General features: G+C 40.4%; 2 long non-coding RNA genes across 2 annotated transcripts; one reads left to right on the forward strand and one right to left on the reverse strand.

Moving 5' to 3' along the window:
- Nucleotides 1-4,227: 4,227 nt before the first annotated feature.
- LOC116273856 lies at nt 4,228-29,883 on the forward strand. The gene is made up of 3 exons (XR_004182354.1): nt 4,228-5,346; nt 9,550-9,726; nt 29,738-29,883. It is a non-coding gene; the product is annotated as an uncharacterized LOC116273856 (long non-coding RNA).
- Nucleotides 18,044-55,615, reverse strand: LOC116273857. The gene is made up of 2 exons (XR_004182355.1): nt 54,839-55,615; nt 18,044-19,956 (listed from the first exon to the last, which is right to left on the reverse strand). It is a non-coding gene; the product is annotated as an uncharacterized LOC116273857 (long non-coding RNA).
- Between the last annotated feature and the right edge of the window lie 16,474 nt (nt 55,616-72,089).

Below are 72,089 nucleotides of genomic sequence, written 5' to 3' on the forward strand. Positions count from 1 at the left end.
ATTCATGACCAGACTTGGACTGGATCTCTGAATTTATCAAGTTCAAGCTTTCATTTCAAGATGAGAAAACTGAGGGCCTGTGAAGATAAATCCTCCAATTCAGACTGATACTAGCAGACTAGAGAGCAGGCCCAGAAGAAAGGTTTGCTATCCAGGAAGCAGCAGGATCAGGCTGAGGAATTTCTCTGTATCTTATCGAGACATGGGAAGTGTTAGTGAGGAGAAGATACGTTTGGCAGGTGGAGTCAAAAGGATTTGGATATGGGGGATGAAATTTCTGTCTTTAACTTAACAAAAAAAATAGTCTACCTCAGAACTTTTGGCTGCTACCCATTTTGAATGCTCATTAACTGAAAAACAGTATATATTTATTATAGAAAATTTGGAAATTAAATAAAAAGAATTAAATTACTCATAATTCTGCCACCTAGAAAAAACCTTTGCCAATATTTTGATTTTCACTTTTTTAAAAAGTGTAATTACATGGCATGTTCTATTTGGTAATCTAATGTTGATTGTTTTTGTCGTTGTTGTTTGTTTGTTTTGAGACGAAGTCTCATTCTGTCACCCAGGCTAGAGTGCAATGGGGCTATCTCAGGTCACTGCAACCTCTGCCTTGCAGGTTCAAGCGATTCTCCTGCCTCAGCCTCCCGAGTAGCTGGGGATTACAGGCACCCGCCACCATGCCCAGCTAATTTTTTTTGTATTTTAGTAGAGACAGGGTTTCACTGTGTTGGCCAGGCTGGTCTTGAACTCCTGACCTCAAGTGATCCACCTGCCTCAGCCTCCCAAAGTGCTGGAATTACAGGCGTGAACCACAGCGCCTGGCAGTTTGTATGTTTTAATGAAACTCTTTTTCATAATGTTAAATACTCTTCCACTGTGAAATGTCCTTAGTGGCTGCCTAGTTATTTCACCCTATGACTAGAGTGATTCAATGTGTTTCTTACTATTGGACACTTCGGTAACTTCTCTTATTTCCCATCACAAATAATAATGAGATAAATGTCTTTGGGTCTCTGGTTATTCCTGAGTGAATTTTTAAAAATATAATTTCAACTTGTATTTTAGATTCAGGGGGTAAATGTGCAGGTTTGTTACCTGGATATACTGTGTGATGCTGAGGTTTGGAGTATGATTGATCCTTTCACCCAAGTACTGAGCATAATGCTCAATAGTTTTTCAACCCTTGCCCCCCTGCCTCCCCCTCTAGTAGTCCCCAGTGTCTTTTGTTGCCATCTTTATGTACATGAGTGTCCACTGTTTAGCTCCCACTTATGGATGAAAGCATGTGGTGTTTGATTTTCTGTTTCTGTGTTAATTCATTCAGGATAATGGCCTCCAGCTGCATCCATGTTGCTGCAAAGGACATTATTTCCTTCTTTTTTATGGCTGTATATATTCCATGTCATATATGTACCACATTTTCTTTATCCAATCCCCCAGTGATGGGCACCTAGGTTGATTCTTTATCTCTGCTGTTGCGAATAGTACATGATGAACATACAGGATACAGGTACATGTGTCTTTTTGGTAGAACAATTTATTTTCTTTTGGATATATACCTAGTAATGGGACTGCTGAGTCAAATGGTAGTTCTAAGTTCTTTGAGAAGTCTCCAATCTGCTTTTCACATTGGCTGAACTATGTACATTTCCACTAACAGTATTTAAGCACTCTCTTTTCTCCACAGTCTTGAGAGCATCTGTTGTTTTTTGACTTTTTAATAATAACCATTCTGACTGGTGTGAAATGGTACCTCATTGTGGTTTTGATTTGCATTTCTTTGATGATTAGTGATTTTAAGCATTTTTCATGTTTGTTGGTCATTTGTGTTGGTCTTTTGAGAAGTTATGGTTCATAGCATTTGTCTGTTTTTTTTATGAGATTGCTTTTTGCTTGTTGAATTGTTCAGGTTCCTTATAGATTCTAGATTTTAGACCTTTGTTGGATGCTTAGTTTGCAAATATTTTCTCCCATTCTGTAGGTTGTCTGTTTACTCTGTTGATAGTCTCTTTTGCTGTGCAGAAGCTCTTTAGTTTAATTAGGTCCCAGTTGTCTATTTTTGTTTTTGTTGAAATTGCTTTTGGATACTTAGTCATAAACTTTTTCCCAAAGGCAGTGTCCAGAATGGTGTTTCCTAGATTTTCTTCTAGGATTCCTATAGTTTGATGTCTTACATTTAAGTCCTTAATTCATCTTGAGTTAATTTTTGTTTATGGTGAAAGCTAGGGGTCCAGTGTCATTCTCCTGCATATGGCTAGCAAGCCATCACCATTCTATTTATTTGATAGGAAATCATTTCCCCATTGTTTGTTTTTATCAACTTTGTTGAAGATCAGATGGCTGTATGTGTGGCTTTATTTCTGGGTTCTCTATGCTGTTCCATTGGTCTATGTGTCTATTTTTGTACCAGTACCGTGTTGTTTTGGTTACTCTAGCCTTGTAGTATAGTTTATTCTTCTTCTTTTTTTTCTTAATAATCCAAATACTTCACCTGAATAGTATAGTTTGAAGTTGGGTAATGTGATTCCTCTGGCTTTGTTCTTTTTGCTTAGGATTGTTTTGGCTATCCAGGCTCTTTTTTGGTTCCATAAGAGTTTTAGAATAGTTTTTGCTAGTTCTGTGAGAAATGACATTAGTAACTGAATAGGAATATCATTGAATTTGTAGATTGTTTTGGACAGTGTGGCCATTTTGACAATATTTATTCTTTCAATCTATGGGCATGGACTGTTTTTCCATTTGTTTGTGTCATCTAGGATTTCTTCCAGCAGTATTTTATAGTTCTCCTTGTAGAGATTTTTGTTTTGTTTTGTTTTGAGATGGAATCTTGCTCTTTCACCCAGGCTGGAATGCAGTGGTGCAATCTTGGCTCACTGCAAGCTCTGCCTCTCGGGTTCCAGCAATTCTCCTGCCTCAGCCTCATGAGTAGCTGGGACTACAGGTGTGTGCCACCATGCCTGGCTAATTTTTGTATTTTTAGTAGAGACGGTGTTTCACTGTTTTAGCCAGGATGATCTCGATCTCCTGACCTCATGATCCACCTGCCTTCACCTCCCAAAGTGCTGGGATTACAGGCATGAGCCACCATGCCCACAAAATTCTTAACATAGAATTGATGGAACTAAGTGAATGACACTTTTAAAATTTGACAAATGTATATCCAAGTCATGCATGGAGAACATAGATCTATTTACACTCCCAGCAATAGTGTAGTCTATGAATGTTTGCTTCATTATCGCCTTCTGCTACAACTGTCTGAAGTTCTGAGGAACTCTTCGAAATTATTATAATTATTGATGTGCAAGCATTTATTATTTCTACTTGGTTTCAATAAAAATGATAAAACTAAGTGATACTACAAAATAAATAACTTATAAGTAATTTCTATTTTACATTGCTTGAATTTTTATATTTCTTAATAAACATAAGTTTTCATAGAATTATAAGTAGGTATATATATAGAACACAGCATTATTTTATATGAACATTTCTATAAAATGACATAATGTGCACACTTGACATTTTAAAACTAAAAAAATCTTTAAATCGATATAGTGATCCAGGATGTAGATATCTTGAGTTTGGTGAGCCAGGTCTCCATATATGAGTTGTTTTCAACGTGACTGGAATTAACAGGTTAGACAGTATGAACTCTTTCGGAGTTCCTACTACACGCTACTGTCTCACGTTTAGTGGTGCTTTGTATGTCATTGGGAGCAAAAACAACCTCCATTATTACTTTTGATGACAATTTTTACAAACACTTTAATTTTTACAGGAATTAACATCTCATTTTTTCTCAAACTCCCAAATCCCTATTTTTATAACTTACTGTGAAAGTCCAAAAGGAAATGAAAAGCTAAAGGATGTATTAAAAAATACAGTTGATTTTTGAACAACACAGGTTTGAACTGTATGGGTCCACTTATATGCAGATTTTTTTTTTCAATAAAAGTTACACCCAGAATGCCTGCCTCTCCTGCCTCTCCCTCTACTTCTTCCACCTCTGCCACTACTGAGACAACAAGACCAATCCCTCCTTTTTTTGCTCCTTCCCAGCCTACTCACGTGAAGATAATGAGGATGAAGACCTTTACGGTGATCCACTTCCACTTAATAAATAGTAAACATGTTTTCTTTTTCTTATGATTTTCTTACTAACATTTTCTTGTATCTAGCTTACTTTATTGTAAGAATATAGTATATAATACATATAACATACAAAATGTATGTTAATTGACTGTTTATGTCATCAGTAAGGCTTTCTGTCAACAGTAGGCTCCTAGTAGTTAAATTTTATGGGAGTCAAAAGTTACACATGGAATTTTGACTGCAGGGCATCAGCGCCTCTAACCCCGACATTGTTCAAGGATCAATTGTTTAGTTGTATATTTATATGTACATTTTAAACTTTGATTATACAACTAACATATGTTGGATGTAAAAAATTACAGATTCGAAATTAAAAAGAAGAAAGTTTAAACAACTCCCTATTATATCATGCAGAGATAATGCTCTTTATTGAATAGTTTCCAGTCTTTTCGGAAATGTATACACACTGCCCATACTGCTTTTATAACTCACCATGATACATTGTGAACATAGTATCATGCCAATATGCTAACAAGTACATAATTTTAAGTAGCTTTCTAGTATGTGCCAGGAACAGTAATATGCAATTATGAGGAAGATATGGCCTGGTCCTCAGGGATCAATTGGGGAGAGCAGGAAAGAACAGACGCTTTCTAAGCTCTGGTGTGGTGCTCTTTCTCCTGGTTTATTTTTATTACTAGGTAAAGCTTGACTCCTTAGCATTTTTGTTTTTACAGTCCCAGGACATTTAAATCTCAGTTTTCTTATACTTGCCTTTAGGTTACAGTGTCCTATTCATTTACTTTTGATCCATGGACAATTGAGAGTTTTTAGTATTCAGTGAGTCCCTGTATGGCATGGTAAAGCACAGTTCTCAGAAGTTGTGGAAGACAATCTTTCCAACAGCAGGTGCTCCAGTGGTGCTACAGGTAGAAATGGATCCTGGCTTTTGGGGACAATGGTCTCCCTTGTGCTTCAGTGTCCCTGTAGTAATAAGGGAACTCTCTCATTTCCCAGAGAGCTTTCTGCTCCTTAACACCTGCTGTGATCTGTGCAGACATCTGTGAGGCAATTTGGGTTCTATAGAGTAGTAAGGTTAGACTTAGGGAAACAAAGTATGTGACCGAAGCCCTGCCTAGAAGAAGCACAGCAGAGCCAGGATAAAGCCTAGGCTTTGTGATGCCAGTACAGCTCTCTTTCTATTCTTCCCCAGCTCCACTGAAGGCATGGCTGACGTGGCTGCAGAAGGTGAATGCGTCAAAGACATCAGTGCTCTCTGCTCTTCACATGCACACACACACATACACACACACACAAGAAACACATGTGTGAGTACCCTCACATGTAAACAGGCAATCTAACCAAAATGCTCCTAGGCATTCTGTAAGTACTCCCCACCTGGAAGGATCTGTCTTGTCTTGCAGTTCTTGCACCACTGTTTGGTGTCTTGACCACCCAAAGCAAGAGGCCACCTCCAGACAAACCAGGATTCCTTTCCCTGGGATTTTCCAACCCTGCATCACATATGCCCCTGGGGCATGCTTTCCCCAAGCAGGCAGGGTCAAGAGACTCAGTGTGATGGATCTCAGATAACAAATGTACAGTGAGCACCTCTAACAAGCAAGATGCTGAGTTAGGCTGTGAAGAGAACTCTGCCATGATATAATATCTACCTGCCAGAAAGCACTCCGTAACAACTAGAATAATATTATGACACTAGATGTGTCTTGTACTTTATGATTCATAGGCATTGTCTCACCTGACCCTGACAACAGCCCTGTATGAGAGACATAGTCTTAATCACATTTAACAGATGAAGATGCAGAGGTTCAGAGAGGCTCACTGACTGGGCCTACATTAGATAGTGAATATTATACCTTGAACCTAAACTCCAGGTCTTCTGACTCCAAAACCAATGTCCTCACCCTCTCAGACATCGACGTCAATATATTATGTGATTCTTGGTTCTCAATGTGAACCATGAGGAGAGTTTGGTGAATGTCACTTAACAGGTGAGAAAACTGATCCAAGAGGTAAAGAGAATTAACCATGATCACCAGGGGCCTCTGGTTCCAAAACCTAGTCGTCCTTTCTCATCACTCAGTCCCTGCTGTGGAATAGCGCCCCAGAGAGCAGGGGAGTGTGAACAAAGAAAGACTAACGAAGATTCAAAGCAGACTGTGTGTCCCTAAGGGGGCTGCAGACAAACTCTTTGGGTACCTCTGTTAGAAACATCCTGGGGAGCCCCAGCTCCTGCCCAGCATGTAAGTGTAATGTGTGTTTTGAGGCCATGTCAACTTCCTGTGTGGTGTTGCTGTCTATGATCTTCCTTCTTGTCTAGGCCAGGATGCCATTTTTTTGTGACCAAGCATAGAGCCCGGCTTTAGAATGCCCAACTGTTGTTCAACAGTGTGGTTTCTTTAAAGGAAATGTGATGAGAATAAGGTGGGGAGGAAGTTGGTAAGAAAGGACAGAAACAAGCATACATACGGCCATTGTCTGTTGCTTGATCTTGAAAAAAATTATATAGCATTTTACATGGATCCCAGCCTTGCTCCTTCCACTATGTACACAGCAGAGTCTCACCTTATACTCCTCATTTTAGAGACTGGTGGGAAATGAAAGACAGGCAGACCAGTTAGGCGACTATATTGCAGAAACTCAAATGAGATCCAATGGGGACTTGAAAGTGACATTAGGGTCAGGATATAGACATGTACTGAAGAACCAACCCAGAGGAAGACTCAACCAGTTGTACAGAATGGATGGTGGAGAGAAAGAAAGTGGAGGAGAGAAGCTTAGCATGGCCTCTGGGTTGCTCACTGAGGCATCTAGGCAGGTGAGCGTGTTATGGACAGAGCTAAAGACTACGGGCAAAGAGAAAGTTTGGGGAGAACACAATGAGCTTAATTTTTAATATATTGAGAGAGCACATCTGGACGACATTCTTATGAAGGTGACTACAGGGAAAAGTGCTCAGAAGTGAGGTCCTCCAACTCTACCCTAAAAATTCACAGACCATGGCTACGTCAACCATTAGTCACTGCAGGCCTAATCAGGAGAGATTTGGGAATGGGGAAAGAGTGGGCTGTGCTTATGGAACTCATAGGGAATAAAAGAAGGTTTTGAGAAAGAACAAATAGGCTTCCCTGCTTTTCTTATAGCCCATTATTTTCATGGATTGTTTGTTAGGCAGCCCCAGTGTCACATTGGAAGTGTCATACTGGAATGACTTGGAGATCTTGAGTTAAAAGACCTAAATTTGGTGCAGTAAATTATTAGTGGTATGATGTGGGGAAAAACACTTAACTCCCCTGATCTTCCTTCCTTATCTATAAAATGATTGTCTTGGGAAAATGCTGTGTAAATTATAGCAGGCTATTTATGGGTAAATTGTTAGTTTAATATGTCATACCAATAAGCAACTAATTTTGCAACTAAATTAAATGCATACCAATTTGAGAAGCTAAAGCTTTAAGAAGGAAGTATTAACAGACTGGAAAAACCCAGTGAATTTTTCAGACCAAATTATAGGAGACCCCTGGAGCTCCAGCATCCTGTAGAGATATCTTTAGGGAAAGGAAGAAGCAAGAATGGAATCAGGGGATATCCCACCAGCGTTTTCACCCCACCTCCAGTCACAAGCAGTGGTGATGTTTGTCTGTAACATGAATCGCTACACTCCTGTGGGTGCTATTTTTGCTGCTCTGGCACAGATATATGCCATATATTCTTGGGTCTTATATAGCGTTTAGTTTGTTACCTTCTTGGGCACCAGCTGCTTAGCATTCCTCAACATATAATCACTTCAGCATCAACTCTTGATGTTACAAGAAAACACAGGTTACAGACTTCAATTGAACCCAAATGACTGTTGATTGAGTTCTTTAGACTTTCCAGGCATTAGACTAAACAATGGGGATACAATGCTGAAACAAATAGGCAAGGTCTCTGTCCGCATAGAGCTTTTATGCTACCAAAATTCAGAAGTGGAAGAGATCTGGAAGAGATTTTCTAGCTCCCAGAATTTTTTGGAATGACATTTGACTTTGTCACTTGGAGCCTACACAATCTTGTTTTTTGTTTGTTTGTTGTTTTGTTTTTGAGATGGAGTCTTGCTCTGTCGCCCAGGTTGGACTGCAGTGGCATGATCTCTGCTCACTGTAACCTCTGCCTCCTGGGTTCAAACAATTCTCCTGCCTCAGCCTCCCGAGTAGCTGGGATTAAAGGTGCCCACCACCACACTCGTCTAATTTTTGTATTTTAGTAAAGATGGGGTTTCATCATGTTGCCCAAGCTGGTCTCAAACTCCTGTCCTCAGGAGGTCCACCCACCTCGGCCTCCGAAGTGCTGAGACTACCGGCATGAGCCACCGTACCCAGCCTAGAACCTACACAACCTTGAACAAGTTTATGTCACTGTAAAATGAGAATGATAATAAAAAGAAATAGCCACCCTCCTCATGCATACTGTGAAGAAACAAATGAGGATGTGCATTATGATTGACAAAGCACTAAACAAATCCAAGTTATTAACAGTGAAATATACTTAAAAAAAAGAAAAGAAAGGAAATAAGGAAAAGTTATATTCAGTGCTTATGCACATATCTGGAAAAAATACTAACTGCTTATCAAAATATCTCATGATGTTTCTACTTAGTTTTGTCTCTGTTCACACTGGTATTCAATTACTAGACAACTAGACAATAAATCAGTTGAGATGATAATATTAAATTGTGCAACATAGGCCAATATTACTTTAAATAAAGGTGGAATATGCTTTCTGTTGGTGTGCACATTACAAAAAACCCACACAAAATACAAACACATATGCATTGGAGGTCATTGCTCTCATTTTTACTTTTATGAGCAAAGTACCCTAATGGGTACTAGTGGGTTTCCTATTATGTATATGTTTCATAAAGCTTCTGCAATATAGTCTCGAGTTCAGTGGAGAATTCTAATGTGAAAAGCCTGGGATCAGACTGAAAGGTGTGTGGAGATAAGGAGAGGCTACAAAACAAACAATAACATTTGTATTCAATGACAATCTGAAGTCAGATGGTAGTAACTACTCTTCCTTTCATGGACAAGGAAGAGTAGTTGTTTCACGCAAAAAAAAAAAATGCACATGCGTAAATATATTTACAATAATTTTATTTCAAGTATCTGAAAAATAAAATGCATGCCTTTCCAACAAATAAATATGCCTTATTGAGAATATTATAAATAAGGACATAGATTTCAATAATTTTGCAGTCATATTACTAACATATATTTTTCCATTTTATGCTGACATTTCTGGTTTTGGAGATGAGAAATAAAATCTATAGGTATGTTGTTAAAAGCAAAGGGCAGGAGGCATTTGCCAAGTATGTTCTAGTGCCAGGCATGATGTGATACATATCTCATTATCTCATTAGTCTTCACCACCATACTCTTTCTCGTCTAGATCTTCAGGCATGCAAATCCCTATGCCCAGCACATTTCCGTGGACCCCTTCTGCTCCCTTGACAATACTTGCTCCTTCCTACTCCACTCTTCACCTGGATGGCCCTTCCCTTCAGGATTCAGCTTGGGCCCAACTTCGCCTGGATTATCCTGCTCCTGTTTCCTCAGGAGCCAGCCGGTACTTTTCTGTGATGTGTTATTACAGAATAGAACAATAGACTGTGGTTTGTTTCTCATATCGAAAGGCAGGAGAAAGGGACTATGTTGCTTTTTCACTGTTACGAGCCCAGTATGCAGAGCAGTTCCCACAATATTGATTGAACGAACAAACGAATGAGTTGTTGAGTAAGCTAAGTATTATTAGCCCCAATTTTCTGATAAGAATATGAGACTCAGAGTAGGTTAGTATGGTATCAAACTGCTGGTATATGATAGATCTAGTAGGTCTGGGAGTTGAAACAATGATCTGACTTGCTGTCTCAATTACTATCAACAAGAGTGGGTGAACCCTGGAGTTCTAATGCTGGTCCTGTCTATCTCCACTTTGTCAGTCTGTAGTAAAACAAACAAAAAAGGACTACCAGAAAAACAAAGGCCTTAAAGCAACCTATGGTGCAGGGACCAGAAAGTAACCTTGAGCCCAGGAGCGCCCAGAACCTCTACTAAGGACAAATCATTGAGTTCGATGAAATTCAACTTGGGCTTTCTGAACATCTTCTGTGTGTTTCACCCACGCTGCCAGTTTGTAGATGGGCAGACACATCCTGGCCCTCCGGCTGCTTACAGACTCTTCTAGGGTGTTGAGGTGATGCACCAACTGGTGAAATCGTCCTCCAAATCAGGGGAGACCAAAAGTGGCATAGAGAGGCCCTGGCCTGGGAATCAGAAGGGCTACCTCTGCTTTTCTCTGCCCACTACCTTTGGAGAGCCACTTGCTTCTCTGTGAGAGTTTTAGTTTCCATACCTATAAAATTTGCAAGTAGACTACATCACGGCAGTCAGCAGGTCAGATCTGACCCTCAGATTTCTTTTCATCCTGCCGTATGTTATGGATTGAATTGTTTCCCTGAAAAATTCATATGTGGAAGCCCAAACCTCTTGTACCTCAGAATATGACCTTATTTGGAGATGGGGAATATACACAGCTGATCGAGTTAAAATGAGGTCATTCGGGTGGGTCCTAATCTAATATGACTGACGTCTTTATAAAAAGGGGAAATTGGAACATGGAAATGGGCAGGCTCACAGGGGGGAACACCATGTGAACATGAACACCGTCTACAAGCCAAGGAAAGAGATGTAGAGCAGCTTCGCTCTTCCCAGCCCTCAGAAGGATTCCTGCCAACACCTTGATCTTGGGCTTCTAGTGTCCAGAACTGTAAGACACTAAATTAAGCCATCTAGTCTGTGATACTTTGTTACGGTGGCCCCAGCAAATTAATACACAGTCGTGCTTCACCACATTCCTTGCCATTTTCTATTTTGTTCCACCCAGCTGCCTGGCCCATAGACCTTATCAGTGAGATTTTTAGACATTATCGTCTGTCATTTATGGATGAGACCATTCCAAAGGCCTCCTTGAGTGATGCATCATGACTGGTCCTGAATGTCTTTAATTAAATTAATTAATTGGTTAATTAATTAATTAGTTAATTAATTAATTTAAGACAGTCTTGCTCAGTTGCCCAGGCTAGAGTGCAGTGGCACAGTCTTAGCTCACTGCAACCTCCACCTCCTGGGTTCAAGTGATTCTCGTACCTCAGCCACCCAGATAGCTGGGACTACAGCTGTACATCACCACGCCCAGGTAATTTTTGTTTTTTTAATTGAGATGGGGTTTCACCATGTTGGCCAGGCTGATCTTGAACTCCTGGCCTTAAATGATCTGCCCACCTCGGCCTCCCAAAATGCTGGGATTGCAAGTGCAAGCTGCCGCACCTGGACCCTGAATATCTCAAATTCCACAAGAAGGTCTATTGCAGGACTTGGTAGACAAGACTGCATACCCCCAAGCCAGTGGTGTGCTGGAAAATGTTTCATTACCAGCTCTTGAGAGGATGGAGATCTCTCCTCTTGTGGTATTTGCTAATTTCCCACCACAGCCAATGTCAAGCTGCCGACATGACCTCACTGAAAGTAGATGGGAGGAGGGGAATGCCATTGGCTGTGGTAAGCTGGGAAGAGCAATTCTGGTACCATGGCCACCAGCAGTCCCAGTGCTCTATGGCCAAGCCCTGAGATCTTTGCACCTGATGGTCTTACGCCTGAGCACTTTACTTATTTATTTTATTTTGTTTTGTCTTTTGTCAGACCTGGTTAACAGGAAGTAATTGCCTGAGCTCTTTTAACCAACTGAGCTGAATATCAGGAAACTCGGAGTCCTAATCCAGTCCCTTTTATGACTGACTGAGTGAGCTGGGATAAAACTTTCTACCTCAAGGATCATCATGTGCCAAACAAAAAGGTTTAAAAACATTAGGAGCTTATGGGGTTGGTATCTTGGACTCCAAATCTCTGAGGGCAGTTGGAGGACAATTAAAGTAGGACTCCTGACCCATCTTCAACCAAAGGTGCTTTGCCTGTGTATACTTTATATGCTGGGACTCCAGATCAGGTTCACTTGGGAGGTGAAAGAAAGAGGTTCCACTGATTATTAAACAAAGGAGTGAGCGCTGAGGCCCCTTCAGCTGAAATATTTTCTATTCCTCCATGATTCCAGAATAAAACTCTCAGCCCTACGCATACACTTTAAGAAGGAAGCACAGAAGGGGTGATTGTGGGAAGGAGAGCTGGCAGGGTGACCAACCCCGAAGAACAAGGCAAGGGAGCCGGACAGGCCAAGAGCGCTGGAAGGGCCCCTGGGATGCTGCACATTTCCTAGCATGCTTCTTCTAGAAGACTCCTCCAGCAATCTCTGTGAAAAGAGAAATATTTTTACCTGCCCTTGGATGGCATTTAGGTCTGGGGTAGAAGGTGGCAGCTGTTTAACAGCCCATGGTAACACTGCACAGCAATTAGGGCAGGAAGTGAAGAAGGCTGTATCACACAGAAACTGCCAAGGTGGAATTGAGGTCAAGAGATTGCAGCTCCTCCAAATTGAATTCACCCTTCTTCCCACCTGGATGGCCTCTACCAGTAACTGGGGGATCCAGGGGAGCAAGAGGTGGTTTTCTAGAGAAGAGGGTCCTTCATAAAGCTGTGATCCAGCATGAGTGCTGGTGGGCCAGGGCAGGACTTTGGGAATGCCAGCACAGAGACCACTCCACTGCTCTTGGGAATCATGTGTCTAATGGCAATGTGGAGGGGAGGTTGAAGGGGAATCCCTGGGCTTGGGAGACCAAGTGGCAGATAAGAGGTGTTGCCTAAGTGACAGATCATACACCTGTCAATCAAGAACAGTGACAGGATGGACTTTGTTCTCGGGGGCCAGGTGTTTCATTAGGGAGTGCAATTTCACGCTTATACTTCTCTTTTTTGACATTTCTGACCTCTCCATAGTCACTGTGGGTTGGATCTGTGCTTGGCAGTTCCTCTGATTGAGGGAAAGATAACCTTTTCTTGCATGCTATATTTATACTCAGGCATGAGATAAGACTGAGCAAACGTCATCCCAGAAACCTCAGGCCACTTGAGAGAATTTCGATCTGTAAGTGTAAAAGTAGCACAATGTCTGTCTCTCTCTTCACACTTGGGCAGAGGGGTTTGAGGAGACGATGATGATATTGTAGTGCAGTCAAAGAATTTTAGGGCTAGAAAGGGCCTTGGAGATGAATTTTAGGTCAAAAAACTTAAAAGACTTATGTTGGCTCTACTTTTTTTTTTTTTTTTTTTTTCTTGAGACAGTCTTGCTCTTATTGCCCAGGTTGGAGTACAGTGGCACAATCTCGACTCACTGAAACCTCCACCTCCTGGGTTAAAGCAATTCTCATGACAGCCTCCCAAGTAGCTGGGATTACAGGTGCCCACCACCACTCCCAGCTAATTTTTTATATTTAGTAGAGATGGGGTTTCACCACTTTGGCCAGGTTGGTCTTGAACTCCTGACCTCAGGTGATCCACTCACCTCAGCTTCCCAAAGTGCTGAGATTACAGATGTGAGCCATCACGGCCAGCCGGCTCTACTTTTAAAATATCCAGAATCTAATCATTTTTCCCCACCTGCAGCTATCCTTCTGATCCAAACTTCCAGCATTTCTTCCTGGAATATTGTGATCACTTACTACCTTCTTCAACCTTTGCTTCTCTCTGGTTCAGCCCTGTGCCCCTTAGTATATCCTCAGCACAGTAGTAAAAATAATCCTCTTAAGATACGCATTGGATTATGTCACACCTCCACTCAAATCCTTGCCTTGGTATCCCATTACTCTTGGGAAAAAAACTCAAGTCCTCAAAATAGCCTACCAGGCCCTACAAGACTCACCCTGTATTGCCTCTTCGCACTTATCTCCCATTGCTCTCCCAGGTACCCCAGTAGCTGACCACACTGCTCCAGCCACACTGGCCTCCTTGTTTCTAGGATGTGCTCCTATTTTAGTCCTTTGCCCTCCCCTGGTACACTCTTCCTACAAACATATGCTCGGTTCACATCCTCCTCTTCTTCAAGCCTGCTCAAATCTCACCTCCCTCAGGCCCAACCTTGACCACACTGTTTACATATCAACCTGCAAGTCAGTACCTGCTCCCCACTCCAAATCTGGGACTTCTGCACCCCACTCTTCCATGCTGCTCTGCATTTTTTCCTCATAGGACTTAGCACCTCTGAACACAGCAGATAATTTGCATATTTATTGTATTGATTAATAGTTGCCCTCGCCTCCTAGGATGTGAACTCAATAAGGGCAGAGATTGTCCTCTTGTTGACTGAGGTATGGCTGCTGCCTAGTGAACCTGGTTGCTGGAAGAGAAGGTAACTAAAGAGAATGTTAACTTTAAACAAAATTATTTTGAAGTAGTTTTAAACTTATAGAACAGTTGCAAAAACGGTACGGAGTTCAAATGTACCCCTCATGCAGATATGTTAACATTTTATCATCACATTTCCTTTTGGAATGAATGTTTAATGATATTAGTATTCGCATGAATCATGATAATAGTAATGACACGTTTGGAATTCTCTAGGTTTGCAGAAGGCTTTGTTTTTTCCCTTCAAGCACTAGCCCACAGATCACTCTTTACATCTCCAAGATAGTGAGGGCAAAGATTACTGTACCCATGAACAGATGAGAAGAGTGAGGCTTATTCAGGTCAGGTGACATCTTACCCAAGGTCACACAGTTGTAAAGGGCAAGAGCAAAGCTGCGAGTGGAGCCGAGGTTTCCTCGCTCACAGCCGGGTACTGCTTCTTCTGCACCGTTTGTCCATTTTACAACCAAACTGTCTCCTCTGCTCTTGATGTCAGTGACTGCCTGGGTCAAGAGCGACTCTCTGACAGCAAAGATGGCAACTGCCTCACGTAGGCTGGGATGCTCCCCTGGACAGCTGTAAGTCACACTACAAAGGGCATGAGTCACCTGCATTCTTGCCCCTCTGCTGCACGTGCTTCCTTCACTCAGCCCCTCTGAACCCTGGTGCCCACAGTGCCAGTTGGGAGGTGGTGCTGCCAGCTGGGGCTGACCGCAGGGTCCTCAGGCACCCTCCAGCCTGGTGACTGAGATGCCATCTGGCACCCCCGACAGCTGCAGGGCCTCCAGCCTGACCCAGGAAGCAGGAGAACGGGAGCATGATGTTAACAGGTGGGGAAAGATTTCCCTCCTCTGGTCCAAGCACCATCACTTCCTAGACATAAAAGGTTCCTCATCCTGTCCAGGCCTCCATTTCATCAGCTTCAGAATGGAGAGAATAAACAGTTCTGAGTGATCATGATTCCTCTATCCTGAGTTTTCTTAGCCTGTGATTCTTATATATTCCAAGAAGAGGTCTGGAACCCTGATCCCCAAACAGGAAAACTGCCAGCCATGGGGAGCCATCAGTAGAGATGAAGAAGGGGCAAGAAAAGTCAAAGGGAGAGCAATCCGATGTAGCAGCCTACTAGGAGAATGACATGAGTCAAGACAGGTCAAGCATGTGGTCAGTGGTTAAAATTATTTACAATAACAGTGGTGAGGAGAGCATCTGTCCTCGAGTCTCGCTCTATTTCTGCCAGCCTGCCCTAAGTCAGGCCTTTGTTTTATCACTCCCGAAATCCTGCAGTAAGCTCCAGTGTGGTCTCCTCATCACCAATGTCTTCCCACTCCAACCTAATCTGCCTATTGCTGTTAGAGGAATTTTCCTAAAACACAGCTGTGTCACATGTACTTTTCCTGTTCAAAATCCTTCAGTGGCTTCCCACAACCTCCTGAGTTAGGTACAAATCACTCACCCTGGCAGTCAAGCCTCTCCATAAATTAAGTCCCAACCTATCTTTCTCACTGTATTCCAACTACCCCCTGACACTCGTCAAGTGCTTCAGGAAACCTGCTCTTCACTGCCCTCTAAATAGGTGCTGGCTGTCTGTCCCTTGCTGAGAGCAATAAGATAATACAGTAGTAAGAGATGGTATAGTAGTCATAGATTGTATAGTAGGAGTTAAGAGATCAGGTTCTGGGGCCAGAAAGCCTGAGTTTGAGTAGCTGTGTGGCTTTGGACAAGTTGCATGACTTCTCTGAGCTTCAGTTCCCTCATCTGTAAACACGAATTTAATAATGGCACCTCCTATAGGGATGGTTGGGAAGATAAAAGATGTAAAGCAATTGGTGAACAGTGAATACTCAATAAATATTTCTTATCATTTCATTGTTAATGTCTTACACTGACTATGTCCTCTTCATGTGATGCCCATGCCTCTCTCTGTTAACAGCTGCCTGCCAGCCTAATGAGCCCTTCCCCATTCCTCATCCTTCACACACCTTTTGAGACACTCCCTTCTTTCCCCTTTACAGTGGAGTAACTTGATGAGGCTTATTTTCCTACCCAACTGCAAAGTTCTTGAAGGCAGGGAGGAGCCTGTCTCTCACAGGTCTCTCTATCTTTCTCAGGATCTAGGACAGCACCCAGCACCTAGAAGGTCTCGGTGAGGATGTGTTCGGTGAAAGAATAAAGGAAAGAAATCACAGAAGGCTCAATAAGGAGTGAAGGCATGGATAAGCCAAGTTTTTGAGGGGGCATCCTGAAAACCTGGGGGAAGGGTGCCACTTCCCAAAATGGGGGACACGGGTGGGCTGAGCAAGCGCTCCGCTTTAGGAGTGCCTCTTTCCTCATGGGACAAAGCCCAGCTTGGAGCTGTTTTCTCTATCCAGGGCCCTGCTGTGCTGGAGCAGGTGTGATAGAAAAGCCCTAGATAAAGTGGGGGTGGGACAGAAAATAGAGGGAGGGGCTGTCAGACAGTGGACTCTATTCCAGTTTGCCTCTAAGTTGCTGAGGCACCTTGGAAGAATCAGCTGTCCTGGCATCTAAAAGGGAAGCTGGGCTAGAGTAGTGGTTCTTAACGTTGGCCCCCAGAAAGCAACATTGTAATCCCATGACAGCCTATTAAAAATACAGAATATCAGGCTGGGTGTGGTAGCTCATGCTTGTAATCCCAGGACTTTAGGAGGCTGAGGTGGACTTGAGTTTAGTAGTTAGAGACATAGGCAACATAGCAAGACTCTGTCTCTAGAAAAGAGAGAAAAATTAGCCAGGTGTGGTGGCACATACCTGTAGTCCCAGCCTCTTGGGAGGCTCAGGTGGGAGGATTGCTTGAGCCCAGCAGGTCAACGCTGCAGTGAGCAGTGATCGGGTTACTATACTCCAGCCTGGGAGTGAGGCCCTATCTCAAAAAAAACAAAAACAGAAAAATGAAATATCAGCAATAATGAATTAGCAAGTCTGGGGAGAGGCCCAGCCATCTGTGTTTTATCTAGTCCTCCAGAAGATTCTGAGGCACACTCAAGTTTGAGAACCACTGGGCTAGACCCACTGGGGCTTTCCAGGTTGGTTCCGTTTTTGTTTGTAACTGCAGTGGGCTCCGATTTTTTCCAGTGAAATCTTAGGCAGGTGCCCAATATGTAAGGTACATTAAAGCAGAGTCCCTCTGGTTGAGGGAGGGGCAAGGCCCCACCCACTCTGACTCTTCCTAGCCATGCACACTCTGCTCAGTAAGAATTCCTGGTTGCAAAGTTCTCAAGGCGGCCAAAGGGTGTAGATTTGTGCGGCTTGTCAAACTTGGCACTGCTGGTGGGATGAGCCTCCAAGAAAGCACCCCTGCATTGGCATCCTGTTCAGTGCCCCCAACAGACTCTGCTGTGTATCCAGGGGGCCAGGCACTGAGGCCCCGGATAGCCCTGTGTGAGGAGGGTGGCTGGGGCTCCCCGGTGCCCACCATGTAGACTTCCTGAGGCAGGGCAAGGCAGCCTGCTGAACCACATTTGTGGATGTGGGGCAGGAGCTGCCCTGCATTTTGGGGAGGCGGCAGTCACACTTCATTTTCACTCTGGCTGCTTTTGGAGACAATATGGCACCACTCAGATTTTTATATCCTCTTTTTCATGAAGCGCAGCAGATCGTGTGAAGCAGTCAAGAGGCCTGCGGAAATATTCATCTGGACCCACAAATTCACTCTCTCCGCCTCTCCCAGTCCTGCCTATGTGGACCGATGAGTCACTTGATTTTCTTTTTCATTTCTCTTCCTGAAGTGAAGACGATGGGGAGGAGAAGCCTGAGGGCTGGGAGATGGGATGCTAGGGAAACCCGTGGGTTCATAGAAGAGGCCACACTGTTGGAGAAGCAGAGGGAGACTAATTTGAGGTCTGTTGTATACAATACATGATGGCTATGAGATTCTTTTTTATTGTTATTATACTTTAACTTCTGGGATACATGTGCAGAATGTGCAGGTTTGTTATGTAGGTATACATGTGCCATGGTGGTTTGCTGCACCCATCAAACTTTCATCTACATTAGGTATTTCTCCTAATGCTCTCCCTCCCCACCACTCCCCACCCCCTGACAGGCCCCAGTCTGTGATGTTACCCTCCTGGTGTCCATGTGTTCTCATTCTCCTATGTCCATGTGTCTCTATCTCCTTCAGTTCTGCTCTGATCTTAGTTATTTCTTGTCTTCTGTTAGCTTTTGAATTTGTTTGCTCTTGCTTCTCTAGTTCTTTTAATTGTGATGTTAAGGTGTCAATTTTAGATCTTTCCTGCTTTCTCCTGTGGACATTCGGTGCTGTAAATTTCCCTCTAAACACTGCTTTAGCTGTGTCCGAGAGATTCTGGTATGTTGTGTCTTTGTTCTCATTGGTTTCAAAGAACTTATTTATTTATGCCTTAATTTCGTTATTTACCCAGTAGTCATTCAGGAGCAGGTTGTTCAGTTTCCACGTAGTTGTCCTGTTTTGACTGAGTTTCTTAATCCTGACTTCTAATTTGATTGCAGTCTGAGAGACTGTTTGTAATCATTTCCATTCTTTTGCATTTGCTGAGGACTGTTTTACTTCCAATTATGTGGTCAATTTTAGAATAAGTACGATGTGGTGCTGAGAAGAATGTATATTCTGTTGATTTGGGGTGGAGAGTTCTGCAGATGTCTATTAGGTCCGCTTGGTCCAGAGCTTAGTTCACACCCTGAATATCCTTGTTAATTTTCTGTCTTGTTGATCTGTCTAATATTGACAGTGAGGTGTTAAAGTCTCCCACTATTATTGTGTGGGAGTCTAAGTCCCTTTATAGGTCTCTAAGAACTTGCTTTATGAACCCGGGTGCTCCTGTATATATTTAGGATAGTTAGCTCTTCTTGTTGCCTTGATCCTTTTACCACTATGGAATGCCCTTCTTTGGCTTTTTTGATCTTTGTTGGTTTAAAGTCTGTTTCATCAGAAACTAGGATTGCAAACCTTGCTTTTTTTTGCTTTCCATTTCCTTCGTAAATATTCCTCCATCCCTTTATTTTGGGCCTACATGTGTCCTTGCACATGAGATGGGTCTCCTGAATAAAGCACATTGATGGGTCTTGACTCTTTACCCAATTTGGCTGCAAGATTCTTTAAGGGCAGAGAATTGAGGCCAGATATTATCTCCCTGATCGGAGGTAGCATTTGGGTATGCATGCCTTACCCAAGAGCAGGTATCATCCCAGTAGCAGTGGGTAGGAAGTTGTGTTGCGTGGGGAGAAGACAGGTCGGTGCCAGAGCACATAAGTTGATGTGAAAGTGGCCATCTTCCTAATACCATCCCAGGTTATGTGTGCCTCACGCAGCTGGGCAGAAGGAAATCTCCGTGGTCTGGGGCACCACCCAAAACCTTTATGTAACAATATCATTCTCAGAAGGAGAGGAAGTACCATGCTGTGGGAAGGCATTGCTCTTTTCTCAACATAGAGAGACCTCTTCTCTTGGTCCAGGTACTATGGAACATGACCCACATATGTTCACATCCCTATGCCTTGACTTCTGCATCTGAAAATAGGGAATAATAATATCAACTCACTTCTTTTGCCTGGGGACACTAAAAAAGCACATAAGGCAGAGTTGATCATATTGGCATTTTCCATTTGTCTAATATTACCACTTAAAAGTGCTTCATGTTTGTTACCTCATCTGATCCCCCAATCAACCTGGTCACACACTATTATCCTTGTGAGGAAACTGTGACTCAGAGAGGTTAGAAGTTCTTTCAAGGGTCACGCAGCAAGTCAGTGGTGGCCTGTTTCTTGATTCCCAGTTCATTGCTTTCCTCTAGATTCTGCTAACTTCTCATCTGTGAAATGCAGACCATTCAAAAGAAAGATGACTCCCAGTTGTGTCTTTTTTTTTTTTTTTTTTTTTTTTGAGACAAGGTGTCGCTTTGTCATCCAGGCTGGAGTGCAGTGGTGCAATCTCAGCTCACTGTAGCCACGATCTCCCTGGGCTCAAGAGATCTCCCACTTTAGCCTCCAAAGTAGCTAGGACTACAGGCGTGCCACCACACCTGGCTAATTTTTGTATTTTTTGTAGAGACAGGGTTTTGCCATGTTGCCCAGGCTAGTCTTGAACTCCTGGGCTCAAGTGACCCACCTGCCTCGTCCTCCCAGAGTGCTGGGATTACAGGCGTGAGCCACCGTGCTTGACCGTTGTGTCATTTTTGTTCCTTGTTGCCCCAAACACTTGCAACCTCAACGCATTATACATTTTCCCCTCTCCTGGAACTCAGCCCTTTCTCTCCGTAAAGACTGGCTTCGTGTTTCCTTGGGATACGCTTGCAGAAGACTTGGCTGTGGCTTTTGCCCTATTTATTTCTCGGCTCAGAATTCCTTAGGATTCCATTGGGCTCATTCCATTTATGAGTTCTCAGCTGGAGTCAGTGGGAAACATTGCTTTCCTGTGGATTCCAGAGAGTTTGACTCCATGACCTCTAAGACTGTTCAAACACTGCGATTGTGTGACTTTATAATCTAGAAAAAAATTTTCTAAGGCATTCCCAGGGGTACTGGGCTTCCCAGGGGAATGGGATCATTTCATATGGCTAGAAGTCACTGAGCTAAGATCCAATTGAGAAGTGTGTGGGCTCAGGCATGAGGCAGCTCTGGAGCTGGGGGCGTCTTCCCATAAGCTCACGTAATGGAAGGCCCCTCACCTGTCTCTGAATTCCCTTTTCACCACACTTCTGAAATAGGGGTGGAAACAGCTGTCTATAAAATGCTTTGTGACTAGGCAGCAGGCGTTGTACTGTGGCCAAGTTTTACGGAACAGATGAGCTTTGTCTAAACCCATCTCCCTAGGCATTCAAGTGTGGAATATTTGGAGAAATACAAAATGCTATTGCTGGAAGGGGTGTTTTAGCAATGATGAAACCAAATCACCTACTCTCCTGCCCTATATACTACTCTCAAGGAGGGATCGTCCAGATGAAGTTCTTCCAGTGACAGCAAGCTCACTACTCCAGAAAGCAGCCTTTTTCTCTGTTGTGTATCTGTCAGGAAGCTCTGCTCCATAATGAATGGGAAACATATTGCTTTTACTGTGCACCCTTCTTCTCTAGTTCTGTCCTCTAGGTTCCACTCTCACTTCCACCACTTTTATAGGATGGCACTTGAAGGTAGCGTTAATAACCATTCTTTCAAGGGAGTCTATCGTTTTTGTCTGGCCAGGTGCGGATGCCACATCTAGGGAAGGTGAGAAAAGGGGCATGGAGGCTTTGGGTTTTGCCTTTCTCTCTTCCAGCTCTAGAGAACTATGAATAAGACCCTCTCTGTATATCCTCACATCCCTGACTCTAGTAGGTACCTGCCCAACAGCCTGTTTTACTGTGCAGCTTATCATTAGAGCACTTTCTATTGTACCTCTGCATAAGAACACAGTCAAATGTTAATAAGAATATTTTTTAAAAAAAGGAAGGAAGAATTAACTGACCAAGCAGAGGATGGAATGATTTTATGATGGTTTCAGCACTGAGGCGGAAAAGGAGGATGCTTGCTCTGGCGTGCACACCTGTGGCCCTTGGAAGGAATATTTATCACAGATGGACTGGGCTTCCGTTTAGTCATCTAGGGATTAAATGCCTCCTAGTCCCTCCCCTGCTGCGAAGAATGCTCAAGGCTGCACATTTACACAGAATGGCATTTCCAAAATACCAAAAGGGGGCTATTCACTCTATGCTCATAGTAAAGAGTTTCTAATAGCTCAAATATCTGACATTCTAGGACTCATTTTGTGTTTGAGGAGCAGAATGGGGAAACAGCATGGGACTTAAGTCTCAAAGGTTGGGGCTGGGTACGAGCTCTGTCACTTCCTGATGACGTGATTATTGGCCAAGTCACTTCACCTCTGTAAGTCTTAGTTTCTGAATTGGTAAAATTAAGAAAGAGAAATTCCTAAACTCTAGTGTGTGTGTTTGTTAATTTCAATATAAAATGAACTAAAATTTCTTCTGTAAATGACTTTAATTACCACCAACATTAAAATGGTGTATCCAAAAATCCTTCTCAAGTCATTCAAGGTTTCAGGTGTAAGTTCGAAATAGAGTAACAGCTCTTTAATGCACTCAGTGTTTTGCGATGTCAGAATACATAGATACAAGTTTGAGATTTTATCAACTAGCCATTACATATTAAAGAGTAAGATAACTCACAAGTGCTTTCATAAGTATTGAGAAATGAAATCTTGTCTCCCATTGAAGTTCGAAATCTTTATAATCTATTGCAGGCCCATACTAGAATGTAGTGTGCTTCTCGGGACACCAGGAAATTTCAAGTTACATGATACCCAACCTATGACCTTTGTTTTTCCCCACCCATTAATTTATTCTTCTATCTATCCATTAATTCATTCATTCAATAACCATATTTACTTTACTAAGTCTCTGCTATGTGCCGTGAAGGATCCAGTGTGGTTTCTCTTTAAAGAGCTCTTGTATAGTTGTGGATATGAGACATGTACACAAATAACAACAGTATATGGCAGAGCGAAATAAATGCTATATGATATTTACCAACAAGTTGATGTGGAAACTTAAGAGGGAAGCAACTAATTCCATCTCCCTAGTAGTAGAAAGAAGGGAAGGGTTTAGTGAAGACTTTATCTATTCAGAGATTAAAATTAAATGAAAACACACCTACAGTGATAGAGTATGAGCATTTGCAGCTCTCATGGGCTTGTTTTCTGGATTCCTCATTTCCCAGCTCATTGACTTTGAACTGTTCTCTACTCCTCAGCTTTCTCATAATAGCACCTACCTCCTAGAATTGTCAACAGTGTCCAGCATGTAGTAAGAAGTCAATAAATGTTAGATGGTATTGTTTTCAGTAAAATTTCTAAAGGCAGCAAAGGAAAGCAAAGGTGTTCCAAGCAGAGGGAACAGCCTGAGCCAGGTCGCGTGGTTAGAAACTTTCCAGAGAAGATGACTAACCCTATGTGTTTGTATAGTTGAGTGTGTGGGTCATCATGGAATGGGGCAGGATTGGTAATGATTGGAGGTGTGGCTAAAGAAGTAGGTCACTGATATTGGAAGCCTAAGAAATCCTATCTTGGTAGATCAAAGATTTCCGAAGTTCAGCGTGCGCTCTCAGAAGGGTGTGCAAATCATAACAAATTTTCATTTATGTTTACTTTTATTTTTTAAAAGGGAAAAGTTTAAAATTACTATTATTTCATATACGGATTGAATATGGGATCCTTGTTAGATGCCTGTTCACACAGTTTCTTGCCCCATGTCCAACTAAGGCTATTCTGAGGGAGGGGTAGAAATTTTATGCCCTAGAGGGTCTGCGAGCTACCCACATCACCATTCTTAATTATCTAGTCTCATGGGTTTATGGATTTTTATCTAGATTTAACTGAATAAAAAGCCATGGAATAGACCAGTGATTTTAAAAGATTTCTGCAAAGAACTTGTGGATTGAGAATAGCACTTAAAGTGAACACAAGCAAATGACAAGAAAATGGCAGAGCTGACTTTTCCTATCCTTGCTTTCTTTCAGCCACATTTTGAGGAAGATAAAACTAATGATGACCTGATCATATATAGCAAACAGTAAACAAACAAACAAAAATCAAATTTTCAGGAAGAATGCTTCAAGTATGGATTTACATTCACTATCGTTAATGGCGAGCCCTGTCTAAGGTGTGGATTATGCCCTGAGATAGTAGAAAAGATAGTAAGATGTCATTAAGAATAGCAGGCATTTTAAAATACTCTTTATTTCATGTTCATGTCTCCTGTTATACTTTCTAGTTTTAATTTGTTATTATGAAGTGCATAATCTGTTGGCATGGTTCTACACACAGGCACACACACGTACCATAAATCTATTGAGGTGCACATGCCAGTCTTTTTCAGCATTAGGGTTACATATTTAGAGAAATTTGAAGATTGTTGATTGAGGTCATGGGAAACTGCTTTTGGAAGTTCTCGAGCAATAGGAGATATGATTGGAGCTGTGTTTGAGAGTGATAAACTTCATCACAACTCCCCCCACCCCACCCCCAGAAAAAGAAAAAAAAAAAAAAAGCATTGCACAAGAAATACAGAAAAGTGGAGTCTGGGAGAGAGCTGTTAAACAGCTTGACTCCTCCTTCTCCAAAAATGTTGTTTTCCCTTCCTTCCTAAGGACCACTGACCTCCTCCAACCACCAACAAGAACTATTGAGATATATTCTACGAGCCAGGCCTTCTGTGGCTGCCTGCATGGGAAGAAGACTGCCTAAAAATATTCCTTAACTAATTTCCTCTCCTCTAGGTTTCTTGCTCTATTACAAGCCAGTTCTAAGGATCCTCAACTTTGACTTGCTATTTGAGATTATTGGGTGTGTCTTGTGATGTAGACATTCCAAACTTACCTGTTTAAAGAAGGCAGACTTCCAGAATAGCCAGAGATATGGGCTCTAGAGTCAGACAACCTGTCTTCAAATCCCAGCTCTATCAGGTATTATTATGCTCACCTTGGGCTACTTTCTTTCTGCCACAGTTTCCTCATCTGTAAAGTGAGAATAATCATCCTATCTGTGTGGCAGTGGGTAAGAAGTAAGAAAGATAATAAGTGTATGTAATCCCAGCACTTTGGGAGGCTGAGGTGGGCGGATCACGAGGTCAGGAGATCGAGACCATCCTGGCTAACACGGTGAAACCCCGTCTCTACTAACAATACAGAAAATTAGCCAGGTGTGGTGGCGGGCGCCTGTAGTCCCAGCTACTCAGGAGGCTGAGGCAGGAGAATGGCGTGAACTGGAAAGGCGGAGCTTGCAGTGAGCCGAGATTGCACCACTGCACTCCAGTCTGGGCGACAGAGCGAGACTCTGTCTCAAACAAAACAAAACAAAAAAAGATAATGAGTGTAAAAGACAGAGTTAATTCCTGGCATAGAAAAAAATTCCCAAGGAATGTGAATTCACATCATTACAAAGGAATGAACTGAGACATGGTCTGAAGGGCCTAGGGCAGAAACGGGTAAGGAGGCTTCCAGGAATGCAGATCCTTTAATCTCTTTAAAGCAATATCCAAACAGAAGTCTAAGCCTCCACGGACGCTGGCATGCTCAGGGAGGCCAGTGAAGGGGGCAGAGATGGCTGCCTGTGAGTCACCCTCTCTCCTTGACTCATCTGTCACCTCTGTTATCTCTGGCTATTGCTACAGTTTCTCCTGAGAAATTATGAAATAAACGGCCTGCATGGTAACGCCTGGGTGAATAGGTGAATCTCGGGCATGTGGCCAACTCTCCATTCACTTTAAGCATCCTTGGGCTTAGTGAACTCTAGATGATCAAATCTCTTTTATCAAAAGAGAAAATTATAACAAATTTAGTTTAAAGATCTCAGTTGGCTTCATTTGCAATTCTAGAATCCAGCAACACTACATTCCGTAAAACGAAATAAGTGTCCCAGTGAACGGAGCAGAAGAGATTTGCTTTATAGACAGAGAAGGGCCAAAGAAAGCAGGAGCAAAGAACAAAGACTGTATTCGTTATTTTTAGACAGAACAGTAGAAAAATAACTGATTGATTAACATTATGTTACTTCAGGATGCCTTTTTTTAAGGTTGTCTTAAAAAATTTTGTTTATTTATATGTGTTATTTGTACATATTTATAGGGTATACGTGATGTTTTGTTACATGCATAGATGTGTAATGATCAAATCAAGGTATTTAGGGGTCTATCATCTTGAGTATTTACCATTTCTATGTGTTGGGAGGAACATACCTGTACCCATTAACCAACCTCCCGTCATCACTCTGCCCCACACTACCATAACCTCTTCCCAGCCTCTGGCCTCTATTGTTCTACTCTCTACCTCCAGGGATCGAAGTTTTCAGCGCACACACGAGCGAGAATATTTGATATTTATCCTTCTGCACCTGGTGTGTTTCAATATCATAATGACCTCCTATTCTATCCTTGTTCAGCCTACCTTTTTTGTGTAAGGATTTAAAAAGGAAAACATTATTATGCCAACTGAAGATGTCAACTGGCCTGTTTGGGAAATTGGCTGTCTAATTCTTCTGATTCTCCAGACAGATAACAACTTAGCTTAGATTTGGTGATGTGGAATTATAGCATGGATGACATCATTTTGATTTTTTACTCCGGTCTGTTGGGACCTAGTGCAGGAGTGTAGTCCAAAACAAAGGCCTTATATAATTTTTATTTAACACCGTTAAAAAATGCTAATAATCACATTCAGGAGGACTCAGAGAAGCAAACCTAACACTCTGAGGCCCCACAGTGTGAGGCTTACCTGAAGATCAAAACTGTGGTGGGTGACAGGGTAAACCCTGCCTATGCATGGCCATACTGTTTTGTGTGCAGGTATAAGCAGAGCCTGGAGGAGGGGCAGCTGATCATGGCAGCAATCAAGCCATCACACCAAAAGCTCTGCTTGTGGATACTGGGCTGAAACAGTAATTACTTTTGCACCAACCATAAATATCCTCTGTATTCTTTTCTGCCTTTTTTTTTTTTCTTTGACAGGATCTTGCTCTGTCACTGGCTGGAGTGCAGTGGTATGATCTCAGCTCACTGCAGCCTTGAACTCCTGGGCTCAAGTGATCCCCCCACCTCAGCCGCCTGAGTAGTTGGGACTCCAGTTGTGCACCTGACTTGCCTTTTCTACTTCTCTCTGTCCTTCTAGTCCCACCTTTGGGCCCATGAGAGTATCCCTCTCTTCTGAACCTCTGTGGAATCATAAACTCTCAACCATATTCTTAGAGCACACATATCTTATCTCCTCAGCCTACAGTGTTCTTGAGGGTAAAGATTGTGCCTGACTGCCCAATGGGTTCCTCATGGGACCTAGGTCAGTTCCAGGAAGAGTGGGTGTATAGTAAGTGCCAACGCCAGTGCCCACGCTCACATGGTTGCCTACCTTTTAGCAAGAGCCAGTGGGACAGGTTGGTGGCAGAGCCCAAGATGCCTTGGCACAGACCTAATTGGTAAGAGACAGAAAGAGCTGATGGCCAGGAGCCCAGCCTTATCCTACCTACGAGTACACTCCTTTCACAATCACTGAAACTGTGTGTCATCGAGGCTTTTGCAGATGGGAAATTCCTTGAAGTCAGACAATAGATGTCTGAAGTGATCAGGCTTTGGGGCAAAAAGTTATCTCTGCAACTTATTTGTGTAAAGATCTGCAAACCAGAGGTTCATTGTCAGGAAGGAGAAAAGGCAAAGGACGCTGTGAACCAGTTGGATTTGACCAGGAACAAACCAGGAAACTGGAACACTGAGCTAGTTAATTAGTGAATTAGTGAGTTACTAAGTTAGTTTGTTTAAATGAGGGAGAAAGACTGTGATTAAAAATAAATTAATTAAAGGAGGTAACAGCCAACAATTTCATGAAGTTTTCATCTCTTTTAATTCAACAATCCCACTGTTAGAAAATGACTGAAGACAAAAAAAAAAAATGGCAGAAATGTGGCCAAAGAGATATTGATAATAGAAGTAAAAAGTAAATTGGAAATAACTTAAAAGTCCCCCAAAGATTTAATGATTTTTGAATGCTGATATAAATTATAATATATCCACTAAAGTAAGATTTTAAAGTCATTCGAATAGGTCATTATAAAGACCACATTGGAATTACTCATGTGTGATGCTAGGAAGGAGATCAGAATGCAAAATTATATTTATGCTGCACATCCAACACTGTGAAAAAAATATGCTTTTTTGGAAAAGACAGGAAAGAATGAAAATAGATGATTTGTAAAGATAGTAAGCTTGTGGGTGGCTTTTTATTTCCATAATCATGGTATTATGTTTTTGTATAATATAAAAACTTGATGTTAACCAGGCACTGAAAAGAATAACACCTTAGCATTAAAGGCATATTGCACCCAGCAGCTGTTTCAGAGAATTAGACATTAGACGTGGCTCTTTTTAATACTCGCATCTTCAAACACGGGTCCAGTTTATATTTCTCTCTCTCACTGGTAAGAAGTTTGAAATTGCATACTTGAAAGACAGAAACACTGGACAGATCCCTATAGAGGTAGGGATAGATACAGATGCAGGTATATGTTTAGGTATAATTTCCCTTGATAGACTTTCTCTCACACATCAAATGCCTCATGCAAAATGAAGCCTATACCTGAAGACCTGAAAAGATTATGAATGTGGGGGAGTTAAATGCCCTTCAAATGCATGAGAACTTACAAATCAAGGGGGATCACTTTTAAGAGAAAAGACCTCTGGTCTTGTTTCAAATGTTTCCCAGACAACCAGAGCCCAGGTCTCTGTGTCACTTAGTTCTATGAGTTAGTTCGGATAAACATCTCAAAAATTAGAAAACCCAGATATTTTGGGGCTCACAGAAGATTAGTGGTCTGTATTCTCAGTAAATACCAAAGTCAATAATGAGAAAGAAATCATCACAACAAAAAACAGAAAATGTTCCTTCTCTATCTTTAATGACCCAGATAGCTGTCTGTCGAAAGTCCCATTTCTCTAGCTCTCAGAAGGAAATTCCAAGTCTTTTCTGAAGGGTTCAGCACCAGATTACCCCTTGCACCCATTTGCCTGAGAGAATAGCAGCTGGAATTGTTGATGAAATTATTATAACAATCCTTAGATTTTAAAATGAACCATAAATCTTATTTTTTACTTTTGAGCAGTGTTATGGGTCACATATGATAAAGCACCACTACCACGGAAAATGCTTCTACAGTACATCTCTATTACTTCCATCACCACCATTTACACAGGCTGTTAAAGTTCTAGTGCCCACAGTATTTCTTAACTTTTTCCATTTTTTAAAAATGCTGGAATATAATAACAAAAACTAAAAACAATATATTGCTCAATTTGCTCAAATTTCTCTATAACAGAGAGAAATTTCTCTATTTTCTCTATTTTCCAGCTGATCTACAGCAGCTGGAAAATAGTTATACAGTTAATTTGGGGATTACTTATACACGAATCTTGTCTCTGGTAATCATGCCAGGTATTTTATTTTCTTCTATTTTACTGGGATATCACTTAAATTGCATATTTGACATTGTAGTTTTCTAATTCTGATGATTTTCTTTCTTTTTTTCTTTCTTTCTCTTTCATTCTCCCCTCCCTCCCTCCCTCCCTCCCTCCCTCCCTCCCTTCCTTCCTTCCTTCCTTCCTTCTTTCCTTCCTTCCTTCCTTCCTTTTTTCCTTCCTTCTTTCCTCTCTCTCTTTCTTTCTTTCTTCTATTTTCCCTACCCTTCTCTTCCCTTCCCTTCCCTTCCCTTCCCTTCCCTTCCTTTCCTTTCCCTTCCTTTCTTTCCTTCTTTCTTTCTCTCCCAGGCTGGAGTACAGTGGCACAAACACAGCTCACAGCATCAGCATCTTTGAAATCCTGGACCCAAGTAACACTCTCACACCAGCCTCCTGAGCAGCTGGGACTACAGACACTTACCACCATGCCTGGCTAATTTTTATGTTTAATTTTTAGTAGAAGGAGGTTTTGCTATGTTGCCCGTGTTGGTCTTAAGCTCCTGTCCTCAAGACATCCTCCTTCCCCAGCCTCCCAGAGTGCTGGGATCATAGGCGTGAGCCAGAGCACATGACCTGAAAAGCCATTTTCTTTGAATTAAAAAAAAGAAAAAAATATTTGAAAGTGAAAAAGCCAAACTTTGATATGTTTGGTTATAACATTTTTCTAATAATATTAACAGCAAACAATAATTCATACTCAATAACAGGGCATAGTGTAAATTCAAATTTTTTTTTCCACCAAAGACTGTAATTCAATATTTCTTTGAGGATATTCTACTGTTTTGCTTATTTCTTCTAGTGCATATTCTATCTTGTCTCTATTATATCAAATTGCTTTCATAGCATTCTCCATCCTATGTTCAAGAATGCTTGTCAGATCAAATATGATATTTTTTTTTCAGGATGCTCTATCTTTGGGCAGATCCCCAAAATACTGAATATAATCTTTGAATTGTTCCAAATGTAAATTCAGTTAGCACAATTGAGGCTCATCTTCCAGTAACAAATTTAAATTACGATCCATATATAGTACAAAGAATGCTTCTGGATTTTTGACTAAAATCTAGCTTCTATACCTTTTTCCTTATCATCCATGTGAGTGTCATTATAGGATTGCTTTTGTCAATCTTTTAAATAAATGACTAAAACTAAAAATTGTGGTTTTTAGTTCACTTAAATCAAAATCTGTACCTTTACAGACAGTATAAAACCAGTGATATTAATTTTGATATATTTGTTTTCTTTTTTGGTATAGGTCAGTAATATGCATAACTGTTAGTTGTTCAATGTGACTTTTGCCCCTGGAGCAACTTTGATGAATTGAGTAATGAAAATTCATTTTGTTCCTTTTCAGGCTGTCTTACGTGTGTGAACCTTTCAGCACTGCGTTCCACGTAATTCCCACTAGAGCCAGAAATCTCCTCTTGTTCTCACCTGAAATGATTGATCCAGTAGTGCCACAAAATGCATCATTATGCTTAGCTAAATAGTATTATTTTTCTAAAAACTTGATGCTAACATTCAAGCATTTGCTTTGTCTTTGTCATATATTACCCGACTGCTGCTTTTTTTTTCCATTGTTTTTTCTAGTTTACACCGGCTTTTCTTCATGTAAGTCAATTTGCTTACTCTCATAATTTCTATTTTAAATAATTAGGCAGATCACCTCTTTATTTCTTTCTCTCTTCCAGCTTTCTTCTTTTCTGCAAGCCTTTTGTGTTTTTCTATTTCAATTATCCTCTAGACTTGTTCTGTTTCAATGATCTAAAAACGTGCTGTTCAATACAATGGCCACTAGCTACATGTATATATACAAATTTAATTTTAAATTGACTAAAAGTAAATAAAAGTTAGATGTCCTCTGTTGCACTAGCCACATTTTGCATAGTCAATAGCCACATATGTCTAGTGGTTACCATTTTGGCAGTGAAGAACATTTCTGTGATAAGAAAGTTCTACTGAACAATGCTGATCTAAAAAATAATATGACCAATTCTAATGGTATTCAAAGTGCCTACAATTTGACTATATTTTTTATTAAAAATGCAAATGAAAGTAAATGTAAAAAATTGTTAAAAATACTTTCTGTATACATTTTCAAAATTATTTCTTCTCTCACGCCTGTAATCTCAGCACTTTGGAAGGCCAAGGTGGACAGATCATGATGTCAGGAGATCGAGACCATCTTGGCTAACACGGTGAAAGCCCAACTCTACTAAAAATACAAAAAAAATTAGCCAGTCCTGGTGGTGGCCGCCTGTAATCCCAGCTACTCAGGAGGCTGAGGCAGGAGAATGGCGTGAACCCAGGAGGCGGAGCTTGCAGTGAGCTGAGATCGCAGAACTGCACTCCAGCCTGGGCGACAGAGCGAGACTCCGTCTCAAAAAAAAAAAAAAAAAAAACTTTAAATATTAAAAATTATTAGTTAAAATTCAAAAGAAAACTATAATTAAATGATAATATAGCTCAACATTTTAAATCAAAATTATTTAGGTAAAGCTAATTTTTTAAATTTGATTTTTTGGAATTTTAATTCTGTCTTATTTAATCATTTCTTTAAGAACATTAAATTACTAATAATGCCAGATTTTAATAGCCAATTAGTTGAAAATATTATGAATCTGTATCATATTTGTCATACAGATTATGTCTCAACCTACATATACACAAATTTAAGAATAATATGAATTATTTCACTTTGCAAAGTGTCCCTCAACTGCCATAAGTAACATGGCAAATTCATGCTAACTGGTGACTACCTTCAGAGTCATGAATTACAACATAAAGAGAAGCAAGAAAAATGGACCCTCAGCACTACTTTGTTATCAAGAATCTATTACATTTATGCTGAGAGGAAGGATTTAACAAGTGAATTGTTTTATTTCTCTTACCTAAGTGCTTTAACCTTTCAAATATTTGTTTGTACTTCAAAGCATTATCCATCTCCAAAGTCCATAATTGCACAGCTCCCATCTCCAAAGTCCATAATAGCACAACTCCCAAACATTCACAGCGTCTAGACACATTTGCCTTTTGTTTCAATGACACAGGGCAAAATATCTACAGATCTGGGAGCCTCAATGGTTTTTGTCACAAAAATGGATGTTTGAGATTATGGGTCTGGCTGTGCCAGCTGTGAGTACTGGATCCTGAATGATAGATGTGCCCACACCCTCTTTTTCAGGTTTATTTGCTTTTTTGTCTGTGGTACACAGTGGTATTTACCTTCAGAAATAAAGTATGTGGCCCAAGGCAAAGGAGCCTCTTGCCCACATCTTAGTGCCACATTATCAAAAGACATATGGTGTGTTAAGCTGGTAACAGGGCTAAAAAGCACCACTTGGAAGGCCTATCACATACACAATTTACAAAGCACTTCCATGTGCTATGAATCAGGTGTTGTGTAACATGGCAAATTTATGCTAACTGGTGACTAGCATGGTGTTGCACTTGATTTACCTCCCCAAGAAAATCCAATAAGGAAGGCATGATTACCCTTCAATCTCATTTTACAAAAGCAAACCGAGGCTTTGGAGGAGTTCAGTCACTTGCTCAATATAACATTGCTGGTAAGAGGCAGAGGCAAGGTTCAAACCAGTGGTATCTGAAGCCAGTCAAAACCGGGACTCTGAAGCCAAAGCCCTTTGTGTAACCACTCTACAATTACACTTCACATGGATGGCTGAGCTGTGGATGGGAGAGTCTGTGGGTCCCCGGAGTCAGCCATCTGAATGTGAGCTCTTCCTGGGAAGAGGCTGATGCTGAAAGCTGCCTTATTTAATGGCTGAGAAAAGTAGAACTGGTGGTTGAGAAGAGGAGACCTGAGAGTGTGCCCCCAGCAGGAAGACGACTGGAGAAGTGTTGCTGCCGCCACTGTCTTATAGATTTACTCTCATCTCCTATGCCCCAGAATCTCCAGTGGTGCCCTGATGCCATCAGGGCAGGCCATATTCCAGACGTCTTGTTAAGGACACCTTTGATTTTACACCTACCAACATATTCAGCCATATCTCCTCATTCCCACCTACCCCAGCATAGCCCCAATTTTAGCATCAATGAACTCTACATTCTCAGAAAGTAATATGCTCTTTCCTCCTTCCTGCCTTTGAGTATGCTCTTCCTCTGCCTAGAATGACCTCTTTGCTCCTCTTGTCTGGAGAAACCTCACTCATCCTTAAAGTTATAATTCAAATGTCACCTCCTTTGTCACTTGTTCCTAGAGTCCTCCAGGGAGTTGTTCACTTCCTTCTCTGAGATCTCCAGAACTTTGTTCGGACCTCAGTTAGATACCAGTCATTCCAGCAAACTATGATATTTGCACATATGGCCACTTTCTCACTAGACGGTAAGCTCCTCCCAGACAGACAGGGGCTATTTCATATTGTTCTCTGCATCCTCTCAGCCCCATCCTATGCTCCAAGCACAATCCCTAAAACATAGCAGGCTCTTAATAACTGTGGAATGTTGAGCAAATAAGCAAATAAGAGCCAAGGGAAGATGACCTTGAGGCTTGGTTTCCTGGGAGGAGGCTCCGCCTTTCGTACCCACAGACTCCTTTGAGCAATATCCCATCCATGGCATTGAGCCACCATCTGGGGCCATTGCACCAGTAGAAGCTCAGGGTGGGGCTGGTGTGAAAACAAACAGGCAAGACAACAACAAGGGAGTGTTGAAACCTTAAACATTCTATTCATTGGTGTTCAAACTTGCCACGCATACTAGGTCAGGTGGGTTCTTATTCCAGTGCTCTGAGAGAATTGATCGTAGGTGCTGAGCTTTCACACTGGGTCAAGGAGCAAGGGAGAAACAAAGGAGATGTGAAATTGGCTTCCTTGTTCTGCTTTTCTCTTTGTGTGTGTGTTTGTCTTTCCAAACAGAAGAAACTCTGACCTTCCCCTGCTTTAATTACCTAATTATTTTGACACCTTGCGCTGTTGCATCACCACCACCCAGTGTTTTGTCAAGGACACCACATTGGGTGTATCTAGGCTTAGGGAGAAGCAATTGACAAGAAACAAGTTCTGACAGCCAGGAAAATGTTGAGCAGGGAAGAGACCTAGGGGAAGGAGGAGAGGGGTGGGGGAAGGGAGAAAGAGGAAATGTTTGGTATGCTGGGAAGTGACTATCTTGGGGAAGGTGGCAGCAAGGTTGGCAAAATTAGGTGTCTCTGCTTGGAAAGTTTCCCAGATTGGGCTTCAGGGAAGATTGTGTCCAAGCCAGAAAACCGGTGTGCTATAGGTCCCTGAAAAGGATAAAATGCAGGAACTCAGGCTGTCATTCCAGGGACTACATCTAACTGAAAAGGTTTCTTCACCCTGGACCTTGGTTTCCTCTCCTTAACAACAAGGCAAGACTTAGTATTTTTCTCCCAAGCACAAAAATGTTTTTACTCAAATAGTTTGGAGATATACATGGAAGAAATAATCAAAACAGTCATAAAGTCCTTCACAAACCATATTCTTCAAATAGTTAATACTGAGGATTCTGAAAACTAACATGGGCAAGCTGAATATTTGTCAAAATTGTGAAACACAGCCCCGGCAAAGCACAGAAAGCTTTTCAATTCTAACCTCCAAGTATTGCATATGGAGGAACCATAAAAGCAGATGATACAGAGAAGCTGAAAGCCTGAAGGTCTGGAAACCTAAGGACAAAGCAGGGTGGTTCAGTGGTATGGGCCTGGGCTGAGACTCAGGAGACCTGGGTTTTAGACCAACTCAGCATTTACAACTTTACATCTGTCAGTCTAGATCTCTCACCTGCAGAATAAAAGAATAAATCTCTGTGGGGTTCATGCTCTTCAGGGTAAGAGTGAGGGGTTGTGCAGCAAGATACCGAAGGCCACAGTTAAGCATGATGAATCTTCCTAGAACATCAATTTTACCTGGTGGCAAACACTTTAAGGCATTATTTTTCATTCAAAAATGAATTCACTTCCTCAACCAATAAGTGTTGAGCAATGCTTTATGCCAGATGCTCTTTTAATATTAAACATAGATATTTTATTATGGGTAATATTAATAATGTATATGAACTAAGGCAGACAAGGGTCTCTCAAATTATTTTTCACATGCAGTGATACTTCTTGTTGTGCCCATTTACTCTCACTTCCAATCAAATCATACTTCGTCCTCTTTTGCCCCTGGATACCCTCCAACGGATTGGAGTGCAAGTGGTCTCAAGACTCCTTCCGGCAGACAGAGCTTATACTGTCAGGGCCACATGAAATTAAGCAAATCTTTGTTGTTGACAACAGGCTGAATTTTTATATCTACCAGACAAAAGTAAGGAAAGGGAACTAACTTTTAATACACCTCACAAACTGCATACAGGTAATAAGTGTATCAGCCTTTTTAAAGCAATTTTATGTGATCTACACAATCATCAACCTGTAAATAAGTACCTTTGCCCACATTTGAAAACTCAGAAGACCAAGCAGAGGTACAAAGAGGTTTTGTGATTTGTCCAAAGTCTTACTGTTAATAAATGAGAGAGACAAGATGTTATGCTGCCTTGATCTGGCTCCAAAGCCTATCCCCTTCTCACTCTGACACCATCCTCAGAAGATGGTGGTGATGGTGTCACTTTCTCCCTTAATATCTCTCTCTGTCTCACAGCACAGCATCGTAGTCTAAACTCAAGTGCTAAGGACACAGAATTAGAGAGCAAATGCACCTGCCCCAATTGATCCATAGGGACACAGAATATCAGGGTTGAACAGAATTGTAGAAATTGCCCTCTATCCTTGTTTGCAGAGATGAACCTGGGACCCAGCCTATCAAAAGAACATTTGTAAAAAGAGGTTTTGATGTTGGCAAGACCTTATATCAAAGTCCAGTACTGCCAAGTATCTCTGGGACTCCAAAGTCCTTTAACCTCCCCAAGACTCATTTTCCTTCTCTAGAAAATGGAAACAAAATGGGGAAATACTGCTGCATGCAGAGGGTTATTGTGAAGCCTATATAAAATCATGTACAGAAAGGATTTTCTAAACTCTAAAGTGCCACATACACATGTCTATGACTCATCCAAGGTCTCCTAGCACAGACACAGTACTCAGATATTGGCATCCTGACTTCTCGTGAAATATCCTTTCCATTACCCCACAGTGCTAGAGATCCTTTGTTTCGCTGCAGGGAGCTACAGCCACTGCACTGTCATGCAGGACAGACTCTCAACCACTTCACAAAGGAGTAGATGAGTGTGCACTTTTTACTTTAAGGCAAGGCTGTCTAGTGGTATGTATTTTCATAAACAAAGAAAATGGAGTAAGCAGCTCATGGTCTATTACCACCCCAAGATGCTCCCTGGAAGAGGAAAGCACACCACAATACAAACAGCATTAAGGGCCTGTAGTGAGCTGGGCACTGTACTGAGGCCAGTAAAGTCCAAGGACCCTGCCCTCCAGGATCAAGCCCAGGCACAGGGAGTTCCCCAAAAGAAGTGAATCATTCAGGGATGGTCCCTTTGGTATGGCATGCACCAGGGCCAAGTTTTAATTACTAAAACTTCAAGCCTGTTAACAGTGGGAACGTCTAGTTCCCCCACCCCCACCGCACCCCACCCCCCCTCATTTCTCCCCAGGCCTTCCCTTCTGAATCCACAAGGAGGGTGCCATGTGCAGAACATTCTGCACAGACAGGCCAGACATCCCCACAAGGCCCCTGGCTTCTCTGGGTTCTCTCTCCTAAGTTCCCTCAGTATAAACCTGCCATTACCTCACCAGTCCCCAGGAGAGGAATGTGAAAACCACTCATCTGCTCATGGTGTAACTGGAGAAACTGAAGCCCAGGAAAGAGAACAATCTGATTCAAAGTCTGCCTGTGAATCAGCATTATAAAACACCAGAACCCAGGAATCTCAGCTCCCACCTTCCCTGCTCAGCCACCAGGCGCCTACAACTGGATATTTAGTGGGTTCCTTGGCAGGAGAGGTCCCGTTTTCATAGGTCATCATAGCCACTGGCGCCTCCTAACATCAGACATGGCATATAATAGGCACTACACAATGTTTACCAGTGACTGGGAAACCCACTTAATTCTCTCTGAGCTTCTTATGTTCTCATCTGTAAAATGCCAGGATTCAGTTAGATGATCTCTGAGACACTTTTCATTTCTAACTGGTATTTTTAGGCAAGCTGAGTGCCTTAACTTGGCAAGTAGGAATAGCGGAAATTGGTTTAGGAAAGTAGGTTGAGATTCCTAAGACTGATTGAGTACCTAGCAGTGGGGATGCAGGGGTTCAAAACTAGTAGGAGGCAAGAGAGAGGTACCCAGCCAGCTCTCATGGAGCCCACAGCCTGGGGCAAAAGAACCTCCTGGCCAGAATGGAGACTCACAGGCCATGCTGCTCAGTGGAACCTCAATAGGCCTGAGGGTCTTATGGGACTTGGGTGCCTATGCAGAGCCTGTACTTTTTTTGCTGAGGAACCCTGGGAAAATTGCTCCCTTTCTCTGGACCTCATAGTATTTTGGTTTTAAGTCATAATATCCATTTTTCTACAATGTCCTGAAAGGAAGCTCTTCTTTTCTCTTCCTCAACAGGGGTGGAACAGAAAGACCAACTCTCTCATTGCCTGGGATTCTTTTTTCACATGGCTTATAGTGCTCATTTCTACATGAGGATCCTTTGGGCAGGCGTTCATCCTTACTTGGCATATGCAGACGTTTGTAGATCACGGTCCGTAACATCCTCAGATGTCTACAAATGTCTGCATCTGCATCTTCTAAATCTATGCCTTTACAGGTGTTAGACCCACCTCGATCATTTATAAATTGCACAGTAACCTGTTGCTTATTAAACCATGTTTGATTTTGAGGGCTTTTTCCTACACCATTTTATTCGAGGGAGTCTAACTCAGTGGTTAATTCCATAAACTAATTCCACATGACTGAGCAGGTGTAAGGCTTGGCTTGACTCAAGTCTCAGCTCTGGCACACTCAGAAATGGCATTACTTTTGTCAAGTTACTTACCCTCTCTGAGTCTCAGTTTCACAGTCCCTAAAAATTAGTAATACTTACCTGTTGGGTTGTTGAAATAACTAAATTAAATAGTGCAAATGAGGTTGTTTATCCTGTAAGTGCTAAATAGTTAAGAAGACTTATTTTCCTCACATTTTATATAAAGTCCAAATCCATCTCTTTGCAGCAGGGACTGTCTTGTCAGTCTTAGCTGTATCCTCCAGGATCATGCAGAATAGGCTTATGCTCCTTTTCCACATGGCAACCTTTCAAATATTTCCATTTGACCACGATCCCTTTACATGGCAAAGGGCTTTGCCAGAGACACTAAGGTGGGAAAAAGCATATCCAGTACCTCGCCACAATCTGGAAGAAGAACCAAGAAATTCTGACTCCTGCTGCCCTGGAGTGACCACTCCAACATCTGCCTCCAGGAACAGAGAGGTGAGCCAGGGCTCCTGGAAAACTCAACTCTGGCAACACATGATGTTGAAGTGTTGAAACATGCCACTTTCATGAGGCATTAGCTCATGATACTGCTTTATTTCCTTAATTTAGCAGAAAAGCACAGCTGCTAGAATTTTTAATATAAGTAGAGTGGTGCACTGAAGGTTTTTCAGGAATTTTTCCACAGAAGCACTGCACCCAATTTTGCAAATTTTACAATATATATTCATGTAAATCGATTTTTCTCTATTATGCAAAGACCTTTCCTTCTTTTAAATTGTTTTCTAACCTTTCAACCACTATTGAATCCATAAACGACCAGTCAAGTAGTACCCTGTCTACTTGAAACAATTCTGAAATGAGATAGGGTTTAAATAAATCAGCAAATACATAAACTAAATTGCTCTATTTGTGAAATGAGGATTCTAAGAAATCTATTTGCTACCTTTCTGCCTGCTTGGCATGTGAGTATTATTTGATCCCTTTTTAAAATTATTATTATACTTTAAGTTCTAGGGTACATGTGCACAACGTGCAGGTTTGTTACATATGTATACATGTGCCGTATTGGTGTGCTGCACGCATCAACTCGTTATTTACATTAGGTTTATCTCCTAATGCTATCCCTCCCCCCCTCACTCCCCACAATAGGACCCGGTGTGTGATAATCCCCTTCCTGTGTCCAAGTGATCTCATTGTTCTGTTCCCACCTATGAGTGAGAACATGCGGTATTTGGTTTTCTGTTCTTGCTATAGTTTGCTGAGAATTATGGTTTCCAGCTGCATCCATGTCCCTACAAAGGACACGAACTCATCCTTTTTTATGGCTGCATAGTATTCTATGGTGTATATGTGCCACATTTCCTTAATCCAGTCTGTCACTGATGGACATTTGGGTTGATTCCAAGTCTTTGCTACTGTGAATAGTGCCGCAATGAACATATGTGTGCATGTGTCTTTATAGCAGCATGACTTATAATCCTTTGGTAATCCCTTGTTTTGAACCTACTGAAATGACATCATCAGGTAAGTGCAAAACATTATTCTCATCAACTGGTCCATAACATGTTTCATAAGTAAATATCCGGTCTTTGGATGCTTTTCAAGCTTGGGCTGTTAGTGGGTGCCAGTGGCTTATCAGAAAAACTATGGAAGGGACTCTTTCACTGGGAAGAAGGGTGGATTAAAAGCCCCTAAGATACTTTCAAACCTATTATTCTAATAGATGTCTAATCTATTGTTGAGACAACTTCTGTTGTGGGTGGAAGAAAGAGTGCTAGCGAAGGCTTTGCTCTTTGAAAGATAATTTAAGTTATAGAAGGGATTGGAAGGTAATAAACTTCATTGTAAATTGTAGGTCTTTCAAAATGCACAATATTATTTAAACGTTATGGAGTCAGTTGAAACTGGCCCCTTTTTGTTTTCTTCACTTTTTTTTTTTTTTTTTTTGAAGTCGCACTATGTGGAAACCTGTGCCTTTCATGTGAACTGTCCCTTTCATGTGACCATGAATTGGTCATCGCTGCCTCACTCCATTTCCCAATCTGGAAAGGAGTAGTTATAATTTAGAAGACAGTTAAAATGTCAAGAGCTCCCTCACATAAAATGGGCAAAAGATTCTCACCAACTCACTTCCCTCTGCTACCCTAAGATAGGCCCTACCTCACATCCTATTCATTCAGCTCAGATACAATTTCCTCCAATAAGCCTTCTCTGACTCTTCACATTCTGTCACTCAAGCTAGAAATAATCTGCACATTCTCGGAATCCCATAGCTCTTATTCTGTCCTTTTCTTACAACACTGAGTAAGTTTTGAAGGCTGGTCAGTCATATGATAATAACTTTACTGGAATGGAAACTTTTGGGGGGTAATGTCCCTGTCTTTTTTCAATATTCCTTAAAACACTGCTGACAGGACTTGAATTACACATGAGAGTCACTTAATGAGATAAATGAAAGACTAATTAGCTTGACACTTCTCTTTGCTTTGTGGCCACAAAGCACTTATAGATGATTAATTTGGAAATGTGAATTGTTTAGGAAATATTTTTTGGGATATTTTCTTGGGTGTTTTCAAAAAACATCTGAAAACATATGGCAGAATACTTTTTAATTTTAATAATATGATTTAAAGAAACCAAAAACACGTGGAAAGCATTAAACTCTGCTGTTAAACAGTAAAGTACAAATGAAAACAAATTTGAAACACATATTAAAGTAGAAAAATCTTTGAGCAAACAGTGAATGCTTGGAAGCTTCTTCTTCTTTTTTTTTTTTTTTTGAAAATAGAATGCAAGAGTCATAAAGATGCCTAGGCATAATTTCCCAGCCATGTCATTGTTAGGAAATTTGGAATTCAGGCAAAGGTAATAACAATAGCAAAAAGCAAAATGAACAAAGATGTTCATGACACTACAGTAGCAAAAAAGCAAGCAAATAAACAAAAAGTTGAAGACAACTCCAAGGTCTCGAGTAAGGGAATGGCATTATTAATTATAAAACAGCATCAAAAATTATATTAGCTAGTCATGAAAATGCAAACTTTAAATGGAAAATGCTTATTATATAATGTTAAATGAAAAAAATTTAGGCCATAAAATGAAATATACATTATGCATGCATGATGAAAAGACAAGAAATAGATAAGAATGTGCAAAAATACAAATAGTTGGATATGGTGTGGGATTCTGGCTTGTTTTCTGTGTTAAAGACATTACATCATCTTTTCAATGACAAACTACATTTTAAGTAATTGAAAACAAAGTCTCATTAGCCTTGTCCTTGTATAAATTCCCAGAGAACACATTATTCTTATTCATTTCCACCTCTGCTCCTTGTCTTTGATTTGGACCAGCTCCATTCTATTTTCCCACTTCTCAGTCGTCTAACAAGACTAGAAAAAGACCCCCACCAAACAAGGAAGCAAAATGCACCAAGTTTAGCCGAAGCTAAGAATCCAAATCAGCGAACATTGGCTGACTGGATCTAATACCTTGACCCCAACATTGAAAAGGCAGACCCAGATTCTTCAATGACCACAAGTGGCCTTGGTTTAAGAAGCCTGCCAACAAAGCACAATGTTCCCGTCCTCAGAAATAGACCCCGGCGGAGCTTCCAGGGGCCCATAAAAGTCTGCACTCTTGGAAGAATGTGACAACTCTGGCAACAAATACAGATTCGTCATTCTCTATATTAAGGGAATGTTCAGTTGCATCAGGCTTTTTTAACAGGGCCAACACTTAGTACAATTTTGAGGCTGGCAAAGTGAATTTTCACCTACCCCAAGGCTTCTTTCCCTGCCTCCAGATGATCAATAAAATCGCCTCACGTTACAGTTTCAAAGTCCTTTCACATCCAGTTTCACATCTGAATCTTGCATCAGCCCAGTGAGGTGGGTGTTATTATTACCTTGACTTTTCAGAAGAGAATATAGAGGCTTAGGGAAGTGAAGCGACTTGTCTAAGGCCACCCAGTAAGTCTGGGACTGAATGAGACACATGTCCAATCCTGACTTCTGATCAGTTCTCCTTCCATTTACCCTAGGTACTCACCCCTCTTGCAGTTCATAAGGAGAGCTGACCCAGTGCACCTACTCATAGCGGCCCTCAGCGTGCTGCCATCCCAGGGATACCTATGTTTTAAAGGAAGGCAGATGGGGAAAGACAGCATGTAGCCTGTAAGAAGGAAAAGTCAAGTGGAATTCCAAAGAAAATGCTGAAATAGCTGACCTAGTAGCTCTGGGGAACTATAGAGAAAAACATTGAGAGGCAGAGAGAGCTATGAGGAAGCCCTGGGGAGACAGAGGCTCTTTTTAACTGTCAAGTATGTGTGTCTGGAAAGGTCTCAGCCTAAAGCAAAAGGTATCCAGGCTGCTGTAGAAGGATGAAATAAAAGCTGTTGCTTCTTAGACTTCACCTCTCCTCCCTCTCACTCCATCGCTTTGGGACAGACAAGGCAAGAGCTTAGAACTCTTGAACAAGTGCTCCTGGGATGTAAAACTAGGGTAGTGTGGAAGCCCTGTGCCTGAGTGGGAGTGAGAAAAAAATAGACATTGATGGATGAGCCACAGGTGGTCACTGCCCAACTCTCTCCCTCTAAACCGCCAGGGCTGGTGGATTACCATTGCCTTTCCCGGATGCTAGTTCTTTCTAATGTAAAGAATACATCTGAGGAGCTGTGTGGTGGGTGAGGAGTGATATACTCTGGTTTTCTGATGCCTGAAACACTCTAGGTGCATGCTTTGCTCTATCCCCCATCTCAAACTCATCAAGGCAGGTCAGTGCAGATGGAAGTTTGCCCTTTAACCATTCAGTCATTGGCATTGCTGGACAGAATAATCTATACCCTAAATAAATGCAAGCTGGATCTAAAGAGAAGCAGTATTAAAAAAAAAAAAAAAAAGAAAGAAAGAAAAAGGAAAACCAACAACTTGAATTATAGATTCCATAGAAACCAGAGGCACTAGAATGGACAGATTAAAAATTTAAATATGCATATTTTTAAAATAAGGTATAATATTAGCAATATGAAATGAAAACAAGAAACCATAAAAAGAATCAAGTATAGGCTGGGCATGGTGGCTCACGCCTGTAATCCCAGCAGTTTGGGAGGCCGAGGCGGGTGGATTGCCCGAGGTGGGAGTTCGAGACCCACCTGACCCACATGGTAAAACCCTGTGTCTACTAAAAATACAATAATTAGCTGGGTGTGGTGGCAAGCACCTGTAATCCCAGCTACTTGGGAGGCTGAGGCGAGAGAATTGCTTGAACCTGAGAGGTGGAGGTTGCAGTGAGCTGAGATTGCGCCACTGCACTCCAGCCTGGGTCTCAGAGTGAGACTCCGTTTCAAAAAAAAAAAAAAAAAAAAAAAGAATCAAGTATAAATTTAAGTGTGACAAATATAATAGTTAAGATAATGATGATAACTAGTAGAAAAGATTCAGTTGAGAAATGACTTAGTGAACGAGGAGATCACTAAGTCAAAATTTATCTCAAAACAATAAGAGTTATTTATGACAAACCCACAGCCAATATCAAATTGAATGGGTAAAAGTTGGAAGCATTACTTTTGAAAACCAGCACAAGACAAGGATGCCCCTTCTCACCACTCCTATTCAGCATAGTATTGGAAGTTCTGGCCAGGGCAATCAGGCAAGAGAAAGAAATAAACGGTATTCAAATAGGAAGAGAGGAAGTCAAGTGCTCTCTGTTTCCAGATGACATGAATGTCTATTTGAAAACCCGATCGTCTCAGCCCAAAATCTACTTTAGCTGATAAACAACTTCAGCAGAGTCTCGGGATACAAAATCAATGTGCAAAAATCACAAGCATTCCTATACACCAATAATAGACAAACAGAGAGACAAATCATGAGTGAACTCCCATTCACAATTGCTACAAAGAGAATAAAATACCTAGGAATACAACTTACCATGGTTGTGAAGGACCTCTTCAAAGAGAGCTACAAACTACTGCTCAAGGAAATAAGAGAGGACACAAACAAATGGAAAAACATTCCATGCTCATTGATAGGAAGAATCAATATCATGAAAATGGCCATACTGCCCAAAGTAATTTATAGATTCAATACTATTCCCGTCAAGCTACCATTGGCTTTCTTCTCACAATTAGAAAAAAAAAAAAAAAAAAAAAAACTACTTTGAATTTCACATGGAAACAATAAAGAGCCCGTATAGCCAAGACAATCCTAAGCCAAAAGAACAAAACGGCGGCATCATGCTATCTGACTTCAAACTATACTACAAAGCTACAGTAATGAAAACAGCATGGTACTGGTACCAAAACAGATATATAGGCCAATGGAACAGAACAGAGCCCTCAGAAATAACGCCACACATCTACAACCATCTGATCTTTGAAAAACCTGACAAAAACAAGCAATGGGGAAAGGATTCCCTGTTTAATAAATAGTGTTGGGAAAATTGGCTAGCCATATGCAGAAAACTGAAACTGGACCCCTTCCTTACACCTTCTACAGAAAGTAACTCAAGATGGATTAAAGACTTAAACATAAGACCTAAAACCATAAAAATCCTAGGAGAAAATCTAGGCAATACCATTCATGACATAGGCATGAGAAAAGACTTCATGACTAAAACACTAAAAGCAAAGGCAACAAAAGCCAAAATAGACAAATGGGATCTAATTAAACTAAACAGCTTCTGCACAGCAAAAGAAACTATCATCAGAGTGAACAGGCAACCAACAGAATGGGAGAAAATGTTTGCAATCTATCCATCTGACAAAGGGCTGATATCCAGAATCTACAAGTAACTTAAACAAATTTACAAGAAAAAAACAACCCCATCAAAAAATGGGCAAAGACATGAACAGACACTTCTCAAAAGAAGACATTTATGCAGCCAACAAACATAAGAAAAGAAAGCTCATCATCACTGGTCATTACAAAAATGCAAATCAAAACCACAACGAGTTACCATCTCATGTCAGTTAGGATGGCAATCATTAAAAAGTTAGGAAACAATAGATGCTGGAGAGGATGTGGAGAAATAGAAATGCTTTAACACTGTTGGTGGGAGTGTAAATTAGTTCAACCATTGTAGAAGACAGTGTGGCGATTCCTCAAGGATCTGGAACCAGAAATACCATTTGACCCAGCCATCCCATTACTGAGTATATACTCAGAGGATTATAAATCATTTTACTATAAAGACACATGCACACATATGTTTACTGCAGCCCTATTCACAATAGTAAAGACTTGGAACCCACCCAAATGCCCATCAGTGATAGACTGAATTTAAAAAATGTGGCACATATATACCATGGAATACTATGCAGTCATAAGAAAGGATGAGTTCATGCCTTTTACAGAGACATGGATGAAGCTGGAAACCATCATTCTCAGCAAACTAACACAGGAACAGAAAACCAAACACTGCATGATCTCACTCATAAATGGGAATTGAACAATGAGAACACATGGACACAGGGAGGGGAATATCACACACTGGGGACTGTCAGGGGGTGAGGGACTAGAGGAGGGATAGCATTAGGAGAAATACCTAATGTAGATGACAGGTTGATGGGTGCAGTAAACCACCATGGGACAAGTGTAGATACCTACATAACAAACCTGCACATTCTGCACATGTATCCCAGAATTTAAAGCATAATTTAAAAAAAGAAAAACCAACAAACTGAATTACAGATTTCACAGAAACCAGAGGTGTTAGAATGGACAGATTAAAAATTTACATATGTATATTTTTAAATAAGGTATAATATTAGCAATATGAAATGAAAACAAGAAACCATAAAAAGAGTAAAGTATAAATTTAGGTGTGACAAATATAATAGTTAAGATAATGATGGTAACTAGTAGAAAAGATTCAGCTGAGAAATAAGTGAACTAAAAGATCAGCTTGAGGAATTTTCCTTAGCAGAGAATTATTTTTAAAATAGAAAATAGAAAAGTCAAGAATCTAAAAGGCAAAAGCAGTCCTAAAAAGAAAAAAAGAAATAGTTATAAATGGAGAGAAGGAAATATTTGAAGGAATAATGGAGATAATCCCTCCAGAATTAACAAAAGATAAAAGACCTCAAATTGAAAGGACCCACAGAGAGCAAGAAAGAGAGGAGATAAGGAGAAACATACTCCCGGATATAAATTTTGCTGAAATTTAAGAATATCAGAGAAAAGGGAAAATTGTAAATGCTTGCAAAGAGAGAGAGAGCAAATCACCTTCAAATAAAAAAGAATAATGAAATCAGATTTTTCAGCAGCAAGCAAGAATGCAAGAAGATAATAGAGAAGTGTTATAAACATTTTGAAAGTACAGAATTTCGTATCCAGCTAAACCTTCATTCAAATGTGAAGGCATGATTAAAAAAAAACACACCCAAGATGTACAGTCTCATTTCATGCTCAAAGACGCGTGTGTAAAGCATTTTTCAATGGCATATATAAAGTAGAAACAAATTGAAGGAACAATATAAGAGATATGTGAAATAAAGGTGATCAAATATCTTTGTGAAGTTTGGGATTGTCTTAAAAAATAGCTAAGATCAAAGAAAAGAGAAATAGAAAACATATCTACAAAAACAAAGAATTAAAAGTCTAGATGAACTGAACATGATAGAGTTGGGGGAGGCTGATCATTAGAGTTTATTAAAGTCTTTATATGGGAGAAAACAAAGACAACTTTTAAAAAATAAACAAAGGAATAAAAATTACTGAAAAGTGTAACAGATTGAAATAATAAATGAACAGAGTGAAAGTCCTAAATATGAATAACTACTACTACTGTAAATGAATTAACTCACCAAATAAAAAATAAAACTCTCGGCCTGGCGCGGTGGCTCAAGCCTGTAATCCCAGCACTTTGGGAGGCCGAGACGGGCGGATCACGAGGTCAGGAGATCGAGACCATCCTGGCTAACACGGTGAAACCCCGTCTCTACTAAGAAATACAAAAAACTAGCCGGGCGAGGTGGCGGGCGCCTGTAGTCCCAGCTACTCGGGAGGCTGAGGCCGGAGAATGGCGTGAACCCGGGAGGCGGAGCTTGCAGTGAGCTGAGATCCGGCCACTGCACTCCAGCCTGAGTGACAGAGTGAGACTCCGTCTCAAAAAAAAAATAAAATAAAATAAAATAAAATAGAATAAAATAAAATAAAACTCTCATATTACCATTCACTACACACATTCTAAAGCAAAATACATGCAAAGGATGAATGTAAAATGATAGGAAATTATTAATCAGGAAAATAGGACAAAATTAAACTGATATTGATAGAATATTATCAGATAATATGAAGATCACAAACTTTATACCAAAATCAACAAAGAACTATAAAAAAAGTTAATACAGCTATGCCATTTATTACTATAGATGTAAAAATGTTAAAGAAAGTTTTGGTAAATCAAATCCAGTAATACATGTTAAAGGTCATATATCTCATTGAGCTTACTCGGTGGTAGATGAAGATAATATTAGAAAATCCAAAAATAATTCACCATGTAAACTAAATACTGCCAGTAAAATAAGAAAAGAAAAAGGAATTAGAGGCTTAAAGATTGGAGAGGAGGAAATAAAATTGCCATTACTTACAGAAGATAGAAATTTTTTCTTAGAAAACTCAAAATAATCCACCAGTAAAGTATTAAAAGTAACAGTCGTTAAGCAAGGTGACTGGATATAAGATTAATTTGTATTAGTCAATTGTATTTGCGATTGCATCCTTCCTATATTAGCAATAAACAACCAGAAAACGTCATTTTGAAATAAGGCATCTTTTGCAGAAATATACAAAAATATCCAACTAAATCTTCAATCAAATGTGAAGACGTGATAAAAAATATGCTCAGATATATAGTCTTACTCCTCAAGTGTTGTATTCCCTCCTACACTGTGGTGCTTCTTGAGGTGAAACAATGTCTGAGCTGTTTGCCAAGACCCATTCACTCCAACTTCTGTACCTAAAGCACCTCATGCTGCTGACATCTCAGCTTAGCTCTTTGGTTTCTTAGTTGTTGTTTTTCTGTATCTCTGATGGGTTCATCTGTGCATATGTATATTAGGAGTCAGCCAGTGACTCATAGGAAAGTTTCCAGCCAATTTTTGGGTCTTTTGCTGTGCTTCTCTTCTCTTCAGGACTTTGCCCTTCAAATCTCAGCTGCCTTGGCAACACCAAATGCCGGCCTCTGGTCCTCAGCCCAGTAAGAACACTTCCTTCTTCTTGGGCTCCAGTCCCCTCCACCATGGTTTCGAATGTGTAAGCGAGGAAAAAGCTGCATGGAGATCACCGTGTGTGCCTCCCTTATCCAATGATAGCAACACCTTCACTCTTGCCTGATTTGGTTTCTCCTCATGCTTTCAAAGACTTTGACCAATTTTAATAATTGTTTTTGGTGAGAGGGTTAGTCATAGCTGGAACTAGAAGTGCTGTAAAACCACTAAGAAAAAACAGCTTAATATTATTATGTAAAATTGAGCATTTATGGACTCCCTGACCTTGGAATTTTATTTCTATGACTATGCTTAAAAGAAACATTTGTGTATGTATACTAGAAAATATAAATAAGAATGTTCATAGCAGTACTATGCGTATTAATTAACCTAACAAAAATCCCATCAACAAGAGAGGTGACACATAAGTTATGGTATATTCACACAGAGGAGTACAACAGCAGTAAAAATTAAATGAACTACAACAACAAGCAACATTATGGATGAGTCTTCATAATATAATTTTAGTTAGAAAGTGAAAATCACAAAATTAATTGTGCATGATGCTCTTTTCAGAAATGTTAAGAACAACATTAATAAAATATACTTTTAAAAGAATACACATAGATGGGATAAAACTATGCAAAAATTAAAGTAAGGGAATAATGAGTACAAGATTCATGATTGTGGGTACTTTGGTGGGAGTGATGGGGGTGGAATAGGAGAAAACCACATGGGAAGATGTGGTCAAGTTACTGTCAAAGTCTTAGTTTTCACACTGAACGGCGGTTGAATGCTTATTGCATTAAAATAACTAAGTAAATAAATAAAACAGGGCCATACATGAACCAAGGATTATAATTAATCCAGTTTTAAGTCCCTGAGATCTTTTTTTTAAAAAAAAAAAAAGTATTTCAAATTGGAAACTTCAGGCATTGAGGCCTAGAGAGGGAGATTTATCTGGGCATTAGAGCTGAGTCATGCTATTTTAGTGGTCATTTGCCCTATTAATTCTAGAGGCCCACCTAGTTCCTTATGGGTACCAAACCTGTTTTAAAGATTATGGGCAAAGACACTACATTTCCCTACTCAGACTCCTTGACCTTAACCAGAGGCAGGCATTTGCTTCTCTACACCAGTATGATCCCAACCATTCTCCTTCCCTCAAGGCTCACTCTCCTGTACAAATTCTCCTCCATTCTGTCTCCAAAGTATTATTGCTAAAATGCATAGCAGGCCAGATTCCTTTCCCCACATCATTAACTCTAGAATCAAGTCTTTAGCTGGGCATTGTAGGACGTCTGTGATCCATCTCCAGCAAATATGACTAGCTCTGCCTTGCTCACTGGTCCCTGAATGCATTCTACACTTTCACATTGCCATGCCTTTGCTTATGCTGTTCAGTCTATCTCAAATGCCCTTATCTTTACCTATTGACATTTTACTCATTTTCAAGTCTCAGTTCACCTACTGCCTATTTCCACAAAGACCTGAGAAGAGACAACAGGGAAAAGGGAGGTGGCTGTTCAAATGCTCATTAATAAATGTAGCTTCAACATAAACAAAATTTAGACACATGGAAGCCAGTGACAAAGCCTGAAAATCACATCTGAATTGCAAACTCAGGCCTGGTTCCAATGACTCCCCTACCTGCCCCATATGTCAGTGAGACCAACCTAGATGGACTTGAAACTGATCTCTTTTTCAACCTTCTAGAGGTGGTTTCCAGGCAGCAAGAAGTGTAAAGAGAGACTGGGCTTGGGAGTTAGACCAACCTTGGTCAAATACTAAATACACTTTTTGAAATGTATCATACCTATGGAAATTTAAATATGAACACTCTGAAGAATGAGATAACAATTTAAATAGCGCACAGGATTCTGCCCATCATTTCATTAAGTTAGTAGATGTACCCCGGGGAGCATAGGATGATGCACAAGAACCTGTTGCTTATGCAGAACCACAAGCACTATACCAATGAATTAAAGGATTTCCAAGGTAATTTTGAGTATAAACAATGTTTACCTTACTCATTGACTTTGAAATCCTAACACCTGGGTGAAATGCTACTCTACTGTAATAGTTACATGACCTCAAGAAAGTCTTCCAACATCTCTCAGCCTCGATTTCTCCATTCTTATTTATTTATTTATTTATTTATTTATTTATTTTTGAGATGGATTCTCACTCTGTTGTCCAGGCTGCAGCACAGTGGCACGATCTTGGCTCACTGCAACCTCCGCCTCCTGGGCTCAGGCAATTCTCCTGCCTCAGCCTCCCGAGTAGCTGGGACTATAGCACCTGCCACCACACCCAGGTAATTTTTTTTGTATTTTTAATAGAGACAGGGTTTCACTGTGTTAGCTGGGATGGTCTCGATCTCCTGACCTCGTGATCCGCCCGCCTCGGCCTTCCATTTAAAGTGTGACAGACTGTATTTTCCAAAGATGGCCACAACATCTCCTCTGCTCCATAAGCTCTCTTCCCATCAAAGCGTGAGACCTATGTCCTTTGCCTAGAATATGAGTGAGCCTGTGATTTGCATATAACCAATATAATACAACAAAAGGAATGAGATATGACCTCAGAGATAGATTGCAAAAGGTGACTCAACTTCCTTCTTTTTTGGGGGCTGAGGAACATTTGCTTCTGGAGGGCTGAGACTCTATGTAAACAATGTGATCATCCTGGGGCCACTATGCTATTAAGAAGTCCAGGCAACAGGGAGAGACCACGTGTAGGTGCTTCAGTCCAAGTAGACAGATAGCACAAACTGCCAGACATGACTAAAGATGCTTCCAGGCAACTCCAGTCCATAGTTGTTGAACCCCCAACCTTTGCATCTTCCAGCTAAGGCCCTAGTCATCATGAAGCAGAGACAAGGTGTCCTTTTTGTGATCTTTTTGAATATCTGACCCTCTGAGTCCATGCCTGTAATGAAATTGTTGTTTTATGCCACTAAGTCTCAGCATAGTTTTTATTTGTTTGTTTGTTTGTTTATTGAGACAGAGTCTCACTCTGTCACCCAGGCTAGAGTGCAGTGGTGTGATCTCAGCTCACTGCAAACTCTGCTGCCCGGGTTCAAGCAATTCTCCTGCCTCAGCCTCCCAAGTAGCTGGGATTACAGGTGCCTGCCACAACACCCAACTAATTTTTTTTTTTTGCATATTTAGTAGAGACGGGGTTTTGCCATGTTGGCCCAGCTGGTCTTGAACTCCTGACCTCAGGTGATCCACCCGCCTTGGCCTCCCAAAGTGCTGGGATTATAGATGTGAGCCACCAAGCCTGGCCTCAACATAGTTTTTAAAGTGGCAGTAGGAACTGAATCAAGGGTCTTTTGAGGACTGAAGAAAATAATGTACTTTGTGTACCTGGCACAATGTTTGTGCTCAAAAAATGGTGACTGATACCAGCATTGTGTCTGACGCCTGGCCTGGCAGCGTTGGGTCAGCCTTGGGTCAGCTGCTTTATTTCTCCAGGCCTAAGGTTTCTCTGTAGGAGTACCTGCCTGAGCAACTCAAAGGTTTGTTGTGAGGCTCAAATAAGATGATAAATATGGAAGTGCTTTGGAAACCGTAATGCTCTGTATATATTAAAAGAGGTTATTATATTTATATTATATGAATCCACTATGGGCTCAGATAGGAGAACACTCTAGTAATCCTTTAGTGGCTGTTAGTGTCTGAAATCCTGAGACTGAAGAACTTTGACCTGAGGCTCCACATTTGTTCTCTTTTAGAGATAATTAATTTCAACCATTCATCAAATAAGCCTATATATGTAAAGCACTCACTGCAAGGAGAAAACTGTTAAATGCTGTGTGTTTTCGGAAAGAAAAAATTAGCGGGCTTAGCCTCGTCCTCCAAAAATATCCCATTATAGTTAAGAAGACAAGAAATGGATGTCATCCTGGTAGGATGGAGGCTTTCTGCAGGAGTGTGTTTCAGGAGCTGCTTCAAAGGAGAAAGGGAGGAGAAAGATAGCTAATGTGGTTTGAAAAACTTCAGTGTGCCAAGCACCATGCCAAACTCTTTACATATAATTGTCTCCTTCAGTCTTCACAATGACATTGTGAGATGGCTTATGTGTTAACTGCCTTTGCAAATGATAAAACAGATGGTTGGAAAAATTGTCTTACAGCAGTATTAAGTTAGCACTGAAATCCCGGTCTGGAGACACTCTACCATCCTGCTACCACTGAATATATTTTTCTGCCCCAAATAATTATTTCTCCACCTAGACTACCAAAAAAAAAAAATCTGTTCAAATATTTGCCTGTTAGATAACAACATTCCTGTTCAATGAGTTTTCTTCTGAAATTTCATGTTAAAATAATTAATAATACCGTATTTGCACAGAGCTTCAGTGTTTTAAAAGTATAGTATGTCCACATCTTTTCCTTCCTTGGTTGTCCAACAGTCCTATGGGCAAGGCACCATGTTATACGCAAGGTCTCACAGATAATAAGTGGGCAAAGGATTGTGCTTTAGTTTGCTGCTACATTGTAAAAGGAATAGTGCTTCCTTAATGGTATGCATTTTGTCTCTTATTGACAATCACATGACTTTATAAAGGCTTGTCATGATGTTTAGGATGTCTTAGTCATCATGATGGCCTCCTCTCATCATTCCCTGTATCTCATGACAAAATATACACTTACATTGTGAACAATGATGGATACAAATTCATTTTCAAAATATCTTCTGGACAAGTTATTTTGTCCTTTGTTGACTTCCTGTCAGCTCAGGTTAGATGGCAACTGCTTTTTCCTTGTCACGTGGCTGGCAGAGACTTTTTACCAGGAGTAGAAAGGGTTAGCTCTGCCATTTCCTTGTTGTCTGGTTGTGTTTGCAACATGAGTATTATCTTCAATCTACTGCTTACAGAGGTTTTCTAAGGCAGAAATCATTTTAACTCACTGAAGTCCATTTTGAAAGGTTAGGTTAGTGGAAACTGGATAACATAATCCATAGATCCACTTGATGGGGCTCTTGTAAACTGATGAATGTGACGATACACCGAGAGTTCAAGAAAAAATAAATGTAGATTGCCACATGGTTCAACCCCCATTCTCAGGTGGGAGGTATTTCTCAGGTATGTCAGAAAGCATGCAATTTTCAAATGCACATACAAACAACAATATAGGCGTAGTGTCCATGCCCTTATTAAACGTTCATTCAGTTGTCTTTCTTTTTTAAATTTAAAATATAAACAGTTCTTGGAGGTTACGTGATTCTACACATGTGAAAAAGTTGCATAGAACCACACACACACACACACACACACACAAATAAGTGCATATAAATATGGGAAATGCAAACAAACTCCGGCTTGTACTGATGTCAATTTCCTTGTTTGAACAAGACTGCAGTTAGGCAAGATGCTACCACAGAGGAAAAGTAAGCGAAGGGTACAGTGAGACCTCCCTTCATTTCCTTTTTGCAGCTTCTTGTGAATCTATAATCATTTCAAAAATTACATAAATAGAAGTTGTAACATCCTGGCATCCCAGTAGATTTGCTGCACCTCCAGGAGACTGCTCCCTGATGGAGCCATGGCCCTGGTTCACTGTGAGACCTGGGGGAGGCATTTCCATTCTTCAGGCTAATTTCCCTCATCTGTAAAATGCACAGTTTGGCCCAAAGCTCCACTCAGCTCTAAAATTCTAGGATTGTATATGCACAGTTTGGGATAGGGAGGTGTAAATCTCACTCAGATTATGAGCCAGCTCTAGGTGGTAAAGGGAAACGTGCTCAGCTGTTTGATATAAAGTCTGCGTGCCTGGAAAATGAACTTGGAGCCATTTACCTCTTGCCATAGGTTCCTTCAAAGGGTTTTCTGACTAAGGAAACACAGAAAGTTTGAAAATATTTTCTTCAAATACCTTGAATACAGCATCACGCAAACTGAATAAAAGGAAAAGGTAACGTTACTTGCTGAAAATAATGGCCTCTCTACTGAACCTTCAGAGTTGATTTAGAGCACGTGGAAGCTATTCTCTGCTTCCCTGACCCGTTCAGGCTGCCCAAAATGCTAGGTGCAGAGGAAAACACCCTTTTTGGCAGCCAAGTTGGAAGAGATATAAGTGGATTTGTAGTAAGAGTCTGAGCCTGCAGGAATTTGTGTCACCCTGACACCGAAGAGGGAAAGTTGATTGTTCTCCAATGCATAGCAATTAAAAGCTCATCTCTGGAGAAACCCAGGAGGAGGGGGTTACATATATGTATATTTTCACATCTGCAGACAATTTTTTAACCCTGGTGACTGCTTGATTGGGATAATATATTTACCTTGGATATGGAAACTGGAAGAACAATTCTTGCATGACTTTCACAGTAGCCTATGCCTTCAGATGTTTTCAGCTATGTATCTTCTTTTGATCTTCTCTATTTTCTTGGATTTATCCTACAAAAATAACCACATGTTAATGAAAAGATAAATATGTAAGTTCACTTACTGCAGCAGTGTTTGAACTTTAAAAGTCTGGAAACAATTTAAATGTCCAACAGTAGAGGACTAGTGAAATTATGCCAGTGGTTTTTCAACTTGACTAATGAATCAATAAAATAAGAAGAAATGACATAAGATGGACATCTTTAATTTTGTGTAATAAACATTTTAAAATACTAGTAAATAAAAATACTATTTGTCTCATCAAATAAAGGATATTTTGACATCAAAAGTAAAGGGGAATCCCATCAGAATAAAAGGCCTCACCAGAGAAAAGATCATTGGCAAACCATGCCAACATATGAGAGTAGAGGAAGAGGGTCTTTAATGCAAAAAATGAAATCTGAATAGAGTGTATAGATTAACATTAATATTGTATCAATGTTAACTTCATGACTTTGCTAATTATACTGTGGTTATGTTAAAAGAATATCCTTGCTTTTAGGAAATACACCCTGAAATATTTAGGAGTAAAAGGATATTATGTCTACAGCATACTCACAGACAGTTCAGAGGAAAAAAAAAAAAAACCTTCTATATATTTGTAGAAAAAGAACGATACAGCAAGTGTGGTAAAAATGTTAACATTAGAGGAATATGGGAGAAGAGTATACGGAATTCATTGTACTATTTTTGCAACTCTTCTGAAAGTTTAAAATTATTTCATTATACAAAGCTAAAAATGTATATATTAAATTTTTATTTAAAATGCAGAAACATACACTAATAAGTGTGGTGGAATGTTATAATGGTGGTGTTTTTCTTGGTATGAATTTGTTGTGCAACACCATGTTGTGTGCCCCATCCAACTAGTTCTGGCTCTTTTTTAAATCCACAAACTCACTTCCATAGACATATGTTAAAGAAATGGAAGTAACATGTCTGACTATATCACTTGATATGTAGATACTCGGCACTAAAAGTCAAGCAAGGAAGAGCTGCCCCTCATGACCGCTGACTGCTCTGCCTTTTCATGCAAGAACTTGGAGTAGGGATGGCTGTGGCAAGCCTGCTGTCTGCCTCACGGTAGCAGGAGGCTTGCAGCTCAGAGCCCAGTCATGCAGAGGGCCAAATCCCCATCTCCCAACACAGAGCAGGAATTTACCCCAGACAGGGACCACCTGCTATTTGATAGCTCATGAAATAGAGCACACACGTACAATGGAACACTATTGTATTTACTTCTGGCATGTGGTCTTGGAAGTTACTTATGACAATACCTCTTTGCCCTCGCCTATGCTGCATGGCATATCCAGATTAATCTCTCTAAAACATTTTCTGGCCCTTACTTAGAAAATTTTTTTTAAAAAAAGGCTCCTAAGTCTAACGTCTAACTTCTTGCAGAATCTGGACCCACTTCTTTTCCCAAATTATTTGTCTCCTATTCCCTGATTGAAGCTCCATTCCAAACATGGTATGCTAGCATACCTGAACAGAGCATACATGTTTTACCTCCAGAAGATTGCTTGTGCTATGTCCTGTGCCTGGCATGCTCTTCTTGCTATTTTTTTCCAAATAGCCAATTCTTACCATTTTTCATCTTCAGGGCAGTATATTTAGGATACAGATTAGAACCCAAAAGAGACTAGATTCATATTGAAAAACCCATGGTTTGTGGATTTCTCTGCATTTTCATGGATAATTTACAGACTCCAAAGAATGAAGAACAATTGATGGAATTTTAAGCAGTCTGATTGGAATATAGATATATATAGGGGTAGAAACCATCATTCCATAGCATCATGCCTGGTAAATTTTATTAACATAAAGGCCACCCCACCCTTCTCTAATCCTACTTGTTGTCAACAATATCATTGGAATGGAATTTTAAAAATCAGCTCTTTCTACAAGATAATCCAAATTGCCCAATACAGAATTTTGAGACAGGTAAATTTAGTGCTCAGTTCTCCTCAACTGTTTCCCTTTCATTTCCTTCTTGGTTCATCTGTAATGAAATAACATGTCAAGAGATGTACATTCTGGACACCAACGCAAATAAAGACATTATTTTGTAGGTGGTGAAGAGCCTCTTAGAAAAGGAAAGCAACTGCTCAAAGCCTCATGGTAATAGTGTTTGGTCTGTAAAAGCTCCTGAAGGATTATATTTATTTTGCTCAATAAATATTGAATGAATAAATAGAGGCTGAACTGGATCTAGAATAAGTTTCTTTTCCCCTCACCCTTGGTCCTATTCTCTTGCCAACAGACTGCCCTCTCTTTGGCCTTGTATTAGTGTGTATGCATCTGTGTCCTCTATTTTACTCTAACTTCTGGGAGAAGGAATCATGTTTTACTCGTTATTGTCTTTCTCCTAATATCTGGTGAATATCTGGCTTTTAGAAGATTTTCAGTAAAGATATATTCAATAAATATGAAAACAAATACCCATAATGTAAAATCAAAAGAAATTGGTCAGCTAGTTTTTCTTGGTATGGTTGGTTCATTTACACAAACTTTGCTCAACTGCATAGTTTTATGAATATTATATCTACACAATGATACTACAGTAGGCTCAAATGTTATTTCTTGCGATGTCTTTCATGATCACCCCAGATGGCGTTAAAAGTTCTCTTTCTCCATTGTGTCATTGTACTTGTAATTATTTGTTGATACAGTTATGTTGGTCCATGGAGGAAAAATAAGTTTTTGAATTTGGAAACTGTCATATTCAACTTTGTATCCCCAGTATCTAATATTGAACTTAACATACAGTGGTACACTAAGGTTGTTTTGCTTTGTTTTGTTTTGTTTTGTTTTGAGACAGTCTCCCTCTGTCACCCAGGCTGGAGTGCAGTGGCACAATCTGGGCTCACGGCAACCTCTGCCTCCTGGGTTCAAGCAATTCTCGTGCCTCGGTGACAGGGATTACAGGTGCACACCACTGCACCCAGCTAATTTTTGTATTTTTGGTAGAGACAGTTTTGCCATGTTGGCCAGGCTAATCTCAAACTCCTGATCTCAGGTGATTCGCCCACCTTGGCCTCCCAAAGTGTTGAGATTACAGGTGTGAGCCACCAAACCCAGCCATGCTAGGGTTTTTTGAATGAATGTGAACTGTTTTGAAATAAAATATAATAGTTTAAGAATATCTCAGAATGTATATGAAGGGGTTTTTCTAAAGAAGAGGATCCTTGAAATAAAACAGTAATTTGATTTTGTTGTTGTGGAAGTGACTGGCCATTTGCTAATTGTCCAAATTGCTTGGTTGTGCTGTCAGTATGAAGTTAGTTTTTTAATGTTGATCTTAACAACATTTGCCTGTTCCTCACCTTTATTTCAGAAGCCCTCATTTTCATTGGCCATTCTTTAAACTAGGAGTTAAGCTACAGATTCCTATTATAAGCTTTTATGATCTTTAACAGAAATGCTTCATGCAACTAAATAATCTACCAACCTTCTCAAACTCACATATTATGCCTTTGGGGTAAAAGAAAGTTAAGAAATCATCAGGAAAAATCAGTCAATGAGATCAGTTGAGATGACTCACAACAATCTCTCCCAATTCAAACTCCTCCCACCACATAGCTGGTGCCATTTTTAGCAGTGGATAATGTCGCCTTAATTCTGCAGATAATATAAATCTTAACTTAGACAAAGTAAAGAAACAGAATTTAGCTGGAAAATGGGAAGAATCAAAGATGTCATGACTGCTATCTTTAAATACCTAGAAGGTCTAATAAGGTGGTGAATCCCCCAGCATTTATGTGAGAGTCCCAAGATCTAAAATTTTTTAAAAAGACAGTGAGTAGACATTAATACATGGTTTGACTCATTATAAGGACCAACTTTCTATCAGACAAAATATTTCACCAACAGAATAGGCTGCCTCAGAAGTTAGTGAGTCACTGTCAGCGACAAGTAGGTAACCAATGCAATCAAAATCAATTAAAAATATTTATTGGGTACTTACTTCAAGTAGGACACTGTTTACAGCACTGAAGATGCAGGGAATGAGTATAGCAGAATTATTGATCTTAAGGGGCCCACAGAGCAACGAAGGAAGACAGACAAATGAGCAGATAACAATATTTTGTGATAAATGTTCCAGGACAAGTGGAGGTAATATACAATGGGAACACAGAGAAAGGAGGAATTAACTGAAGCCTCAAGAAAGGCATCAGAGAGAAGGAGATGTTTGAGCTCAATCTCAAAAGTGATTAGGTTTTGAAGAATATTGAAAGTACTCAAGTTTTGAGGGAGTGGGTTACAAAGAAACTTGGAAGGGATTCTGTTGAGGAATTGGACTAAATTTTCCCTTTCTTTCATATCAAAGATTCTATGTCTATGGGTTGAAGAATGTTTATTTTTAAAATGTCATCCTCTCTTCCCCGGGAACATGGAATGATTAGAACTAGAATGTTTCCTAGTACGTGCCCTTAGAGAAATCTACTCAATGATGGGATTATGGTGTTTGTCATCAGCATAAGGGTTGGCAGTAGGGCTTTTTCTTAATGTGGGGAGGGTCCTCAGAAGGACTTGTTCTGGTATGTAGTTCCTCAGCAACTCTCCCACACTCTTCATTTGCCCAGGAAATCCATTCATGGAGGATGGTACCAGGGCAAATTCCAGCCTGTTGAAATGATCATACATTCAATATTTGTGGTATTCAAGCCTCTGAAGTTTCCTTGTGATACCTCTTGCTCTCCATTCCATAGACAGAGCTTTGGTCACAGAGAAGGTGAATTTCCTCCACATGGGACTTACTACTGGGCTACAATTTATTTGAGCCTCATGTAGCAGACTCTCATGTATAGGATTAACACAAAACCTCCTTGAAAATGCAAACAGTTTTTACCTTTCTTTTTTTTTTTCTTTTTACATCAGCCATAACCTTCCTGGCTGACACTAAGAGGCTGGGTGAAGAAGATTGGAGATTTTCATTTATTTGTTTGTTTTATTTGCCTATGAACTTCTCCAGCTGATTTCCTGCCTCCTGCAGGAACCTCTTGGACACCTAAACAGGCAAGTTAATTTTAGATGTTAGCTTCATGTCTCTCATTAGTAAAATTGGGTTTAAAATAATTAATTCTGGGAATCCTGATGCTACAGTCATTAAACCACCAACATGCAGGATATAAAAAAGGCAGGCACACTGTTGGAGCTGAGATTCTATTCATCTGGTTTTTTTTTTTTTGAACTATGTTCACCACTTTTACTTGAAATAAAACCACTTTTCAACTTATATTCACATAAATTCCTATTAATGAATGTATACAACAATTTTATTCATAATTGACCAAAACTAGAAATAACCCAAATGTCTGTTAATTGGTGAGTGGTTAAACAAACTAGAAAATGAATACAACCAGTTTCTTCTCAACAATAAAAAGCAATGATCTACTGATACACATAACAAAATGGATAAATGTTCAATGCATTATGTTAAGTGCAGGAAACTATACTCAAAAAGTTACCTACTCTATGATGCCATTTTTATGATGTTTCAGGAAAGGAAAAAATACTGGCCTTGAATATAGATCATTGGTTGCCAGGACCTGGGGGCGAGAAGAAGCATTGATCACAGAAGGGTAAGAAGCAATATTTTGGGGTAATGCAACTGTTCTAGATCTTGATTATGGTTACATGACTATACGTATTTGTCAAAAATCAGAAAATTCAATGCTAAAAACGGATGAAATCTATTGTATGTAAATTACACTTCAATAAACTTGATTTAAAACAACAACAATAAAAACAAAGGAAGAACCACTTCCTCCCTTTAACCAGGACTTCAGGATATAAAGTTTCCCATTTTTCTTTTCTCCACACATGTTCACCTGCTTTTGACCCATCCAACTTCCCAGTGTTATCCTCCATTTTCTATGCTGTGCTTTAGGCTCTATGTTCGTTGTGCACGGGTCTTGTCTACTATGCTTGCCCTCTGCTTAATGTCTTCTTCTCATTTCTCAGCAATCTTCAAGTGTCTAAATCCTACCCGTTTTTAAAAGGCACATCCAAATGCTACTTTCTGCCTGATGAGAAGCCTTCTCTACTTATGCTGGCTGAGAGAGGCTCAGTCCCAATGCATACCCTTTTCACTGCTGTGTTTTCATCTTATCTCCTGCACAAAGTAACAAACATCAGAATTCTTTTTAAAAAGTATTTATTATTTTACTTAAAATAATAAACACACTACATGCTAAAATAAATAACATATTTTTTGAAAAGTAACTATTTTTCTAAACCAAAACAGATACAGTGAGAAGAGTGATGCTGTTTTATATTTTTGCAGTTATCTCTTCAATGTCTGGCTTGAGGACAGCTGGATTCTCCTAGCTGCTGCTACATTCAGACTGTCGCAAAATCACGTCATGCAGCCTTTGGAAAACTCCACTGTACATTTATGATAAAATGAGTTTGAAAGAGGCAAATGATGTGTCAGTGCTATCATGAAATTAGTTAACCTTCTGATAGGAGTCCAGAGATTTAGAGAGATTCCAAGACAAAACTTTGAGAACTGCTACTGAAGACCATCTTCTTTTCTTAATTAATCAACTTTATTTTTCAGAGCAGTTTTAGGTTCAGAGCAAATTTGGGCAAAATATAGAGAGCTCCCATATACTGCCTGTTCTCCCCACTCCCTCAACACACATACCCACACAACCTCCCCAGTTATCAACATCCTGCACCAAAGTGGTACGTTTATTAGAATCAATAGACCTACATTGGCACATCATTATTATGCAAACTTCACAGTTTGCATTAGATTTCACTCTTGGTGTTGTACATTTTATTCCATGGATTTTGACAAAGATGCAATGACATGTATCCACCATCATCGTGTCAGACAGAATGGTTTCATCGTCCTAAAAATCCTTCGTACTCTGTCTATTTATTTCTTCCTTCCCTTTCACTCCTGGAAATCACTGCTCCTTTTACTATCCCCATGGTTTTCCCTTTTCCAGAAAGTCGTGTAACTGGAATCAAACAGTAGGTAGCCTTTTCAGATTGGCTTCTTTCTCTTTGTAATGTGCTTTTAAGTTTCTACCATGTCTTTGCATGGCTTGAGAGCTCTTTTTTTTTTCTTTTTTTCTTTTTTCTCTTTTTTTTTTTTTTTTTTTTGAGTCGGAGTCTCACTCTGTCACCCAGGGTGGAGTTCAGTGGCACGATCTTGGCTCACTGCAACCTCCACCTCCTGAATTCAAGCGATTCTCCTGCCTCAGCCTCCCGAGTAACTGGGACTACAGTCTTGTGCCACCACACCCAGCTAATTGTTTATATTTTTAATAGACATGGGGTTTCACTGTGTTAACCAGGATGGTCTTGATCTCCTGACCTCTTGATCCACCCACCTCAGCCTCCCAAAGTGCTGGGATTACAGGCGTGAGCCACCGCACCCGGCCAGCTCATTTCTTTTTAGCACCAAAGAATAGTCCATTATTTTTATGCACTGTATTTTTTTTTGTCCATTCATCTACTGGTTTTTCCAGGTTTTGGCTGTTGTGAATAAAGCTCCTATAAACATTGATCTGCAGGTTTTTGTGTGGACATAAATTTTCGATTCACTTTGGTAAATACCAAGTGCACTATCGTTAGATTATGTGACAAAAGTATGTTTTGTTTCATAAGAAACTACTAAACTGTCTCCTCAAGTGGCTGTATCGTTTTTGCATTCCCATCAGCAATAAATGAAAGTTCCCGCTGCCCCAAGTTTTAGACTTTGGCCATTCTAACAGGCATGTCGTGGGTATCTCATTGTAAGTTTAATTAGCAATTACCTCATTGCACATGATGTTGTAAATCTTTTCGTAGGCTTACTTGTCCGTATATCTTCTTTGATGAGGTGTCTGTTTAGGTCTTTTGCCTGTTTTTTAATAAGGTTGTTCATTTTCTTATTGTTGAATTTTAAGACTTCTCTTTATGTTTTAGATTACAGTCTTTTTTTGAGATGTGTCTTATGCAAATATTTTCTCTCAGTCTGCGGCTTGTCTCATTCTCTTGACATTGTCTTTTGCAGAACATAAGTTTTTAATTGTAATGAAGTCCACTTTATCAATTATTTCTTTCAAGGACCATGCTTTTGTGGTTATATCTGAAAAGTCATCATTACACCCAAGATCATTTAGGTTTTCTCCTGTGTTATCTTTAAAGAGCTTTATAGCTTTGCATTTTCCATTTAGATCTATGATCCATTTTGTGGATCATAATTTTTGTGATGGGTATAAAGTTTGTATCTAGATTCTTTTTGTATGTGGATGCCCAGCTATTCCAACACCATTTGTTGAAAAGACTATCTTTGCACTACTATGTTTCCTTTGCTCCTTTGACATAGATAAGTTAACTATATTTGCGTGGGTCTATTTCTGGCCTCCTTATTCTGTTCCATTGATCTATTTGTCTATTCTTTTGCCAATATCACACTGCCCTGATAAGTGTAGCTTTTTTTTTTTTTTTTTTTTTTTTTTTTTTTGAGACAGAGTCTCGCTCTGCCGCCCAGGCTGGAGTGCAGTGGCGTGATCTTGGCTCACTGCAAGCTCCGCCTCCCGGGTTCATGCCATTCTCCTGCCTCAGCCTCCCGAGTAGCTGGGACTACAGGCGCCCGCCACCTCGCTTTATAGTAAGTCTTGAAGTCTGGTAGTGTCTGTCTTCTGACTTTGTTTTTCCCCTTCAATATTGAGTTGGTTATACTGGGCCTTTCACCTCTTTATGTAAACTTTAAGATCAGTTTGCTGATATTCTTGCTGATATTTTTATAGGGATCAAGTTGGAAAGAATTGAAATCTTAACGCTGTTGTTTTCCTATCCATGAATACAGAATACCTCTTCATTAATGTGTTCTTTGATATCTTTCAACAGAGTTTTGCAGTTTTCCTCTTGCACATACTTGTTAGATTTATACCTAAGTACATCACTTTTGGATTGCTAATGTAAATGATAATGTGTTTTTAATTTCAAATTCCACTTGTTCATTTCCTGTGTTGAGGAAAGCAATTAACTTTTGTGTATTAACTGTGTCTCCTGCAGCAGTGCTAAAATTACTTATTAGTTCTAGGAGGGTATTCTTTGTCATTTTTTAAGGATTTTCTGTGTAGATAATTATGTCGTTTGTTTCTGTGTGAAAAGACAGTTGTATTTCTTCCTTCCAAATTTGTATCCCATTTGTTTCCTTTTCTTGTCTTATTGCATTAGCAAGGACTTCCAGTATGATGTTGACAAGCAGTGATGAAAAGGCACATCCTTGCCTTGTTCCCGTTTTTAGTAGGAAAGCTTTGAGTTTCTCACTGTTAAGTATGATTTTAACTGTAGGTATTTTTGTAGATGCTCTTTATCAAGTGAGGAAGTTTCCCTGGATGCCTATTTTGCTGAGAGTTTTTATCATGGATGAGTGTTGGGCTTTGTCAAAGGCTTTTTCTGCATCTGGTCATATAATCATGTGATTTTTTTTCTTTAGCCTCTTGATGTGATGAATTACATCAATTGATTTTTTTTTTTTAAGATGGAGTTTCGCTCTTGTTGCCCAGACTGGAGTGCAATGGTGTGATCTCGGCTCACCGCAACCTCCACCTCCCAGGTCCAAGTGATTCTCCTGCCTCAGCCTCCTGAGTAGCTGGTATTATAGGCATGAGCCACCACACCTGGCTAATTATGTATTTTTAGTAGAGACAGAGTTTCTCCATATTGCTCAGGCTGTCTCCAACTCCCAACCTCAGGTGATCCACCTGCTTCGGCCTCCCGAAGTGCTGGGATTACAGGCATGAGCCACCGCACCCCGGCCTCCATTAATTGACTTTTAAATGTTTAACCTGCGTTACATACCTGGGATAAATCCCATTTGGTCTTCGTTTATAATTTTTTAATATATTGTTGGATTCAATTTGCTATTATTTTGTTGATAATTTTTTCATCTATGTTCATGAGAGATATTGGTCTGTAGTTTACTTCTTTACATGTAATGTCTTTTTCTGGTTTTGGTATTAGGATAATTCTAGCCTCATAGAAAGAGTTAGGAAGTATTCAATTTCCTTTTATCTTCTGGAAGAGATTATGGAAAATTGGTATAATTTCTTTTTTAGAAAAATCACCAGTGAATCCACCTGGGACTTAAAACAAATTTCTGAGATAATTGTAGATTCATATACAGGTATAAGAAATAATATGGAAAGATTCCATGTACCCTTTATTCAGTTTTTCTCCATGGTAACATCTTACGTACTGGTTCAATATCACAACTGAGCTATTGACATAGATATAATCTATGTATCTTATTCAGATTTCCTTTGTTTTACTTGTACCCATTTGTACATAGATATATGTATTTCTATACAATTTTCTCATGTCAATAGAAATATGGGTTTCTTATCCAACCACTATACTCTGGATACAAGAAAGTCCAGATTCCCCCTCAGTCTTTTTGTTTGTTTGTTTTCCTTTCGGCAGCAGTCTGGTTACTGCATTGCTAAGTGACAGAACCTCAGTAAATATTTATCAACACATATTCTTAGGGGATTTCATTTGTTGCAACCCAGAGATAGTTCCTAAGACTCTCTTTGTTTTGCTGTCCCTAGAACTGGCCCCACAGGCCATTGCAAAGCACTGGAGTTGATGGGCTTTTTTCTGCATCAGAGCTGCTGAATTCAGCATCTTGTACATGTTATGTATATGTCACATTTTAACTGTTGGGAGCCGGTGAACATGACACAACTCCCTTCCCCAGGTGAGAGATGTCCTATCTGCAGTTATAGGGCTGAGGGATGGTACTTCACATCTACAGGATAAGTATTATATTCAACCTGATTTCAGAGTCTAAGATATGGCTGTGTCTATACTGTGCCTTGATGGTTTAGGAGGAAAAGTGCCATGCAATATAACTGATTTATTCATTAAACAAGTTTTGAGAGATGGTTATGTGCCATCCTTAGTAGGGAAATAAAGATGAATTGAACAAAGATTTTGACATAAAAGTACTTGTGTACTAGCCAAAGAGATATGACATATACTTATAATTAGTCCTCTTTCTCACCACTTCTCTTCACAGTCTTGTGCCCTAGCCAGGCAAATGGCCCATTCACTAGTGGCTAAACCTCACATAATTTCCCTGTCTCTGTTTTGATTCATAGTATCTCCTCTGATTGGCCTCCTTTTACCTCTCATTGTCGTTTATTTCCCAAAACCAATCTCAAATTCAAATTCCTCCATAAAGACCTTCCTGATATCCCCAAACAGGAGGTGTTTCTTCTCCCCTCTAACATCCTTTCTATTGGTTCTAAAATGTCATATTTTGTATTTGGGTTATTTATGCCTTTGCCTGAGCTTCCCTAAGAAGATATGAGCTTTGAAGGCAGGATCTATGTCTGTGAAGCTGTGAATCCTATCATGTCACCCCAGTATAATCAAATGCAATAATATTCTGATACTGTATAATTAATTCCCTTAACAAACATCTCCCCATCTACCTCTCCACATATGAAAATTAAGATGTAATTATGTTTTGAACTTTTGTTATGGACCTTGGAAAATATGAACCCAAAGTACAGAACATTATATATATCTTTTAAACTTTTATTTTAGGTTCAGAGGTACCTGTGCAGGTTTGTTATATAGGTAAATTTGTGTCATAAGGGTTTGTTGTACAGATTATTTTGTCACTCAGGCACTAAGCCCAGCATTCACTAGTCATTTTTTCGGCTCCTCTCCCTCCTCCTACCCTTCACCCTCAGGTAGGCCCAAGTGTACGTTATATTCTTAGGTCTCCTTTCTAATATTTGTTTTATGATCCTCAGGCCTGCAAGCATTCCCAGATTTCCTGGGGCAAAGATTATCCTCCTAGTTTCTAAACAAAATTCCCTAAGGAATGGAGAGATTTGGGAATATTCTGCTACGGAATGTCAGAGCTGGAAGATACCTTACGGATCATCTAGTTCAACCAATTTGTTTTACATATGAAGAGACCGCCTTGGAAGCTTGTCTGAGGTCACAAGGCCATTCAAGGGGCAAGTGAGACTAGAACACAGGTCTTCTAGTGGTCCCTCTAATGTCTCTCTCTACAAACATAAGGCCATGCTGCCCCTGACCTTGCTCAGCATCTGTCTGAAGGTTCTGCCTGAAATGAGCCTGGATGAGCGCAAACATCACAAAGACCCACCCGAAGCTTTGCTGAGACCATTTGGATGACCTTCCATGACATTGAAGAACTCTGTAATGAGGGAAGTAGCTGGACATTATATGTCCCCAAGAGTCCCAAAAGAAACATATGGTGACTGACACAAGACCATGTCCAAAGACGGCAGCCAGAGCTGATAGAGGGTGATGTCTTTAGAACAGCAGACTCCTGGAGCCCGGGAGAACCCTGGAGAGCATCTAAAATAGAAAGCAGCACTTCAGTATGCAAGAGAGGTCTTGTCTTCTCGAAGTGACCCTGCTATTTACAGCCATGTAACACTGGGCAAGACACTCCCCGTCTCCAGTACTCAGTTACCAAGCATATCAAATAAACAGGTTGGGTTAGATAATACCCTGGTATTATCTAATACTTTCGGGTATCTGGTACTATCTGATAGTTTTTTGTTCTGCAAAAGACTACATGTCCTACTTTGACAGACAGAGAAATGAAGGCTTAAAGAGGTCTGATACTTTGCCTTCGGTTATAAAGTGAGTTGGTGGCACAGTGGTGACCAGAGGCCTGGCCGGCATTTTATCCATTGCCCTGCATGGCCAGAATCATCTCATCCCCTGCCCTGTGGCCTTGTAGTAAATTGTGCAATTGCTCTCATAGGGCTGTTGCAATTGACCTCTTCTCTATCTCTTGGGACTGCTGGCAGCATTCAGAGAGCTACCGGAGAGGGCTCTGAGCTGTCTCTGTCCTGGAAGTGGAGCATGGGTCAGGCAGTTCTTTCTTCTCTCTCCCTGTTGAAATGAAACCAAAACAAAACTTCTTAATTTGGAGGCAGAGGGGCCAGAGGGGAGATGCCCCTCAGCCTCTGCAAAGTCCAGCATCTCTTTCCCTTCTTTAGGAGATAGAGGAGTCTCCTGCCTGAGTCTCTGCAGAATGAAGCCAGATGACGAGTTAGAACCTGAGCAAAGTAGCATGACCCAGGAAAAGAAATACCTGGAAAGGTGCAGAAAGACTTCAATCAGCATGGCTCACAGACTTTCTTTCTGTGTGACCTTCAGTCACTTCGGATCCCATCCATAAACAGGGAAGAGGTGAACAGAAAAAAAAAAAAAAAATGGAATGATGTTATTTCAACCTAATATTACTTTTAAGACCTACAACTTCTCTTGGGGCCAGATATGGAAAGCATTTTCCTCATCTACTTCCTTTTCAATACAGTAGAAAAACTGTTTTTAAAGAAAGGCAATTAAAATAAACTGGCCCTGAATGATGTTTCTAATTGTTACAGAAAATCTGATGGTTTTCTTACCTTGAAGTCATGTGTAACCTAGGTCTTCTAATTCTCTCTGAAGGGGAAGCCACATGGCTTCCTAGATCATTAAGAAAGGATAACCCTATTGATAAGCCTCTGTTTATGACATGACTTGCCCAGGGTCACACAGAAAGGCAACAGTAAAGACAAAAATTACATACAGATTTCCTGTCTCACAGTTTCCCTTCCCTGTTGTTGAAGGAACATGATGAGGGCAAGAAAGGAAGGGGTCTCCAGAGAGATGTAATGGCTATTTCTAAGCCATTTTTAAAATAAGCTTCAGATGATCAAAAGTTCGAGGTCAGAGGATAATTTAGGCCATCAAAAGTTGGCCAGATTGGAGTTAGGTCTTCTAGAGAATTCTGTCCTTTGGCAGTCAAAGACAGTGATGGACGCCAAGCCAGGCCTGTGATGTGGGCACAGGTCCAGGCTCTAGCCCCCTCTGGAGTCGGGCTCGGATCTGCACAAGGAGCTCTGCAGCAAGCAGGGCCTGTGCTTGAACATACGCTTTTAATCAGAGTCGCTGGAACCTGGATGGGGCCTCAGACATAATTTAAGTCAGTCCTCTCACTTCACAGAAGTAGAAATTGAAGGCCAGATTGAAGGGTGGGCTATGGAATGCTTGCACAAGGTCACCTGTCAATTTAGGGAACAGCATGCTAAGGGGAAAAGTGATAGCTTTGGTGTCGTCATCGGGTTCCAAATCCCCGCTCTGCCACGTGTTAGCTAAGTGACCCCAAGTAAGTCACTTGATCTCCCTGACTATCAATGTTCCAGTGTGTAAAATCGGGACCATAATTACAATGCCTGAATCACAGGATTGCTATCATTAATTGAGATGAAAAACAAGAAAGTGATTTGTAAACAGGAAGTCACTTTTCATACCACAATGTTAATATTAAATTATAATAAAACCCAACCCAATAACAAAATCAGTCCACTTTTCTGAATGCCCACCACATGCCTTAATTCACACAATGAATGACCCAAGGAGAACGCTCAGCTAACAACCATACACTTGCACCAGGGGTTTCAGTCAGTCATATTCACAGCAGGATTTAAACGCTATCTTCCACATGGTACCGTCAGAAATCTGGGCCTGGGACTTCATTCATGGAGCACACATGGCTCCCCACCCTGTACCCCCTGCCCCCTCTGTATTGAGTGGGTGGCTCTCACCTGTCGAAGGCAGGATGATCTCCTCATGTTCATACCAGCACATCGAATAGTACTTGGAAAAGGTAAATGCTCATTTAAGAAATAAAAATACATCAAATAAAGTAAAAAGCAACCTGATAGATAACATTTCCTTTTCATTTTTTAAAAATAGCTTTATTGAAGGATAATTGTGTGGAACCGTTGTTAATGTATATCCAGAATCTATTAACATTTGGCTAAGTTGGGGGGAACATAGGGATGTTTTACGATAACTAAGCCATTTAGAAAACTTAAGTTTTTTAATGTTTTCAAAGAAAAGGTTGATTCTGTAAGATATAATCTGGCAATTTGTATAGAACGCTTTCTGCTAGCTTCCAGGAACCCCTGCTCTGTGAGCTTTTTGCCAAACTGATTGATCTGCCCAGACATAATTTGGGGACTTCTCTAAGATGCCCCTATCCCACTGCCAGCTTAATACACTCTTTTGCTAAGTAATAGGGTATAGGGTATTCTTCCAGGTTCTCTTTATAAAGGGGCTTCTCTGTCAATAAGAGACTGTGCTTTAGATTCTTGTGCACAAATAACTGGCCCTCTTCTCAGGGTTTGAGAGCCTCATCTTGCTCTGACTGTTGTAGCCCTTTCTCCCCGTGACAGATTGCCATACCACGTGGCCTTCTCCCATTGAAAGGTGAGGTCAAGTCTCCTCCCTCTGAATCTGGGTAGGGTTGAGACTCACTTTCAATCATTCTAATATAGAGTAAGTGATGATGTGTGATCTCTGAAGGTATGTCAAAAAGAAAATGATGCCCTTTTCCTTGTTCTCTAGGGTCTAGCACATGGACCCCTGAACTGCCAAGGAAGCAGTCCAACTGCCCTGAGGCTGCCACATTCTGAGGAAACCCAAAGCGGTCCATAAAGAAGGATTATGTGTGTGATGTTCCCCATCCGGCGTCCAAGTGTTCTCATTGTTCAATTCCCACCTATGAGTGAGAACATGCGGTGTTTGGTTTTCTGTTCTTTCGATAGTTTGCTGAGAATGATGGTTTCCAGCTGCATCCACATCCCTACAAAGGACATGAACTCATCCTTTTTTATAACTGCATGGTATTCCATGGTGTATATGTGCCACATTTTCTTAATCCAGGGTTGGGGGAGGGGGGAGGGATAGCATTAGGAGATATACCTGATGGAAATGACGAGTTAATGGGTGCAGCACACCAACATGGCACATGTATACATATGTAACAAACCTGCACATTGTGCACATGTACCCTAGAACTTAAAGTATGATTAAAAACAAAAGAAGGATTATGTGGAGGGACCCTGAAAGATGCCTGGCCTGCCTCCCACTGCTCCAGTACCCTCCTCCTCAACTCTTCCAGCTTCAGCCACTGTCTGCAACCACATGAGAGGTCCTGAGCCAGAAATGCCCAGCCTAGTCTCCCCTAAGTTTCTAACCCACAGTTTAAACTACTAAGCTTTGGGTTGCTTTGTTATGCCTCGGTAGCAACTGGGACATGCCCCTTTCTCCATTCTGCTGCTCAATCTGGTTACAGCAGCAGAGACACATGCCAGGGCCGTCTCTAGTAACAGGGGAAAGCCCGCTGGGAGTAGATTCAAAGTGGAGAGTCAAGACCAATTATCCAGCGAGCCTGACTTTTAGAACTCAGAGGGGCACCAAGTAAGTGCATGATCCTGAGGCAATCGACTCCCCTCGCTTTCCTTCTTTTGTAAAGGGATGAGCTAGACACGGTCTGGAAAGCCAGCTTTACCACATTCTAGTATGATCTTCTGAAGTTACCCAATCTCTCTAACACCAGATTCCTCTTCTGTGAAATGGGGATAGTAGTCACAAAAATAGAATAGTAGTGTGAAATTAGATAGTATGTATGGAAAAGTGCAGTCTTGAAACTTGACTTAAGTGGTTGAGAAATGTGAGCCCCCTCCACCAACGCCTTCCCCTTGCATTCTAATATTCTCTGCTTCTCTGAGCAAATTTACCAGATGATTGAGTTTTTTCTAATCCTTATCAAGTCAGAGAAGACTAGTGAGGTCGTTGCAGATAAACAATTCTGAGGGTCCAGGGAGAGCTTTAGGTAAATTGTGGTTTTAGTGTTTGAGAAAGAACCTGTCACTAGTGGGAGTCTTCATTATTCACTGGCAAGATGCAGCAAGCAGGGCTTTGCAGTAATGCATAGCTCCTCTGCTCTTGGCAATCTTGTGGCCGAAAGATATTTTTAAAGCCCCTGTTTTCAGATGACCGTGTTTCTGATTAGCATGTGTCATTCCATTTTTAGTTCCAAGAAGAGAAAGGCAAGTGAAATGTGCCCAGCCTCACCATCTCCAAATGGATGATATTACTGAACAATTATTTAATGGCCTCACAGCATCTGCTTTTTATATTTTGGGGTCCATATTGGAAGTTTAAGCTTATGAAGAATCCAGATATTTAAAAGCCAATGCTCAACTGGATATTCTCCTTAGGATTTTTTTAAGCTTGTCTAGAATCAGAGTGTCTGTCAATTGCCACAACATATATGTTAAGTTTGAAAGAGATTAAGCTGGAAAA

Source organism: Papio anubis, chromosome 2 (genome assembly GCF_008728515.1).
Source record: "Papio anubis isolate 15944 chromosome 2, Panubis1.0, whole genome shotgun sequence".
NCBI classification, from domain to species: Eukaryota; Metazoa; Chordata; class Mammalia; order Primates; family Cercopithecidae; genus Papio; species Papio anubis.